At 40.8% G+C, this 72,089-nt stretch overlaps 1 protein-coding gene across 2 annotated transcripts; it reads left to right on the forward strand.

Moving 5' to 3' along the window:
* The first annotated feature begins 548 nt into the window (after nt 1-548).
* On the forward strand, nt 549-36,163 carry SLC25A36 (solute carrier family 25 member 36). Of its 2 annotated transcripts, XM_056358084.1 has the most exons (7): nt 550-717; nt 11,286-11,456; nt 16,215-16,292; nt 20,492-20,592; nt 28,048-28,114; nt 30,693-30,982; nt 31,737-36,163. In XM_056358084.1, exons 1-7 carry the CDS (start codon nt 677-679, stop codon nt 31,928-31,930), a joined length of 942 nt encoding a protein of 313 aa, XP_056214059.1. In that variant the 5' UTR covers nt 550-676; the 3' UTR covers nt 31,931-36,163. The 2 variants fall into 2 exon arrangements, with proteins under 2 accessions (XP_056214061.1, XP_056214059.1); XM_056358086.1 differs by lacking the exon at nt 16,215-16,292 and having other exon boundaries at nt 549-717.
* The last annotated feature ends 35,926 nt before the right edge of the window (nt 36,164-72,089 follow it).

Genomic DNA, 72,089 nt, shown 5'->3' on the forward strand with positions numbered 1-72,089 from the left:
GAAATGCTCCCAAGGAGCCAGCATTTGGGTGCCTCTTTGGGGAGACCCATCGCCTCAGTACATGAGGATGCGACCTACGACACAAAACCAAGAGGAAACAGAAGCTAAAGCCCCTATATGTCTTTCTGTGGCCTGCAGGTGGGCTCCCCTCAGGGCTAGTACGAACCTCAGGAAGGTGGACTGCGGCCCTCAGAGAGGCGCACACAAAGACTAAAAAAAAAAAAAAAAAACAAAACCAAACCAAAAAAAACCCCCCACACCTGAAAAAGACCCCAAAAAGCAGCACTAACCACCAGAACCCCAGAAACACCGGACAAGCCCTAGGCTCCAATCCAGCCCACAGCATAAGCTTCCCCCAAGCACAGCTTCCCCCAAAGTGACGGGGGACCACCCCCCTCGCCCAGCTTTTAGGCGGAGCGCGGCGGTGACGTCGCCCGGCCCCAAGCAATAGCAGCTTCTGTTTACCTCGGGGGCTCATTGCATATGTATGAGGAAGGCCTCCACGGCCGGCGCCTGCCGCAGCGGCCGCGAGCGGGGGGCGGGGCGAGGCCGCCGCCGCAGGAAGCCGCGCGGCCGCGGTGCGTATTTATGCTGAGGCCCGCCAGCAGCGGCCCGGCTGAGCGCGGGGCGGAAGGGCCCGGCTCCGCTCCCCTCCGCCCGGGCGCAGGCGGCGAGGATGAGCCAGAGAGACACCCTGGTGCATCTTTTCGCTGGCGGGTAGGTGACACGGGCGGAGGAGCGGGCGCGGTGCCAGCCCCTCCGTACAGGCTGTCAGGTGGGGCAGCCCGCCTAGCTGCCATCCCCGTGGGTACTGGCGCAGGTGGGCGTGCGGTCGGTGCTGCCCGCCAGAGCTCCCCTCCTCCCCGCTGTAACTCCGGAAATGGCCCCGGTGGGCTCTGCCTGCCCGCCCGCCGCGCGGTCCTGTCCCGCTGCCGAGCTTGCCCGCCGCGGCCTGGCCTGGCCTGGGGGGTGGCGGCCGCGGCCTGGAGTGGCTGCCTGGTGGCGGGGCGGCAGGGCTGCATGGGTGGCCCCGGAGCGCGGCGAGGGGCTACCGCCCGTCTTCTGGCGCTGAGGGGGTGCAGGGCAGGAGAGAGGGGGTTTTCGCTGCGGCCGCTAAGGCGGGGGGCGGCAGGCAGGCCGCGCTGAGGCGCTCCCGGCGCGCCGCTTCCCGCCGGTGCCCCGCGGCCCTTCCGGGCCCGTTGTGGGCCTGTGTGCCCGGCCCGGCGGGGCGCTGCGGCGGCCCGGGCCGGGCTGGGAGCCGGGCGTGCGGCGCCTGCCAGGCGCGGCCCCGGCTGCTGCCGTCTGTTACCGGTAGTGTGCGCGTGGGCCGTAACGTGGGCCCGTGGGGCAGACGGGGGCCAAGGATTCCCTTAAAAATAGCCCGCTTCCGCTAATCGCTGTTCCAGGGGTTCACCCCTTATCTGGGAATAGCCGTGGAGAAACAGGCCGAGGCCTCTCTACAGGGCTGCCCCAGTGCACAGGAGAGACTGCCCGGGCCTGGCCGCCGCTCGGCGGTGTAGAACTGACCGGCTGGTAATGCTGGTGTCAAAGGGCTGCAGTGTGACTTCGGTGCATTTCGACAGCTCTGGTGTGTACCGCTCAGGCGTGGGGCTTGACGTGGTCATATAGCTTTGTGCCCATGAAGACAGAAGAAATCAGAGGGAAGAACATAGCTGGAAGTAAAGTTTCTTTATATATATATCTAAAGATATGTCATCTTGGTTAGTTTTAAGTAACTCTTGTGTCTTCGCAGGTGTTCATCTATCTTCATCTTATTAAGCTTTGTAATGCACGGGATGTATGCTTTTCCACAGCCTGTGGTCTCTCCACAGATAGAGCGGGAGGAGTGCCTGCCTTAGAGAAAGCTGGGGGTCCTGTTTAGCTTAACTTTAAAAATGTGTTTGGGTAGTGAGCACGGCTGTGTAGAAGTGGGAGAAAAGACAGGCTGAGAACATACTTGGTGTCATCCCATGAGAGAGCTTGAAGTTTGGGTTTTCATTTGTGCTCCTCCTTGATAAAATCAACTTGCTGCCTCTGGACTGGGGTGTGTGAGATGGAAGAATACAGTAGTGTTTCCTCTGACCAGGCCTGAGTGAGTTGGGTACACGTGAGCACTTTCTGCTTCTGGCACACGTTGCAGGTTTCCAGTGTTATGTGCCTAATTTAGTGCTTATGTGGGTGCTTTTTTATCCCCTGAATTTCTGGAACTCCATTGAGGAGAGTGATTATGCAGCAGGAAGCCCAAGAGTAATAGTTCATACTTTTTTTTTCTATAGACTTCATATCCTTGTAAGCATTCAGAAAAGCAGTAGAAGGAGTGCTGCCTTGTAGCACTTTAACTTGACAGCTCAGCACAGGGGAGATTACTAGGCAGAATCATGCATAATGATGGAGATGTGTTTATAAAACCAAAACTTAAAATTGGCTGAAGATTGCCCAGCTGAACTTGGGGGGGGGTTTTGTTTTGTTTTTTTTTTCCCCAGGGAAGTTTGGTCTAGTTAGCTGCTGGCCAGTTGGGTCAAGGGTTATACTGTGAGGGAAGGGCTGAATGCTGTTTCCTTATGTGCCAGTCACATGTTTCCTGTAACTTCAGTTCAGCAAAGCTAATAGTGTATATGTGGTCACATTTAGCAGTAGAAAAGTTACTCAGTCACCTCATGACTTCTTCACGAGCATGATGAACTACAGATCACTGGAGTGATCGTTAATCTGTGAATCTTAAAGAAAAAGGAAGGAAGCTCTGTTTTCGTTTAGGTTTCACTGGAACCTGTGGAAAGAGCATGATTATCTCAATTGCCCTTTATTTATTTTTTTTTTATTGCAATGTCTAAGTTCAATCTTCAGTTCCTGCTTTCTGTAATGAAGCTGTAACTGATGACTTTGCTGTTTTAGTAATGTAGGTAGGGCCATCCTTGGATTTTTCTGTAGCTGCTTAGGTTGTTTTATCACCAATTCAGCAGCTGGCAAACTACAATACTTCTGGGCTGTTACAATTTACGCTGGGAGTTTGTTTCCTATTGCTAATAATTCTTCCCCCTCATTCCTTTTTTCCTGTCTCTGCGTCCTTATCCCTTTCCAACAGGTTTGATAGACTACTAGTAATGCTGGCCACTGGGGCAGTGTTGATGAGGGAATTAGCAATTACTATTTGCTTTGTTTTATTAAAATAATGCTTACTTTAATTTCATTCTTAAGAATCCTATCTGTTTCATATCTGCATGTTAATTGTAAATACAACTGATATTTTATGCTAGAAACTCTTAAGTCTAAAAAGAATTTATTTAGTGCTGATTTTGGAATGGCTTTAGTATAGTTTCTAGTACAATCATTGAAGTGGTGCATTTTTTCTGGAAAAGAAAGCTCATCTAAATGATTTTGCTGACCTAGTTCATGCATTAACCAATACATTAACAAAGCAGTACTACTTTTACATGCAAACCTCCCCTGCCCCCCCACTGCTTGGACCTTCTTGACTTTTAAATAGGATATTCTTTGAAGTTCTGTATGTAAAAATAAAAGCAAATCTATTTAGAAGTAGAAAATCCATAGCATGAGAAGAGCATCACACTTAGAAGAAATAAGTTAAGGTAGAAAAGTAAAGAATTCCTTTTTAATAAAAAAAGGGTTACTAACTTTTAAGAACACATTCCTTCAAGAAAAGCGGTTTTGACTGATAGAATTTGTAAGCAATTGGTTCCATGCAGTAACTTTGCTGTCACCTAAAGACACTTAAATGTAGTTAGTTTTGTAGGCTGTATTCAAAACTGCCCTTCTTCACTCTCTACTGAAGAGTATTTGCAGGGTGCATACCTGCGTAGATCGATATTGTACCTGGAGTTCAGTGTCATGCTGTGACACATTTGAAATGGCTTAGCTCAGATTTTGTCATGATGCCCCTATTTATCAGGTTCTGTTTCTGCAAACTGTGTCCTTACCACAACTCCATTTGTTAATAGTATCTTGTCTTTGCAGAAGCAGGAGCTAGCTGGACACCTGTAGTGTTGGATCATGATACAAAATTCTGCTTCAGGTGAAACTCTTGATGGTGTTGCATTTTTTTTATCCCCCACCCTTCTGAGCTACTTTGTTGCATTGCTCAGAACTCTTCTGTTTCAGGGATTTTTTGTGTATCTCTTCTGTAGATTTTTTTGCATCTCTTCTGTATTTCCATCTTTTAGTCAAATAGCAACTGTTGCCACTGTAGACAGAGTGTTGGCAATACAAACCCAGGTTCTTCCGTTCCAAAGAAAGAATCAATTGAACATTTTGTATCCTTAACTTGCAAAGTCTTGTGACTGAAATGTAGGCTTTAAATGAACATCTTAGTTCAGGTATGTAAGTTCCACACTTACATGCTTTTTCTAGTATTAGACTACTTAAACCAGCAAAAAAGTAGTAGAAAGACCTTAATATTTTGCTTTATAGGGAAGATTAATAGTTTTGAATGTGCCTGCTTGCAATTGTAATTGGTACATTGAGTGAATATTCAGGTCTTGGCTAAAAAAGTAATTTCCAAGTTCTCATTATTTGTTCTTAATTTCTGGAAAGCTTATGACAGTTATTCTGTATCATACAAACTTCCATCAGGGCATGGGAACCTGCCTGGGTTTTGTTTCCTCAGCAAAAAGAGGGACTGTTTTGGGTTAGGAGGTGGACAGCTGCTTCTCGGAGTTCAGGGTTGGACAGTCCCAGGTGTACTTCTTTTTTTTTTTTTTTTACTCTTGGTGTTTCTTGCAGAAAGTTGGCTGTTTTCTAATTTAATATGTGAGGGACTACAGGGAGGAGTCTGTGTTTATTTGTCCTGGTTATAGAACTGTCTCAAACTGAACTGTAATGGAAATCCCTCTGGCCAGGGTTCTTGGCAAATCCCTGCAGTGGCTGAAATAGTTAAGACTCAGAAAATATATTTCAAATAAATGTCTGAATTGTTTAGAAAGATCAGACACTGCTGAAATATATGAAGTAAAGGTGAATTACCCTTGCAGTTTTTTGATTTAAGAAGATACAGTTAACATAGCAGGTAGTGTCATGATAGGGGCTTTTCTTACTCCCTTTCAGAAAATACTCACTTGAGCCTGAAGTGAGTTGCCAAGTACTTAGAATCCCCCCTACGCTAAAATATATTTCTAGCGTAACCCTGGCTGTCTTTCAGAACAAGGTCTTCCTGTTGTAAGGCATAGGAGAAGGTGAGTACCATCCTGTCCATACTCGAGGTTATTTTTGTGTTCATATACTCTTCTGTATTGAGTAAGACAGTGTGTGTTTAAAGCACTGAGTAGCTTGGTGTTTGCTCCATGAGGTTACCAGATGGCAAGAAAATTGCTGTCAGTACTTGAGAAACTGTGAAGCTGGTGTTTCTTGTATTTCTTTCTAGATGGCTGATGTTTTTAGCTGATTTTGCTTAATACAAGTGTTGTAAATATTTATTTACTGTGGTTCCTAGTAGAAGCTACACTGTACATGTTGATGTTTGTTTTGGGTAGTGGAACCCAGTGATGCTTGTTCCCGTTGTTTTCCCTGGTTTCACTTGTAGGTTTCTATATGTCAGCATATTGGGGAAATTTTATTTGTATGCTGTCAACTAGAAATAGCGAGTTTCATTAGTATGTTTAGTGTAAGGATGTTAGCCTAACTTACACTTCCTAAGTTTCAGCAGAGAAACAATTGCTGAATAAGCAGGTTAAGGGTTTCTGGCTGTTAGTACCCCTAGTCATCCTATTAGTACTGAAGATTGAAAGGTGTGTAATACACAAGTTTAGCAGTACAATGACAGGAAAACCCTGAAAATTCAGGACTAATGAGATATTCTTGCTGTTTCTGAAAATTGTACTTGCTAAAGCCCTTACATACCCTCAGAAGAGGGATCCTGTAAACTTAATATCCAAACTAAATAAAATACCTGCAACTTTACCTGCTGATGTGAAAGTTGGTCATATTGTAAGAAAGTTCTGTGAAATTGCTGATAGATTTGGGACCTGAATTTGCAGCAAGTGGTGGAGACATTAGGAGAGTTACGTTTGCAAATGGTATGGGGTTTGTTTCTTTTGACTATTTTAGCTCATTTTCTTGCTCTTTCTGTTGGCAGCCAGTATTTGCATGGAACTTTCATTTTCATACAGGAAAGACAAACACCTGGTAAAATATGTGAATGAATGTAGACCCAAGATAACAGGGTCGAGGGTTATCTTTGAGTCTTTGAGGCTGTGGTTACAAATACTGTGAAAGGTGAGTTTGAGGCTAGCAGCCTTCGCTCATAATATGTATCTGAAGGAATAAAAAAATTTTTGCACTGACAGTTTCAGTCCTAGGTCAGCTGGCATTGGTATGGGGAGTATTAATCTGCTTTGGAGCACTTACAGACAGTCCAGTGGCTGCAGTTGAGACCCCCATCTATGCTGGAGCTGTTCCTGCTTTTACTTAGGAGGGCAGGTGTGTAAGGTAACAGAAGATGCTATAACTACTCAGGACAAAGACAGTGATTCTGTAGCAGTTAGCATAAAACTGTAAAAATTAAAGAAGGTTTTGTTGTGCAGCCATCTCTGGAAATAGAACCTGGGATTTGAATGCTGAACAGGATTAGGTTTTGAAGCATGTGCATATTTCTTTCCTTTCGATGCCTCACAAATAATACAGGTTTATCTGAGGAAAATAGTTGTCAATACTGTATCTGTGTTGAATTGCTAGCCGAATTTAAAGCCTAAATAGTTCTAGGTTTCTTTCTGTTAATATGGTGAAGATGATGGACTTCTAAGTGCACATTAGGGATCAAATTAAATATTTTTTTATGTTGGGTGTTTTTGTTTGTTTTTTTTTTTTAATGGGTGTTCTGTGGAATAACCTGCAGTTTAGGAGGGCATTGCCATCTTCCTAAATTCTTCTCTCCAAGAGATGTCAAATAGACAATTGCTCTTAGCTTTGGTGGTTTAAGTTTGTCACAATCCTGCGGGTTAGATAACTACATGTCTCTGCCTCTGTTTCACTGTGTGTCATGTCTGTTGTGCCTTCTTGTACAGATTAAGCTGCAGATTTTGTTCTTTAACCTGACTGTTAGAAGTAGTAGGATTTGAATGTTCCTTGTTTACCAGTATGTTGATTTTTGTATATTTGCCTACTGATATTTGCTCTTCTGCCCTTAAAATTACTTAGGACCTACAGGTGGATTCTCATGCCGCTGTATGATCAGATGTTTCTGATGAAAGTCAGCTTTGCAAGTTTTTCTTATACTCGCTTGGCAAAGCTGAAAAAGGATTGTGGTAAACATTTATTACAGGCAGGTGTCAAATTTAGGATAGGTAAGATGAGAAAGTGGTCTTCTGAACAGTGTTCATTAGAAACTGGTGAAAACACAGGAGTGTCCTGGGTTTTGCCTTTCTTTGCTTCCAGTTTATACTTTCAGCAGGAGTGTATTTGCTTACCTATTCGCTCTGCCAAGGGAAACTCATTTAATCCTGGAGAAAGTTACGTATTAGTAAGTATTTTCGCAAGTCACAGTTGTTGGGGCCTAGTATATGACTGGAGATGTTGAAAACCAGAGTGGTTTTAGGTAGTAGAAATTTCTTAAGTAGTTTACAAAATCCCACTAGTGTTACTGAGGAGAAGAAATCTAATAATTTTCCAACTCTTAAAAAAAAAACACCACAAACATTTTTCCAAACTGTGCTACTTCCTGATTTGTGTTATGCCACAAACTAAAAAAACCCTCCCCCTTAATGTGAGCCTGTGAGGGAGTAGCAGGAATGATGGCAGCACTCTGCTGACAATTTATAGAATGATTTTGCTAAGTTGGAGCTGGTGGCTGGCTGTTAATGGCCTGCCAGGACGTGAAGCACGAAGAAAGTCTTTCACGGTATTTCTAGTAGTGTGTCAAATAAGCAAAGCTGGAAATAGATTTTTAAGTACAATACACTGTCATTGATGCTGGTGGAACAGTAGTCATGCTTTTAGAAGTTGTTTATTTGTACAGGGTACATAGTTATTGAATTCTCTCTCTTTATTTACCTACAAGCTATGTTTACTGACAGTTTCACATAAACAGGTTTTTGTCAGGCCTTGCAGTGTTTATCCTAAAGTTCAAGTGAACTAGATAAATTGGTATAGTTCCTGGATTATGCTTCTGTCTAGTGGCTCAGTTCAGACTCAGTGCATCTTGTGACTACTGAGCAGGGTCTGGTTCCTCAACACTTGGAAACTTTTTTCACTACTTCAGTTCCAGATGCTTTCTCTGTTATATGGGGGTTTTTGAGGGCTGGGAGTATCACATTTTGACAAAAGTAGAAATTGGGGATTTTGCAAAGACCTTTTTGAGCAACAGAGAATCATGTAGCATTAGAAAACTTTCTTCATCTGTAAGTAGCAATTTGAGATCTTGAAGATAAGGGGCAGAGGAAAGTTTTATTCCAAACTCGCTAGTGGAAACAGTCAAAATATTCTCAGGTTCAGTTGAGACATCTTAAACTGTTTAAAGAAACAAACAAAAAAAGCCCACACCCAATGACACAACAGTAAGGAACTGCCAAGAGTACTATAACTTTGAAATTGCTTGAATTGCAAAATGTGGCGCATATAAAGGGTGTGCAGCTCTTAAAGGGAGGCAGTTGATTTGCTTCCTTATGATGGATGTAAAAATAGTGCTGGCTGCTGTTACATTAGCTGGTTATTGCTGAACAACGCTTGCTGCAGGGCAACTTAAAAAGAACGGGCATTGAACAGCTGCGTCTGCCCTTTTCCCTAGTAATCCATTGCTGAATGAATTATTTCAAATCCATCCACAGTGAATGTCTGACAGAAGCGCTGCTGCAGTCAGCCATCCCTTGTGGTGATTTGGTGTGGTGCAGGGCAGCATGCAGCATAGAAGCTCCAGGTCAGCGTTAATCTTCAACTTTGGAAAAATTTTTCAGTGCAGTGTGGCTGTGGAGCCAGTAGCATTAAAGTCTCCAAATTCCAAGTGCTGTTGAAGAATGTAGGCAAAGGTTTTTTTCCCCTCCTCCTTTCTTCCCCCTTCCATAGTATTTATCTCATTAATATAAATCATACCACGTGCTTTCTCTTGCTATTACTATTGCTTGAAAACAAGCCCTCATGTAACCTGTCCAAAATCAGATGCAGAAAGATCTTAAAGAGAGTAGGCTTGAGGGCATCAGAAACAGAGGGGTCACAAGAAAGGAAATAAACTCTAAAGCCAACTTCCTACATTCCCTGTGCAGGCATATTACCATAGAGCAGTGTCTGCTGTTGAACTGCAGGAAACACACTAGCTTGCTGTTTTGCTTGAAGATGCTCAAGCCCTTCTAAAGCTCCATTACAGGTTATTTTGAGAGCTGGCTTACCTGTGGTATTCATGTTGTGAACCTTAACATGTTACAGGCTCCTACTGTTCTCAACACTGGCTAAAACAAATATTAGCACATATAGTCTGTCTCTTCCTGCAACTCCTATTTTAGAAAGTCTCGTTGTAGCTTACCATTGGAAGAGTAAGCAAGTGTATTGCTTATTCGGAGATGTTTTCAACATACTGCTCTAAAAGCTGTGTCAGTCTGTCACTGCATGTGTACAGCATACACTGAAAGACTGTTTTCCATCTTCCTGTGAGACTACTTTTTTCCAGACTGGTGAAGAAACCTTATTTCTTTCCTTAATTAAAACTTTGAAGAGAGTAGACTTCAGTCTAATGTTGGAGTTAGGGGTGGGACAAGATGCCTTTAGGCTTAGTAATAGGCTACCCCTAGGTCACTAGGCTTAAATGGAGCATTAGGTGAGCATCACCAAACATTATCCTACTTGGCAACTGTTTGATATAGTCAGATCAATTTATGCAGAACAGATTAGTTTTTTAGGATGCAGTGCTGTGCTAACTACCACCATTATTTCTGGTCGTCTCTGCAGTGGAAGAGAGTGAACAGACTAAGAGCTATTGAAAGCTACCTTCCTATGAAAGTTTACAGAAGATCTTGAGTCTTGGCTATTACTTCTAATTTGTACTGAACTCTCATGTGCATGTTGGAAGACATTATTTAAAAAATACTATTGAACTATCTTACAGCTATTTAAAGTTTCTTGGGGTGTCTGAGTGTCTCATGATACAAGAAAAAAGATGATAATGATCTTACCAGAATTGAACACCAGCTCTCTGGTTATTGCATCAGAGAAGTGAGTGCTGGGCCCTTTGAAATTACTTACATGCAAATAGAATTTGTACTAATTTCAGACTGAGTTGTTAGTAACATTAATGCTTGAATTTAAATCCTTTTTTGGTTTTATGGTTTGGTTTCTTGTTTTGTTTAAGGGTACATATAGTATCCTGATCATAGTTTTAAGAAGGGTATTTGGCAGAGTTAAGATTACTGATATAAAAAAAATTCAAGGGAAGCACTTTTCTGTAATGGTGATACCAAGGAATTGAGTGTTTTCTTCGGAATCAGAATTCATGGATGTGATATCTTTTCTTCAGAGGCTGTATGTGATTGTAGCTAAACAGATAGGAATGCAGATACTAATAAATTTGTTATGAGCAAGCACCAGAAGAATCCTCTGAGCAGTACTGCTAAAAGGCAGTGTGTTCTTGGCTGTGTTCTGCTCTGGCAGAACGGGAGTAACTCCACTGTCAGCACAGGTTGTGCATGGCTTGCCTTGGCTTGCTCACAGAAATGAGTGGCAGACTGAAACAAAATCTGGAAGTCTTCACCTTATTAACTATTTAAAGCTCTTTTGTCTTTGCAGGTTCTACTCTACAGTATCTAGCCTGTCTTGCTGTAAAGGGCAGAACTTGGGAAACGCTCAGGGAATTGTTGCTTTCATGGTACAATACCCAGAATACAAATGGAGTTCAGAGGGTATCTTACATATTTTAGTTTTATTAAATTGCCACACCACAGTTTTTACCAGTTTTAACGTGTAGCCCTATATGTGTAGTGCTTAAATCTTTTCTGCTGTTAAGGATATTTGGCACTTGGTAGTCAGGCAGACACTAAATATTTTTTAAAAAGTTAAAATTTACTGTAAGAAGTTAAACATTTCAGGTACTGAGCTACTTTCCAGAACAGATTTGAACCACACATATTGAAGACTGTGCACCTTCACTACTTTGGGAAACTTTACTTCTGTTTAAATTTTCACTCCAAGTTGGGTTAACAAACTGACTTCAAGGACAAATAACTGCAGCATTGTCACATGTTCCAACTGTTTCTTCACCTTTTGCAATTTGACTGTGTTGAGTAGAATGTTACTTATGTGAATGTATCATTCAGTTTCTTTTCTAAGAATGTGATGATCCTGTTTTCTTTTTGCAGATGTGGCGGTACTGTTGGTGCAATTCTGACATGTCCACTGGAAGTTGTGAAAACACGATTGCAGTCCTCCTCTGTGACGCTCTACATCTCTGAAGTCCATCTCAACACTGTGAATGGTGCTAGTGTCAACCGAGTAACTAGAGTTTCTCCTGGACCTCTCCATTGTTTGAAGTGAGTGTACAAGTTACTAGGTTTTTGGCTTATTTGAGGGAGGGAAGAGGGAGATGCTGAACAAATCCATGTGAAAGATTCAGACCCTTAGGCCTGTCATGATGCTGCCATGAGATACTTTCTGTATTTTGCCTTTTAACTGTTATTGCCACATTCCACTTTTCCAAATTCCCTTCATGCTTGGGTTTGTATCTTGAAGTACCCAGAGTGTATGTACCCTGTACAATTCACAACTCCAGACTACATCCCCAAAATTCTCTGGGAGCACTGTAATGCTTAAGTGCCAGGCTCTGTTTCATTCTGGAAAAGTGTTAGTTTAAGACTTTAAACTCTTTTGTGTCCAAATCATAGATGTTGCTGAATATAGAGGCAAGAAGCCCTATGAAAATTAACTCAGTTTCTTAGTCTCTCCCAGCTTTCATCATTCTACACCCTTCCAGCCTTTTGATATCTTCTGGTGGAAGTAACTCTTTTTTTAGAGCCAGTAAGAGTTAGGTAAGGCCAGACTTTTCCATAATGTGGAATGTTTTGTTTGCGTAGTACCTCGTTGAATGGGGACTGCCTTTCCTTTCCTTGCCACCAGTGCTTGTGACATTCAGTAGCCAGCTGGAAAGTTGTATGGCCACAGTTAAACTGCTTGTACAGACCACAGGCAGGGCTCACTTCACTCTGAGGGACTCAAGCTTGCCAGTTATGGGGAGGTACCTTCAGTATTTGGGAATGAGGGGAGTTTTCCTCCAAAAAGCACCTACTACTGCTTCTTGCATTAGAAAAAATTTGATAAGACTCAGACCAGCAATCTTCTATCCCCAATTAATCAGTGAGAACTAACTGGTACAGAGCCCCTTCTGGCAGTTGCAGATTTTGGCTTAATCTGATTAGAGGATAGGATTTGCTTAAATGGAGGTTGTACTCAGGTAGCTTCTTGAATGGAAGGTGGTTCTTATTATGGAACTGTTTGAATTTGGAGCCTTTTTACATGTAAGAGTATGATAGGTGAGTGTGTTGGGAACAAGTATGTGGGAAGGAAGTGCTCAGATTGTAAAAAGGAGAGCTCCATCCAAAATAGTTGCCTTATCTGCTTCTCTTGGTGGAAGTTGAGCCCTTCGGTGTTTTCCCTGAATGTTATGAATTTATCTTCTCTTTAGAAATCTATCTGAATAGAAGGATGAACAGATGGTTTTTTTCATATGCCCCTTTGCTAGAAGCCTGCTATGCTTTAAACTCATCCCTAAAACCTACAATAACTTGGTCTTCCCAGGAAGCAAATTCAGACTGAGGCAGAGGTAGTCTATGGTGAACTTAACTGGTAAGGCTTGCTTGTTTTGTGGTGTTTATTGAGTTTGTTAAATCTGCTTCTTAGACATTTGTTTGTTTATGGTACAAGAATATGTATCTTCTGCTTTTACTCTTTGCTTAGATGTGTTTTCTTCAATGTTAGTATCAAACAACTGAGAGGCCAAGTAACTTCTCCATGCTTCAAGTTCTTTAAATACAGTAAATATGAAAAAATGCCAAATGACATGGCAATGGACTGTGACAGTAAAAGTCATGGAACTATAGAATAGTTTGGGTTGGAAAAGGCCTTAAAGATCACCTAGTTCCAACCCCCTCTACTGTAGGCAGGGACAGCTTCCACCAGACCAGGTTGCTCCAAGGCCAGGCTGGACGGGGCTTGGGCACTGCCAGGGATGGGGCACCCACAGCTGCTCTGGGCAACCTGTGCCAGCACCTCGCCACCCTCAGAGTGAAGAATTTCTTCCTTATGTAACTGTTCTTGGTTAAGGGACTAGGGCTGTTTAGTGGGGAAATCAAACTGGATCCCTCTTACTCTCATACCTTTACTGTGACTTGATATTTTCTGGCTCATGGGTTTCAGAGTTTGGTTGTCTCTTCTCGTACCAAATCCAGTGCAGTGCTCCAAGGCTTACCATACTCGGCCTAAAAGCACAGTGAATCAGTTACTTGATGTCAGAATTTCAGTTAACAGAATGCTGTGGAATCATTTCTGCAACTTAAATGTCAGAGTGACTTCAAAGGCATCGCTGTCAGGAAATAGAAGAACTGGTACAGGTGACTGTATCCTCTGGCAACAAAAGCAAATTCCCTTATTAAATATCTGGTGTATATCATGCTGTGAATGCCTCTCATAACTAACCTTGCTGAGTTTACACCTGAGGTCTTGGTGATGGGAAGACAGGCTTCCCTGTGTGATGTAAGCAGGTTAGCTGAAGCTGTATGGAGCATTTGTGCTGCTCTTCTGACCATGGATTTGGCATTTACTGCTTTCAATAAACAATGCAGGCTCTGGGATCTGCTCTTTAATGCAAAGAGTTTGTCTTATTTCCAGTGTAGGCTCTGGAACTCCTCCAGCTGGTGTCTGTGAATGCAGAAGGGTGTCGGTAACTACCAACGTTATAATCGTGTCTGCTGCAACCTTTCTAACTCTGTTGCTCTGTCAGGTCTTGGGACGCTGTAGATCCAGAATAAACAAATAGATCTGATACATGTCACTCCAAAGCTTCTCTTAAGACACTGAGGTTCCTGCTGCTTTGTGTACATGTATATGTGCATATATACATGTGTAATACATAATGTGATGGTAGTAGTGATTTTTTTAAGCGTATGCAGGTCATGTTAATTCAGTTCAGCTTTGCTGTAATCTGATGCTGTGCCCATGCTGAGTTCTGGAATATGGTAAGATTCTTCCGAATAATTCCTTCTGTAAGTACTAGAAATGCTTTCAGGATGACAGACACATCTAGGTAATTTGTATTTCCAAAGTGCTTTTGAGTATGTGTTCAATTCTCCAGTTATTGCCATGGAGCAATACTACCCACATAGTGAAATCATAACTAATTTTTATGGGCATGAAGCAGGACACATTATGTACCAGCATTCCTAAATAGTGATGGTAACTGTGCAGAACCACCATTTTATTTTTGCATACTGAAAACAAATGTAAATTTCAGTTTGATTTAGTGGAACTGTAGTGAATCAGCTGCTGGAAATCAGAGTAGGTTTGGAATCTCCTTCAGTACTATATGTGGCTTTCACCTGTTTGTCCTGATAGTAAATTCCAAACAAAACAGCCATTTATACAAGTGTAGTTTTCTTTATTGAGTAATTGACTTCTTGTTAACCTGCATGTCTCTTTGAAGAAGAAATATACAGGAGAACTATTTGTGTGTATTGGCCAGTGTTTCTAAATCAGTAAGCACAAAGTTCTGTTATGCAACAGTGAGGTAGTTAATTCTTAACTTTAAATCTGGTTCTAAAGCAATTGCTAGAGCAATTTGCTGTAATGGGATGCAGGTAGTCCTTGTGTCTCCTTCCATGTCCTACCACACTTTTTAAAAATAACATCTCTGATGAGCATCTAGACTGCTGGACAGTTGATTTCACTAAAACTGAACACTAATGATTATCCTCTTACTGTGCCGGTGTACCTTGCTGCATAATGGTTTTCAACTCTTTTTTTTTTTTTAAGTTAGATGGGATAGGTATTCCAAACACTTAAGTACTAGTAATACCTCACTTGAGACCTCAAGTTCACTGCTGCTATCCCTGTGTTTCTCTGTAAATCCCTCATGGATGGATGGTGACACCCCTGCCACCGAAGAAGTCTTTTCAGAGCTCTGTTTATAGTGGAGCTGGTACTACAAGGTGTTAGGGCTGTACTGTGGCTCTTTGCATGGGTTACATTGCTTTTTCAGTTCATTTCAAACTGAAGTGAGTTACCTTGCATGAAGAGGTAAGGCTTGTCTTTCCTGTAATGAGTCGAAAAAGAAAAGCTACTGGCTCTGCAGCACAGCAGCAGTGCTTGGGTACAAACACACAGTTCAGAACTGATAGGGGGGTATCTCTTGCCAGCCGTAGGGAAGGGTCACTTCTTGCATTGGAGGCTTCCATTTCAATTTACTGTTGTCAAAATAATCACTGCATCCTATAGAAAGAAGAAAGCAAAGAGTGGGTTCCTAGATAAATGCTCAGTGGATTTAAATAATTCATGGGAATGTGGAAGGCAGGACTGTCTGAAAGGCTGCTTTCCTCTAACTTCAGACATGTTACTGAGTGTACTGTTGGTCATGTAGAATCAAACCAGGATAGCACACACAGAGCCATGCTGAGGTTTCTTTTTGGAAGAGTAGGTAATAGAATGCAAAAGATGTCCCTGGGTGGGCATGATAAGCAGTGGAGCAAACATCTTACTGAGCTGCTCTCAGAAGGTGTCTGACTTGCTGTAACTGTACCTTCATAAGTCTCTCTTCTCTTGCCCTCACTCCCTGTCCTTCCCACCCAAGAAAGTTCCCAAACATTGGGAACTAAAGGGAGATGAAAGGAATGTGGAATAGAATCAAATAATTTTGTCTACTGAATGATGTACAAACCTACAAGAATGCAAACATTTCCATGCATAGTAAGGTCTCCCTGGTAAAAGGACACTCTCTTTGACTTCCCAATGACAGATAACTAACTACCTGTATGTATGTCTACCTATCTTTGAGGTAAACTTGTGTTGACATCATAAGGCGTTACTTCTACATTTAGTTCCTGGGTTTGTGTGGTATGTCAAGAAATAATGGAATTTTATTTTATGCTGATTCTAGGAAATAACTTTTTTTTTATGGTCAGTACTACATTGTCAGTTATGAAGTTTTACACAGAGTAAAGCTGAAATTAATGTGGCTATGGTGGTCAGTGCATTTCTTAATTTTGATATGAATGTTACAGTATTGTCACTTTTTTGTTTTCTAGGATGATCTTGCAAAAGGAAGGTCCTCGCTCTCTGTTTAGAGGCCTGGGTCCTAATTTAGTAGGCGTTGCTCCTTCCAGGTAACTACAAATGCATACAGTAAACAATTTTGATGAAATCTAGGTTGATATACATTGTTTAAGGGATTTAAGGTTCATTGAAGCGGATTTTGTATCTGCAGTTGTAAATACTTCATAGCAAATAACCCTTGGTACCTGGGGTAATTAGTAGTATGAGAAGCTGAGCCATACATATACTCTGCAGCTCCTGTTCCACAGCCCTGCACCAGCTGTCTCAGCATTTACTGTCCTGTATGCTAACATAATAGTATTTACTGTTGTGTGCTATGCAGAGTTTTGCCTAGTTAAGAAGGAAAACACTTAAGGAGTTGCACATGTAAACAAGAAGTTTGTACCTTTGGAAATGCAAAGGTAGATTTAGCTTCCAGTTAATCAACAGTGTGTCATATTCAGGAAGCAGTTGTGGGACTGTAGCCTCAAAACACCGGGTTTGTCTTCCTGAATTCTGGTGTAGCACAGACTACTGTACCCCTTCAGAAGGAGACCTTGCAAAACTTCAAACAGGCCAAGACTGGATTGGGTGACACACTTAACAGCTGTATAAAATAGAAAACAGATCAGCCGTGGGTTGGACTCCAAAGGGTACTGGGCCAGTGTCAGAGGGTGCAGCAGATGAGGATGTAAATCTGATCTAATTGACAGTGGTATTGCTGCTGTCAGTTGCTCTGCATCAGCACAAATACTCTAGGCCATTCAGCCGACACAGGCAATCAGAACACAGCGCAGATTATGGCAGTTTCAACTGACCCTTACATAGAAGTGTTAGCCTAAACAGTCCAAAAATAGAACAATACCTAAGGAAGAGGATGGAGACAAAGCTGTGCAAAACGAGTATAACTACTTAGTCCTGGATGATGCTGTGGTTTTCTGGCCTGGTTTTGTTCTTTTATTTTGTTTAAGAGAAGAGACTTTATGCAGAGGGAATATATTCCACAAAGTTTTTCTTCTTCCCTTGATTTAGTGCCCTGCGTTTGTTTGTTTTGGTCTGAAGAGAAGACATTCCTGTCTTCTGTACACCCAGCTGGGGAATATCTTAACTTTTCTGGTTTAAGGTCTTGGATGCTTCTTAAACTGGACTTTCCATTCAGCATTGGTCTATCTTCTACTTAGATCTGACAGAGGAGGTGTTGCGTAGACCTGCATGAGTGTCACATTAAGAAGGGGGTTTCCTCAAACCCTTTATATTTGATCGGCCTGTCAGTCAGTCTCCCAAGACAGATGAGACCCTTGTGTCAGACCAGCCTGTCTGCTACCTGCGTTTTGGCAGCCCGCTGGATCGGAGGGTGACTTGACTGACCTGTTCGGGGACCTCCGCTGACAGTGTCACCGAGTCACGTCCCTTCTGTCAGCTACTGGGATCTCTGGCAACTTACACAAAATGAGCTTCAGCTGAAGATCTTTGTGATGCAAAATGCAAGTTTGTGACAGAATAAGGTTCAGAGATTGCCGGTGCTAATACAGACTGCAAAGCAAGCTTGAAGCAATACACCTGGTAACAGCTGGCATGGTTGGCCATAGAACAAAGTTCTTGCCCGGCGGGAGTCCCTGTAGGGGAGAAGACGGGTTCAGCCCGTCGACTGATCCCAGAAGTGAGGATGGAGTCTCCCCTGCCTTCTCCCCTCCTTTCCTTACTTTTTACACTTCATGGTACGTTACGTATTCATCACCGCGCACAGGATTGGTGACAAGTTTCTCGCTTCTAGCGCAAACCAGTGCACATCCTCAGACTGCTCTGCTGATGTGTTTTGCTCGCTGCACAGGCTCTCCGAGCGGGGTTTTCCCTCCCTGGGGGGCCGCCGTGTGCGTGTGCCGTTTGAGTCGGAGGTTGCAGTCTCCCACCACCACTTTTGCCTTTGTCCTACTTCCACCTTAGCAGCTTGGCCAGAACTTTCTCACGTGGAGGCTTCTTTCTGCATAATTTAGATGGGGAAAAGAACACCATTTATCTGCTTTCCCAAGGTTGACTCCCTTGGGATCAGAAGCCCTTTCAGTCATCAGTTTCGATGACTTTAGAGGCTGGATCAGCTTGACCTAAACTATGTGCACAGAAATGTTCAGTACATAGTTAAACACTAAATCGGAGTTTGGTAATTTGGGAGCGTAGACAGCAATTCCCCCCTTTTGGAGTTATTTTGGCCCAAGAGCAGTTACATTTAGGTGGAGCTTTAGTGATTAGTCGTACATATCTTTGTTGCGGATTGGTATTGCGTGCCCAGTGAGGTGTGGTGGTACCTTGGAGGCAGGTAACTTTGGGATGGAGGCGTGTGTTAGCGTTACAATGAGATCATCTCATCCACGGAAAGCAGTTTCACCACGCTTGGTAGCGCAGTAGCAGGCACCTTCTCGTCTTACCAGCTGTGGTACCAGCAAGTTGCCGTTCCTGCAGGGAGTACAGCAGAGCCCGGCCGCGGTGTCTCCGCCCCACCCTCCGTTATTCCTATCGGCCTGTGCCAAGCTGGCAGAGTGTCACATAATGAGCTGTGGTAAAGGAGATTTGGTGCATGCCAGCCATCCTGAAAACAATAACTGGATTTTACCCTAAAAAAGCTTTCTGTTATATTATGCTTCTGTTAGGTCTCAGTTTTGTCTAATTACCCACCAAAGTAATTTTACCAAGAGTAAGAGAAAAACTTAATTCAGGAATCGGAGTACTTTCATTTTAGCAGATTTTTTTTAAGGATTTAGGAATACCTGAGGTATTTCCTGATCACTAATCTAGCATTGTTGTTTAGAGAAGCTGTAGTATTTCCAGTAGCGTTCTTTGTTCTTGGCATCAGTGGGGTATCAGCCCTTCCTAATCTGAAGAGCCTGTACTTTTGTTAGTCCAGTCTACTCTGAATGTTCAATAAATGTATTACTTGTTTAATGGCAATTTTTATACAAAAATGTATAAAATTTTATAAGTGACTATCCTCTATTAAAAATACCCTCAGTAGCAAAAACCCTGCTTGATGGTAAATATTATGTTAAACCTTCTGATTTCCTTCCCTTCTCCCCCCAGCTAAAATACTTGGATTGTTCAACCCCCATTACTGCCCCATACTAAAAATGTCAACTCGACACAGTGTGTGAAGTCTTATTTCATAAGCACATCCTCATTTCCCTCCAGCTGACTCGGTTTTCATCCAGTACTTCATTTCAATTAAATATTGGCTAAGTGGATTTAACAGCAGCTCTTTGTTTAAATAAGCTGTAGGGAAGCATGTTTCATAACACATCCAGTATACTTAACTTAGTTCAGATTCCATTTTCAAAATTGTGCCCATGAAGCAAGCACTTTATCTTTTTTGTAATAAAGAAAAACATGTTTGCACAGCTAATGAGGCTAATGTTCTGTTCATGAAAACTTGCATGTTCATTTTCTCTCTTGTAGAGGGGTGCCTGTAAGTTGAGGGGAAAAAAAACCAAACCAAAACAACAAAACAGTTAGAACCTTAAATGTGTTTTTTAGGTGTGCTGAAAATAAGTTTTTAGCTTTTAGGAAGGAAACATTTTTCATATTTTATTGTATTGGCATGTTAAATTATGTCTAGCTTTGTTTTGATGCTGTCACAGACTTGAATGTAGTAAGAGTTTACAAATTAGTGTATTCAGAGAGAAAAAATCTGTTTATTCTCGATACAGAATTAAAGGAACAAAATGGGGATCGCAGCCTAACAGCTGTTCTAGCATTTAAAATATGTGTTTATAACTGCAAGTTAGAAAGTATAACCACAGGTTACCAATGTTTACATCTTAAATGCTGGAATAATATTATAAATATTAAGTGTGCTGTTTGGCTTTAGAAAAAAGCTACATGCCTGTGCTATTGAAATGAGTTTAAGCCCATTAGAACAAATTTGATCTGCTATTAAAGAAATATAGAATACTTATTTCTCAGTTTGGTAGTGTTTTGTTTCCCTGGCTAAACTTCCTAGTGTCACAAAAGTCACTGCCGTATTTCTAATTATCTGTCCTTCCCCTCAGTAATTAGTTGAAGCTGTTCTGGAAGAAAAAGTTGTAAAGGATGACCTTTTTAGTCTTTTCCATTCCTAAAGTAGTCCTACTACTTCTGCAAGACTTACTCCTTGAGTAATTTTTTTTACTGAGGAAGTAAGACTTGAACCAAGATCATCTTGAGTTGATCAAGTTAATGGCACTGCTCCTAAAGGATATCAACACCTGAAATGTAACATAACGTAGATTTTTTCTAATTTTAGAGCGATATATTTTGCTGCTTACTCAAACTGCAAGGAAAAACTGAACAATATTTTCAGTCCAGATTCTACCCAGGTACACATGATTTCAGCTGGTGTGGCAGGTAAGGATCTGTAACTTTTTAGCTTCATTCTAGAGTCATATCTACAAATGAGAGGTGGCAATAAATGTGCAAAAAGCAGAACAGAAAACGTTCTAGTGATTGAATGATCTGTTTTTGTAGTGGTTACCTCCTTTGGCCTCTCATTAAACAAGCTATCTGGAGAATATGTGCATGAAGCTTTGCATTTAGTGTTAATGAAGATTGTGTGTGTGTGAGTAGTCTTTTCCCAGAAAACTTGCATGCCTGCTTTTTCAATTCTGAGTTTATGAAATGTAAAATGCAAACTTTCTAAACAGTAACATTTTGCTCTGCAAGCTATAAACACCATTGTTTGCACTGAACTGTAGTTTAATGCTTCTTAATCTGTTTTTTTACCATCACTTTCTGTTACAGCTTTGTATATCTGACTTATTTTTGTCTTTCGGAAATACGCCTGCAGATACTTGTATAAATTATAAGTAACACCTCCTCATCCTTTCTTTAAATACCAGTCTGTGAGGCTTGCTGTATCACTAAAGTGACATAGAAAAGCAGATTCATGTAGTTTTCATATGTTATCATTTCTGGAAATTGTTGTTCTGTATCTGCAGTGTAACTTTGGTATAATTTAGCATCTACCAGTATTTTTATTGCTTGACTTGTATGTTCTGTTGTTTAGGATCATTAACAAGGGGAGTTAAAGGCAACTGAGCTGAGTTAGAGTTGTGCTGGGGAAATCAAACTTGGGCCAGCAACACTTTACCTATTATTGCCTGTGTCTTTCCTACACAAAAACAGATTTTTCAAAAGTGTTTCCTGTGTAGGTCATAGACACTTCACAGATTACTTCTGACAGTTTTATGGTAGCCTGTTGAAGTTTCTAATTCCTCTCAAATTTTACATATAGTATGTGTAATGTGAGTACTAGCAATCTGGAATGGACTTCCAAAGGTGATGTCAGAACAATCAATAGGATTAATTTTCTATTTAATAGTTGCTAATAATCTCTTAGAAAGAAATTGTTATGTAGTGTAGAAAATAAGTGACGTTAGCTATATACTTAAAATAACATACTAATGCTCATATCTAACATGTGAGAGATGCCATAGCAGTTTTTCATAATCTTAGAGATGTTAGGAGAGCTGTTTTGTCTTAAATGGGCAAAATAAGGTGCTCAGATGATGCAGTATTTTTTTATCACCTGGAAATGTGTATTTTGTTTGTAGGTGAACAGCATGGGGAATGGGATGGAAGGGAATTTCATGAAAAGTTCATCCTAATCAGTTAATTGCTCCAAGGAAAAGGAATGGTCTTCCGTGCTTTGTCAAGGGGATAAAACATGGCTTTAAATTTAGGGGTGGTGGTAGGGAGAAGGGAGGAAGTATGGGTAATAAACAAGTCTATCTTCAATTGAAGACAACTTATGTAACTCACGCAGTGCTGCAGACAAATGAAAGTTCAGAATGTTCCTTATCTTTGAAGTTACTGCCCTCATTCTGTAATGAAAAGAACACTTACAGAGATGTGCTGTAGTGATTTTTTTTTTTCCCAATTGCTTGCAGACACACTGTAGTTTGTCAAGGGGTTCTGTATCTGCTTGTTAACTTGCTTCTCTTCCAGAAGGCTGGTATTATGCATTTGTACTTAATGACTGCAGGAGACTGGGGTAAATGTATTTGAGCCTTAATTGCTGTTGGCCTCTTCTATGTTTGTACATAAGTCTTACTATTGAACAACTTCTGTGGCTGTTACCTTTCTCACACTTACCTAGTTCTGCAGTTGTATTTCTAAACTGTATAGCCAATGAAACTGAATGTCCAGTGCAGGCTCACACTGCAGGTCACAGCTTTCTCTCTTTAAATGCCTTGGCGCTGTACACTGCAGATAGTCTCTGGAAGACCTTTAAAAGAAGGTTCTTTAATTCCCAGTACTCAGTACTCATGGTATTCTGATTTATATGAAAAGGACTGTAGTTAAAATTAACAGTGCTTTCTTGGGAACGTGCTAACCTTGTTTTTGTAATTCTAATATATTTCAGAAAATGCACTTAAACCAGCTATTAACAGTTTTACCTGCAAGGTTTGTATTGCTATATGCTGCAAATCAACTTAAGGAAATGGCAAAGTTAACAGGGACAAGATCAAATGTGAGCTCTTAATTGATTGACTTAAACAGGTTAACACAGAAGATCATCGTGATAATTGCTTTGGAACTTCAGATTTCTGAACTGGCAAACTGGATAAACACTTGTAGTAATTAGCAAAAAATAATCGGTATTGGTTTTTTCTTTTGCAGCTGCCATTGGTTTCAGTAAGGAATTGAGTAACTCAGTCTTAAATGGGAGGGGTGTTGTTTGGATATGACCTTTCTGTTACATAAAGACTTCTAATACCTAATGAGCATGAGGTGATGTTTGCACTTATAAAGCTTTTCCTGTAGGTTGCAAAACACAACTATGCAAAAACACAATTAAAAAAATCTGCTGTAGTATTTTATGAAAGTACTGTAAGTAGTGAACTTTAGTCGACTTTAAAGACTGTTGACTTGTACCTTAATACGTAAGTATCTCAGACTAGATGATCTCATTGTTAACTAACTTTATGCACATGGCATTTTTGGGTGTGAGAAGCTGAGGTACGGTATTTTAAGCATTTTTGTTTGGTTTTAGGCCTGATTCTTCCTTCTCAAGATAAAACATGTATTTTTGGTTTCATTAAGATTCTTCTAGTAAGTGTTTTATCCCAAGGAGGATGAATTAAGCTACATATTAGTAACTGATGCCTTATGCAATTAGAAATTAATGTTTTTATCTTGCTGTGTGTTAGCTTCCAGCATATAATTCATATCACCTTCATACCTAAAATATCTGTGTATTTACATGGAGAAATACTCTGCAATCTTTTTTGCTTACTTCTCGGCATATCATGTGGTTCTTTTTTGCAAACCTGGACAGTGAATATATCTGAAGCATAATATGAGAGCATTTGCTTGTGTGAAGGTAGTCTATCTCTGTACGTTTCTAAGTTAGGCGAAATTCTCAGATTCGCTATAAACTCTGCCTTCTTGTTGCACTTACTCAGCCTTTTTTGCCACAGAGAATAAAAACAGAACTGAATGAGATACTTGATTCTTGTATAGCTTTCTGATTTGCCTTTTTAATGATTTGTAGCCTCATTCAGACAATGTGGTTGCAAATCTGCTGCAGAACTACTTTGTCTTGTAATGCTATTGCTGTTCTCTGTAGAACTCTACTGGCAAACCAACTCAAATGTAGATACTTCTATTAAAAAAAAATTGGGACCACTTTATTACTTACAGAGTTACCATGCTTTTGTAACTTTAGTAGTATGTACAGTTACTTAATACCAAATGAAATGCACATTTAGTTCATTGATTACTGATATTAGAAAGTTTGATTTCATAAGGCATCTATCTTTTCATTCCTAAGATAAGGCTAGCTTTTTTTGAATGATATTTTGGAGGGAGTGGGGAAGGAGGAGGGTTCACTCGTAAATTTGATCTATAGGTAAGTATTCGGAGATATAAAATTGAACTGCTGCAAATGAGCAGAAATTTCAGTACTCAGTGCATTTTACACAACTATTTTGATATCTGTGGCCTGTTCTGATTATTTTTCTTTCTTTTTTTCCTAAACTTTTACCTGAAAACAGTTAGATCTCACAATAACTAATTCACAAATCCTTCCAATGGGATTCGATTTGTACACGTGTGTCTGATGAGGTCACTGCTTGTTGTTATGATACAGAAAAGCCTGTGTCTATTTTAGGCAATTACTGTACATTTCTCCCGTGAAAAGAGTGAGATCGTGTCATCTCATGCTCCCCATCCGCAGGTCACTTCCTGCAGAAATATGGACTAACTTAAACCTCGTGAGTACTGAACTGAGCGTCTCTTGCAGCCTCTAGTGTAAGAACCACACATTGGGTTTGTAATATCTATTAAATAAACAGAATAAGGGGAATTCACTTTTCATTATCTTAAACTCAGATGATGTGCATTGTGCAAAGACATCACTTCTCCTTAACTCTTAAGAGTTATTTTTTTCTGTGCAGTTCAGGGGAAGGTGAAAAATGCCTTTCACTGATAGCTGCTACCTTACTTAGCTCTGGCTAATTGAAAGTCCCTACTGGATTAAACAAGGCCTTTTGGTTTTTTCAGTGTCCCAGAGCTGCCTCTAAAATGCTGCAGCTGATATTCTTTGTTGCCACGTTATTTCAAAGACCTCTTTTCTTTTTCTTTTTAATATGTATATAATCTATCTGTCTTTCTGTTTTCTCCTTTGGTTTGTTTTTGTTCTACTACTTTGGATTTTTAATTCAGCATTCCATATTCATATGTGTCTTTATCAATTACATTGGCTTGTAGATTAAAAAAACCACCCTCTAACCTTTGAAATATGATGCATAATAGGAATACCTGGGATCTTACCTGTCAGTAGCTGGTATAGCTGAAAAAGTAGATTGAGACAATTCTGTCTGAAAGTGGGATACAATTTCGTAGACAAAAATAAAAGTGAGGTGCAGGGGTTTATGGTATTGTCAAATTAGCCTACACTTCTAATGAATCTGGAATCTTTGTTGAGGCTACAACACATTGAAAAGCATTGTAAAGTTCACTGAGACTTCTGAAAAAAAAAGGAAAAGGAAACACTTAAGCTTCATAGCAGTTGTTGAAAGCCCCCCCCCTTATTTTTTAACAAGTACTTTTGCTACAAATTTTCTGTATTTAAAAATAAAAGCTTATCAAAGATCTCAAATGATATATTTCATGTTTTGGAGTGCTTTCCTTGGTGTCAGCATCACTCAGCTTGTAGTTCATTTTTCTTCTTCCACTATTTACTACGTTACCTATAAGAATTGAGCCATAGTCATTTTATTGTGAAACCTTAATTATCAAAGGCTCTTTAAATTGAAAGCTTTGGTATGAACTGTCATGCAGCTTGGGCTTATGACAGCCCTAAAAAAAAGTTGGTTATGTCACTAAGTGTCTGACTCTACTATTAAGGGTGTTATGCTTAAAGAATGTTTAGAGCAACCCAGGGAGTGCAAGTTTGGGCAGGCTAGGCTGCATCCTGTGCCAACTACCCTTCACTGGCACTTTCCAATATACTCTTTTCCAGCCTGCCTAGAAGTATCAGGCTGCAGCAGTGGATGAGTATAGTCACCACCGCCTCTGATATCACTTATGTGTTTCCTGTTCCAGATTTGGGATCTACAGAGACTGTTTTTTGGGAGGTTGAATAGGAAGGAGAAAGGCTTGAGCAGATAATGCTGTAACATACAGTCTAGCTGTACCAAAATTCCAAAGCATGCCACTTAAATAGGAATGCAAAAGATTTTTTTGGTCTTCACTTCTAACTAAGAACTAGGAGAGATATAAGAGCTGATTTTGTATCTTAGAGAGAAATATTTTCTGGAAAATGGGGTGTTTGTAGAGGAAGTCAGTAATTCTTTCCCACCTTCTTTAAAAGCATTTGCAGTCGATGTGCCCTTCACTGCACAATAGATATAGAAAGATTCTGATTTGAAGTAAAAATTTAAAGATTTCTTGGTTCTAATATAAAGACAAAAAATGCAAGAACAATGTTTCCTTACAAGTTTAGTTCAACCAAGCATCAAGTGCTGTTGGAAGCAGTGGAGTTCTATGGCATTAAGTGACAGATCAGAAGGGCACTGAACTACAGAACCTTTTTTTGCAGATGTAGTATGTTTTAAAAAGTTTCTGTGCCTTGTTTTGGCAGAGTAGCTCCCTGATGCTTTGAGTTTCAGCATAATTACTTGCCTACATGAAATGCAGGTATAAAACAGTTCTGTCTTGTTAGGATTTCACTCACATCATATATAGGGCTATATGTGTACCTAGACATAGGGCAGAGGAGGGGGGGGAAGCCAACCCTGAACCTTTTATATACCAGAGGAAATTATTTAGTTAAGAGGTTTGAGTCAATTGAAAAATCTATTTAATCAAAAGATTAAACAAATCTCTAATGTGGTTTTGCTATTTTGGCACAGAAATACAGCTAAATCTTAGTAGCTGCTAAACCTTGTAGTTTGTCTTTAGAACTGTAGTTGAAAATCATAATGACCTAATTAAGATTTGGGGGTGAGGGTAGAACAAACTTTAAAGCAGTTAAGATCCCCTGGCATTTCTCTTAAGTATTGCAGTCATTTGTGTGCAATGTAAACCTAGATTGTGATTGAATAGAAGTAACATGTATGCGAGCAGTTCTGCTAAATATATATATATGTAAGCTGTTAATGACCTTCATAAACAAGCTTATCAATAGCCTGTTTGTTGTATAAGTATTGTGCACCAGATATGCACTGAACAAGGTAACTGTTGCTTTCCCACAACCCCAGTCCATTCCCTTGCAGGAGGGCAGCATGTCCTTGTAGTGATATACAAGTGATGTATGTCACTTAGAAAGCAAGTGTCTAAATTTATCATCTCTTGCCTGGCCATGTTCCAGCTCTTCCCTTTTTCCTCTTCTCTCCTGCAGACGTGACACCTCATTAATGGTGCATGTGTGGTATTACAACTCTAGATGTTTTTATTTTACTTTTATTTTTTTCCCCGCCCCCCCCAGAGCTGCCTCTCACTTAGCTCTTTTTCTTTCCGCGGTTGTGCAGAAGTAAGACTGATTCTTACTTCTTTTCTTTTTCAGTTTTTAATTTCTTTCCTCTTCTCTTTTTCTTCCTTTTCTTTTTCTTTAGCAGACTGAAAATCAAAGCTTTAACTTCTAGCCCTTACGCAAGCCTGAATAGTTGCTGTCTGTCTGGATAGTTAGAAGTCATACTATTTACTTTAACAATTTAAACACTGACTGCTTGTAAAAGTATTCCTAGGCCAACCAACAATCTCTGCTTTGATTTCTAAATAAAACTTTAGTGCTCAAATTTAACTGCTCTTTTATAGTTAAGTGTTAAAAGGTCTCTTAACTTACAGTAATACATGGCTTTTAACTGCACCAAAAGTAGTATTTATTCAGTCTGCATGCTTTTAAACTCGGATTGTATTTCAGGTAGCTAATTAAATTGACACAATGTTTTATACCATCTCAAATTGCTATAGCTGTATCTGCAATGCATTCTTGTTGATACATTTGACAAATTGGCTAGTATTAGTCTAGCTAGCTTTGCTGTTCTGTGGTGTCAAAACAGGGTTGGTATGATTAGATAGGCAGAGAAATGTACACAATTGGGCTTATTTTATATGGGACGTCTCTTACTAAGAATCAAACTTACTCAGTATTAATATAAAACTTTAAAAATAAGCTAAATGTTTATTGGCTGTATGGATTCATAAAATGTCAGTGTAGGACTACAACGCGTACTGTCTAAAAATCAGTATAGTCCGAGTTTTTGCATCCACTGTACCTTACTGTGTGCGATTCGAACTTAGATGCAGTTGCTGTTGTGATTCTATCACATCTAACTCTTTTTTTAAATATTTTAGGTTTTACTGCGATCACAACAACTAATCCCATTTGGCTAGTAAAGACACGATTACAGCTCGATGCAAGGTATAGTAACAATGGGAAATATCACTGCTGTGATAAGATTTCGCTTACGTGTTCTGAATCTGTTCTGCACCCTAAAATGGAATGATTCTTTAAATATCCAGCAGCTTAAATTTGAAAATTTTGTCCTCCTCTGTCTACAAGATACACTGTCATTTTTCTTTATTTCAATCTCTGTGTTCTAAGGCTGCTTGAGGCACTATGGTATACTGGCCAGCAAACTGGAATGGATTAAAAGGTTAAGTCTCATTAAAATAACATTCTACCAACCATATGCTTACATTTTCAATCAGTGATACATTCTTTGTTTATAGCTGTTGAGCTAAACATTCCTGAAGTAATATTTTAGCAAAAGTTTAGAAAAATGCCTGAAACATCCTGGTTTACATTTTTTTACATATAGTAAGCTTTAACCTATAAAAAGAGAAAGACTGTTTTCATAGATCAAAAAAGAGGAATTGTTCTAATGCAGGAGAGTCAATAGAAGTTGTTTGGACTTATTACAGAATCAATTACAGAAATTTATTATAATAAAACTTGAAATAGAATTTTATATAAATATGGAGGAAGAAAGACCATTATGTAAAACTCTAGGGAGCGACTGATGTGGTGCGAGTGTCTCAGTGCAACTATCTTGTTCGTTTTATAGACTTCCTTACTGAAAGCTTAGCATGCAAGATAAAATTCTTTCTGTGGCTATCCTTAATAAATGTATTTAGGATGAGCCACATAATCCTATTTGGAGATCTGTTGGGCTTTCTATATTAAGTGCATATTAGCATTTTTTCTCTTTAGCAGGGATATTGGCAGCTTCAAGATGACCCTAGTTAAAATCTCACAGTAAAACTAGTTCTGGGATGTGTGGGGGTTTTTTTTGTGATGCCATCATATGGTTGGGTGATAATTTCACAGCTAATTCCAAGGGGGTTTTGATGTTATGTGCAACCTGATGGTGTTTGTGTCTCTGCTTGTTTTTTACTGACTAATCGGTTAAATTGCTTAAACTATAGGGCTTTAAGGAAATTAGGGAAAATTCCAGATTTCTTGTAAACATTGTCTGTACATTTTATCAAGCATGTTCATGTGGGAGAGCTAATTAAGGATCTTCCAACTGTGCAGGACACTAATTACATGGGCTAGTCTAGCACGTACTGCATTCTCAGCTCTTCTAATTCAGTAGTTGTTAGAGGCATAGAAACACTTGGCCTGTGGGATTATCATGGCTTGATCTTGTTTCTGTTGAAGTTCCTAAAAGTTCCTCTGATCCCAGTAAGAGCTGGAGAAGGCATGTGTTCTGTTTCTAAAATGAAATTCCTTTGGCCTTCTTGCATCAGAAGAGCTAACTCTTACAGAAATTTGTCATTGCACTTGTCTAGGTGTAACAGGGACGCATGGGGACTGGGTGCCGCTAGAGCTGCAGCTGTAGGTCCAGCTGGTCTTCCTACCAGCTGTTCTTTGACTTTTTTTTTCCCCCTTGCCTGTCAGCAAATTGGTGCCAGCACCCCAGATCTCCATAGTGTCTGCCGCCTAGCTTACTCAAGATCTGACATGCAGCAATATGTGCCTGGTCTTTCTCTTAGTTGTACTTGGTACCTTTTTTCCATTGCTGCCTGACATTGCAGTTTCAAACCATCAGGACTTAAATTCTGCCATCAAGCAATGCCTCACACTACTGATATAGTAGCTGCTACCACTATCTGTCTTGCTTTGACAGTATCTGTATGAGTTACTGTAACTTCTTACAAGGTTATTTGCTGGTTTACTCTGACTTGCTTACTCAGGAGACCTCTGCTGGCAGAATCCATGTGCTTCAAGTGCCTGCACTTGCTGCTGCAGCAAAGCATAGTCTAGTCAGTGTTGTAACGGCTTTGCATAGCTGTGTACAGTATGCTATGTATTTCAATATGCACGACTCAATTCAGTAATCAAGCTAAAAATGGCAGTAAGTAAGATTTTATGTACCAAATATAGCTTGATACAGTCATGTCTAATGAGCATTTTCCTTGACATCAGCAGTGGCTTAGTTGAATCAAGGAATGGTTGCCTGTGTCGTATTGGTTGGTATGCTCCCTTTGGATATGCTATTGTCTGCTGATAGCCGTGGTGCCGTGAGGCTTGCTGTTGGAACTCTTCGCCGCTGTAATTAGCATGCTGTGGAGCTGTTTTTGAAGCAAAATTTAGGATAAATTCGCTGTCATTATGCAGAATAAAATGGTTGGGTTTTTTCCACAAGTCACTGACATTGACAGTTCATTTAGGAGGCTGTTTGAAAGCATTTAGGCCTTTATTGTGTAAGACTGAAGCCTGGAGCTGTTAAACTTGTCTATGTGATACTTCTTATTCTTTAGTCACCGTATCAAGTTTGGCTTGGATTCAGTGTAACGCTTTCCTTGTGTTTAGTGCTGAAGGCCTTCAATACTTCCACTTTGTTTTGTGTGTTCTTAAACGTGTCTGAATTGGAGCCCCTCAGCATCAATGAGAGATGTTTCCGAAGTCCTCTTGTCACTCAAACAAAACTGTTTAATTATTTTCGAGTCTCAAGTGCACCAGCTTGATGTCTGTCTTGTTCTCTCCTTTTTAGGAATCGTGGAGAAAAGCGAATGAGTGCTTTTGAATGTGTCCGAAAAGTTTATCGATCAGATGGTATTAAAGGCTTTTACAGAGGAATGTCAGCATCCTACGCAGGCATATCTGAGACTGTTATTCATTTTGTTATTTATGAGAGTATTAAGAGAAAAATTCTAGAGTATAAGACTGGTTCTGCCATGGACAATGAGGATGAATCAGCAAAAGAAGCTTCAGACTTTGTTGGGATGATGATGGCTGCTGCCACTTCCAAAACTTGTGCAACATCAATAGCATATCCCCATGGTAAGTGGGGCGCATACAGCTGAGAGCCTGAATCAAATTGATAAAGGGAGTCTTTCCAGTGACACTGGAAGTATCAGGTTTTGGCTTACTTGCTAAAGAACTATTTCTTTGGCTAAAGCTTTTCATGTCAGATTCAGCGAGCCAACTTCAGTATAGTATTCAGAAATGGAGGTGGGTTTAAGTGGATTTCTAGGATGGCCTCTTCGTAGGCTCTTTTATATTACTATTTTTTCTCCAAAGGATTTGCCAGGGTATGGCCCACAGTACTTCAGGAGAAGGTCCTTTTTGACTTGGAATAGTTCTGTATACTCAGCGATTTCACATAGTTTGTCAGCACGTTCTTGTCCCCCCCTCTAGGAAAACCCGCTGTCTAGTTTAGTTTTCAGTTGCACTTAATTTTCCTGCAAAGTAGTTGTGTATATTTTGTTTGTTAATGGGTTGAGTGCTTCATTAGTGGCAACTTCCAAGATAAAATGTAAGCCCAAACAGTCCTGTTCGGGATTTTAACTAAGCAAATGAACTTTCCTTGCTTAGTTAGATATTTAATACTACCTAAAATTTAACTTATTTTCCTCTTACACATACTTGGTTTGTTTCTATGTTTGTTTCCCTTTTCCGTTTTTTGAAGAGTTTATCTGAGATTGAGAATTTGGGGAGGGGGAAAGGTTGCTTTTTAATGTAAAATCACTAACTGTTTTTTGGGAAAGATAGTGAAAAGCGGTGAATGTAACCACATGTGGTTTTCTTTGCACAGAGGTTGTACGAACAAGACTAAGAGAAGAGGGAACAAAATACAGATCTTTCTTCCAGACGCTGTCTTTGCTTGTGCGTGAAGAAGGGTATGGATCCCTCTACCGAGGTTTAACTACACATCTGATCAGACAGATTCCAAACACGGCTATCATGATGTCAACCTATGAAGTGGTAGTCTACTTGCTCGATGGATAGCAGCATGACAGGGCTTCCTAGAAGAAGGTGGAAGAGTGAACGACTGGAGTGGACCACTGAATGTCAATGCCAATGTGGTGGGCAAAAGAAAAGTTATATCGGGAACATGCAGCTATGGACAAAACGGAAGGTTGATTGTGGGCAACTATGAATAATTTTGCTGCCTTATTGTATGGTCTCTTAGCAATGTGACAAGTGGGAACTGCCCCTTAGGGAATGCCTTTATATATCTCTTAATGCAAAATCGTGACATTCTTTTCATCTGTTAATCTAGACAAGGCCATTCAGTCATCAGAGACCTGATGGGTGCGGGAGGGGGCAGGGACATAAAATATATTCTTGGGCAGCCTTATTCACATCTCTTGGTGATTGCTCTCAACTGCGTCTGTTTTGTTCTGGTTTACTGCACAGTAACCTGTTGGAAGAATGGGCAAGACAGTATGTTCATACCTTTCCATACCTGAAACTTCCATTCAGTTACTCTGAAGATACATAAAGAGACTGAGGTAGTAGTCAGCGTGTAAAGTTTTCTGTGTTGCTACCTCAAGAGAAAATATGGCGCAGGGACCCAGAACCAGAGTTATTTCTTCACTGCAAAAGGTGATACTTGGGGTGTGTTTTGGATTTTTTGTGTGCGTGTTTTTGTTTTTTTTTAAAGTTCAAGCAGTGTTGTAGGTTAGTGAGAGAGGATCTGATTGTTGAACTCTTCAGGTTATCAATCTTTTAATACTGGTATATGTGGATTTTGAGTTCTGCTGCGTCATCCTTTTTCTTTTCTGGAACTTCCCCTCCATAAGAGAGACCTAATGAAATATTCTCCTATATCATCAGTTCTCCTTGCCAGTCTGTGTCACTCACACAGCTAAGGAAGAATTTGCTGAGTGCTACTTCATAGCCTCTTAAGGATTCTGAATGTGATAAGAAATCTCACCTAGTTCAGCCTACCATTTGTGAAAACAGGATTCACTCAAATAGTTTCATGCCACCTAAGAACAAGCTGTGTTACCGTAGGTCTGGCAAATCCTGACTTGGATTACCAGTACCTATATAGAAGTACAGGGGAAGAACACATACCACCATGGCTAAGGTGACCAGAAAGCAGGAAACAGTTGAGGTTGTGATAGGTCTTTTCAGTACAGACAGCCTCTCTGCAGAATGGTGGGGAAAATTGTAACTGAGATTTTCTTGTAAGCATTCCCCTTGGTAATTGCTTTATCACTTTTTCCAACTTTTGAGCCTGTGTACTGAACTGCAAATGACAGCATAACTTTGTCCTCCAGATTGTCTGAATATTCAGGCATTGGTTTTGTTCTATAGGCCAACTGCCAAACAATGCATTGAATTCAGCAGTGAGGCTTAGCTAGTTTCTTCTGTCATAACTTACAGGGTTTTCTAAAACCATACAGCTGGGATGTCAAAATCAGAAGCTTAATGTTACAAGAACTTTTACAGCTTTCCAAACAGGTATCTTTTATGCGCACCTTGAGTACTTCTCAGTCTGTACCCAGGATCCTTAGGAGGAAAATTATCATTATAACTTGGAGACAATTGCTTTCTTCCTATAAATGCTGCTACACTGGTGTGGACAGAACTGTCCTATCAATTCTTCCAGTGTGGTACTTCAGTACACTTAAACTGTGCATTGTGTGCAATGGCTTTATTTTATGAACGACTCCTTATGCACTTTGTGGCCTTCTTATGGCTTATGACTTTTTTTTTTCCTCTTACTGGTTATCTGTAGTCAAACTGCCTTCGAAACATGCAGTTTGATTTTAAACAAAGCATGTGGTTTGATTTCTGTGTAAGCTGTGCAGGATAAAACATTTTATGCAGTATGATCTATAGCATCTCTGTTGCAGTAGTTCTGTAAGCTGTATGTAAAAGCTGGAAGCTTACAGAACAAATCAGTCTGGGTTTTTCTCATTTGTTTTCCTTTATTTTGACCCTCATCATGTTCTCCATGCAGTGTCAAAGTATCTGAGTATTTTTTTGTACTTCTCTGTACTGACTGTTCATCCTTCTAAAAGCCACCTACAGTCTGCACAGCGACCTTGCAGTGGAGGCTTAGCTGTATTAACTTCCTTCTCCTTGCAAAATGTTATCTTACCTCTTTTGGAAGACAGAGTGTGGTCTGTGATGTGACCAAAGTTGAATTTGGTTTTTTTTTTTAAAGAAGCAAGGGGAGTGACTAAATCTGTGTTCTAAAGTGGATTTTTTTCTAGTGATCTGTCTAGGAAAAGTCTGGAGTATTCATGACTCTGACCTAAGTCTCGCTGTGATGCCATTGTTCAGATAACTCGGCCAAGTGCAGGAATAGCTACTTACTGTAACTTCTGTTCTGTAGAAAGTGGATTACTCTTCAGGCCATCCAGATTATTCAGTTGTAGATAAAATATAAGTTGGCAAAGATGATATTTGGCTTTGGAGCTCATGAATACAATTAACACTTGGATTAGCCTAGGCTTCATGAGAGTTACTCTCCTCTGTTTATTGCATATGTTGTCCCTTGGTTACATGTTCATCTCCCATTAATTCACTGGGTACCATGTGCGTGCTTTGGGTGAGAGCAGACCCCCTGGAGTTGATAAACAGAAAATGTTAACAAGGATAAATTGCATATGGGAGACAACAATTAAAAGTAGACAATCAGCTTATTCCATTTTTTTTAATGGGTGTTTAAGCAATGTTTTAAACTTCAGGGGTGATCTTCTTTTTGGTTTGTTTTACATAAAATGTAAACCCAAAGTTTCTTGGGATTTTTTTATTTTTAAACTACCAGTACAAAGTTACCTCTGAAATATTCCCAAAGATCTTTAAATTATTTATATAGTTTTCTTGATATTTATTATAAAAAGTCAAAGGGAATAAGAAGATGCTACATTCAGTAATATCTTTAATGACAGAACTGAAAGGAGTGCATTTTAAACTTTCTCGTAACTTAGATGGTCATCTTGATTTATATTTGAATGTAGTGTATGCATCGCACTTTTGTGCTAGAGGCAAAGATCTTGGATCTCTGAAAAGCTCACAGTAATTAATTAGCTTGTTCATATTTCCCTTGCCAAGATGAAACTTAAATGTTATTGCAAGCTGTTCATTTTGACTCGGCAACCAGTTAGACGTGGGAAACGCTGTGAGACTACAGTTTCCTGAGCCAGTCAAGAGATGGCAGTGGAGCATGCATCCTTCAGGGAAAAGGAGCCCCTCTGCCAGGGTGGCTGCCTCCCTGTGTTACAGGGCACTGGTGGGCCCTGGGTGTCTGTGGCAGTGTACTGGGGGGACATGGCAAGCTGGCCCAAGTTTGGAAGTCCTTAAAAAAAAAAAATAAAATAACTTAGTCAATGCAGTCACACTGCTCAGCCCCTCTTTTATGCATCTGGTCCCTGTAGAGCTGTGTGAAAACAGGTGAGTTGCGGTGTGTTGGCAGAGAGCTGAGCCTAGCCTTTAAAGTGACTGATAGACCTGCTGTTTCTGTCTGAACTTCTGATCTACTAGCCTATGTTGTTTTAAAGTAGGTTTACACTAGGGATTTATGGAGGTTTTTTAGTTGTTTTAATTGTAACTGAAACATCAACCTGTGCATTTGTTTGTTGACATTGCACCTGTCTAGTTCCCTGTTTACATAATGCACTCCATATAATTCCTTTCCAATTGAGATGTTTGTTAATGACAGTTTCTGCTATTCTGTTTTTGTAACATTCCTCAGACCTGTAGCATTTTAAAAGAATGCTTCCAGAGACAAAAGATTGGAGAGCCTTTATAAATGTTGCTTCCTGTTTAAATTTGGAAAACAAGCTGAACACTGAAGTGTGCCTAGGTAAATGTATTACTCTTTTTTTCTTTTCCAACTTTCTGTCTGTTAAGACTCAATTATGTAAGTTCAGTTCTACAGGAGAGTCTGCCTACCCTGCATATGTGAATGTAATTATGCCCTCGGAGTCATAGCTAAACACTCACAAATGACAGTTTGAGAATACTTCAATGCTCGCGTGAGGTTTGCTATTATTCTTACATGTAGTTGGCTGTAAACAATGTGCATTTACTCTGTATTTATATAGGTAACTTTTTTGTTTGGATTGCTTTAAACTTCAAAGCAAATTAAAATGATATGCTTCTATTCAAATGTTGCCTTCTGTGCTAAACTCTACACTATTTTTAACCTTTTAATTTTTCTATTACTGATATATACCAGTGCCTGGACAGTTGTGATTAAAAGTGAGCAATTCATTAGGAGATCCCAGTGAATCATTTTATCTTGTTCCATTTTCAAGTAACTGAAAATAAGTTATCTGTATTGTGGCTATAATGTGTGTTTTGAAGGGGTTCATGGATGGTTTAAACCAGTTGGACGTGTTCGTGCAGTTGGATTTGAATATTGTTATCTCTGTAGAACCAAGTGTTACTGCCTGCCACCTTAGATTCAGTAACTAGTGATCAGAAAATTTGTGTCCATTTAAAATGCTAGCTAGCACAAACCACTGCTGACAAAAAACAAAGGGCAGTAATTCCTTAAAATATTCAGTTAATTGCATGTACAGTTAAAACCAAGTCCTTGAATCTGAAACATTAGATATCATTTTTCTTAAAAGTAGGTATTTGATCTGAAGTCTGTCCTCAGAATGCCTCAGAAATAATTCTGCAAATGTGTATGTAGGTGGTGTTTGGTGACTGTGTGCTGTGTTTTTTCCCCTCAATGTGTGTTCTAGAACTGAATCCTTTGCAGCCTTTAATACAGAGCCAGGCTGGATGTCTCTCACTCTTTCAGCTATTAAGAACTACTTCAAAACTTGCATTAAAACAGCACATCTGTGATAACTTTTCTCTTTCAGTAGGTATAATGTGAATTGACCTACCTTGCTGTGCTTCTGAGACTGTCTGGCTTCCAGGTCACCCAGGCTTAGAGGTGATCAGTCTTTTGGAATCAGTACAGGCAACCAGCATGCTTATCCCTGACATATCTGAAGTTATGCCTCTAATTGGCATAACTGTAATTGTCTGTAATTGATCTTTCACTTTAACCCTCCAAAAGAGGCACATTGGCAGGGCAGACCTCAGGTTAAGTGTTTGAGTGTGTTTTGACAAGTTGTGCAGCTTTACAACCTCTTCTGCTTTAGGAGTTGTATTAAGCTTGCCCTGCAAAAAAAGCATGTACATGAAATGAAGGTATATGTAAGGTCCTAATTGAGTTACGGCTTGGCATTAATACAGTAGTGTAGTCTGACAGATGCAACCTAAAAGCATGTGAGGTTTAACAATGATCTCTTTCACACAAAGAAAAAAGCCCTTGAATTTGACAATGCACTTAACACTAAAATAAAAAGGTACTTCCAAAGACAAATACTCTTCTTATCTTCTATGCACTGTTGCCAGCCAGTGTGCTTTGTGCTGACTCAGAACATCATTAACTTCTTGCACGGCTTCTATCAAAGGCAGGAAATGCCAGGATAGGAATCTAGTTCTCATGAGCGAATGGATACAAACAAAATGGTGTATTGAACTGTGGAAGGTAGATTGGAGAGGAGGAGCTTCTGCTTTTGTAGATGGAATATTTCAAGGGATGCTCTTAAGACTGACTTTACTAATGGAGACATGCTTGTTAATGGTGGAACTTCATGAAGCTAACTGAAAGATTTCAAAGAGCACCTCCAGATGGTGAAACGTACTAATTCTGGGTAGGTGTCTGTGCAAGGGGGAGTTTCCTTCCTGAACTGTGGCTGTTCAGAAGTCAGTAGCTTTTCCTGACGCGGCTCCTGCAGCAGACACTTGGGGTGGGACTGAGGATGTAAATGTTGAAATTGTCTGGTAAACTCCAGTGAGACTTGATCATCCATCCAGAATTATGAAGACAGGTGTGCAAGTGTGGCAGAAAATATTTTAAGGGTTCTGTTAATACAGGACTGTCACTATATAATTGGAGAGTAGGTCTTGTAGAACCAGTATTTAAAAGGGAAGACAAATGAGGAAACTACAGGCTCGTGTGTCTGTAGCAAGCAGAGCTCTAACTACATCAGTCCTCTGCAAAGTATGTTCCAGACAACAGAAGTAACGGTTAGCAAGTATTGATGATGTTAAAATAAGCTGATTATTTGTGGTCATCTCTATTTTGGTGAAGTTAGTGCGGGAGATCCAGTCCATGTTTTTTGTTGAACTATATGATGTGGAGCCACAAAGGAAATAACTAGATTATTCCAATGTGAGTAAGATCTTAGCTAAAGAAAATGTGTTTTGTAATGGGGGCTGTCGGATTGGTGGTGAATATGAGTATCTGATGGCCTCTGAAGAAGACTTTTGCAAGAACTCATCTTGATATTGTATTTAGTATTCTGTCAATGGTTTTGGCCAAAGGACTTGGGCTGCATTACTGTGATTTTTGGATGACTAATTTGAAATTTGTAGTGCACTAAGTTTTGAATATGATTTAAAAAAACAACTGCAAAATGCATATTCAATCAGTTACAAAATACTAATGAGAGTTGTTATAGGCCAGGAGTGTCACTTCCTCAGTTTGAAAGAAGAAAAAGACTCCAGGTGTAGTCTGTTCAAGAATTATCACTGTTACCTATTTAAAAGAAAAAGCAACCACCCCAAACAACAAAAAACCCAGCAGTTCCAGGGTGCGAAAGGGAAGCATAAACACCACTGTATGTACAAATCTTGGGCTGACCTAACTTGGGGTACATGCACAGCTCTGGTTCATCACAGCTATAAAAAGAATGTTACAAAAAATGATCAGGGAAAGAAGTGTGTGTATCCTGTCAGAGCATAAAACTAGCTTAGCCTGATAGACTCTGAAAAGGGATATATATGGTGATTTTACATGAGGAAAAAAAACTCGGAAGGGTAAGTACTATGGGTGAAAGTTCCAAGACCTGCTGCTACAAAATGAACTATTTGCTGGCTATTATTAATATCTAGCTTAAATGTAAGTTTTTAATGATCCATGTGAAACAGTTTTTAATAGTAGTGGGAGCAGGAAGGAAGAAGGCACTTCAGAGTGCCTGAACAGCATGTGAAAGGGATGTCACGATCTGGTGACCTGCGATAGCATAGACCTAAATGAGCTCTTCTACATGTTTTAGTAGGGATTAGGCTCACCTGTTTGATGGAGTTAATCACCCTGTGCTTGTGGGGTGCATGTGGCTTGTTTCAGGAGAATTTATAGAAAAAATGAACTAGGGCTCATCTTTTTTTTTTTTTTTTTTTCCCTCTCTCCTTCTCTCTTAGAATCAACCAATACCAAGAACTTGTCTTTCCAACATCCCCCTTCATACATTTATCTTGAAGCAGTTTATCACTTTAACTGAACGATATCCTAGATTTTGTTGCTGATCTGGATTTTTCCCAGTTTTATGCCACACATGGCTTTTCTGCAAGTGTTGTATTTCTGTCAGTGTCTGTCTGAGGAATGATGCTGTTGTATGCTAAGATGTTACGAAAGAAAATACTATATCCTCACAGTGCATGCAAGGAGTTGAGGAGGTTCTTGGTGTAAAACTATTTCAGTTGACCTAAACCAGGAGTGAAATTTGGCAATTCTTATACTAATATGAATAATTTTATCCTTGTTTGTTACTTTGCTCCTGCTGCATGTAGTTGTGTTGCTTCTTGGTCCCTGCTGCAATCTCCTGAGCTCATACAGTGTGCTTGGAACCTGGGCCTGGCAGTGCAGGTCCCCTGGCAGGGACCTGGGCCTGGAGTGCAGTGGAGCTGGCAGTCTGAGTGACCTCTGACCCCTGCCTCTGTGGCCTTTCACCCCAAGGTGACCCCTGACCCCAGATTGTCCTTTGACCCCACCCCCATACTGCTCTATCCTGCTGGTGATGGGTGACAGCTCCCCCCATGAGGATGCTGTGGTGAGTCCTGTGACCCTGGGTGACCCTACATGACCCCTCCCCCCACAGGTGGAGCTCAATGCCATGCTGACCTCCTTCCTCAAGGTGACCTTTTACCCCTTACCCTACCCATGACCTCTGACCCCCAGCCTGACCTTCACCCCACTCTACTTTTGCAGATGGCTGACAGAGGGGGGCAGCCCTAGCTTGCCCAGGGGAAGGACCTGGGGGGCAGAGGTCACAGGCAGGCCAGAGGTCAAGGTTTACTAGGGGGTGATGGGTCACCAGGGGTCAGAGGTCAGTGGGTTCCTGAGGGTCATTGGGGCAGTAGAGGTGACAGGGTTGGGGTCATGGAGGGGTCACTGTGGTGAAGGGGGTCACAGAGGTGATGGGAAGGCAACAGGGTCAGGAATTCCTGGGGTCACTGGGGGTCAGAGTGGGTCAGGGCTCACCAGGGTCGGATGTCAGGGGACAGAGGTCACTGGGGTTATGGGGGGGAGGGCGGTGTTCCAGGAGGGTGAACAGGTGCCAGATGTCATTTGGGTCACAAGGAGTCAAGGCACAGTCGTGGGGGGGTCAGAGGTCACTGGGATCAACAGCCAGAAGTCATAGGGTCAGAGGCCTGTGGGGTCATAGGTCATGGAGAGTTGGGGGGGTCAGAGGTCACTGGATCTCAGGGGCAGGGCCAAGGGGGCCGGAGGCAGTCACCCTCTGCCCTGTGCAGGGAGGGCTGCGGGGGGTCCCCGGCTGTGAAGGTGAGGGCCAGCAGCACAATTTCTTCCTGGCACCTCCTCCAGCTGGATCCGAGCCTGTGTTTAACGGCTCGGCAATGTGGTTTGAATTACTCGAAACAAGAGCGATCCATTATCATCCACATGTTTCCTAAGGGACTAGTTGAGGTAAAATACCGAAACACGACAACCATCCAGCTATGCTCGTAGGGTGGTCCCATATTATCCCCTAATTCATTCAGGCACTAGACAAAGATTTAAAATGCTTTCTTTGCAATACTAAAAAAAAAATATATAATAATCACAAAACTGTTATAAAAAATACTGACCTTCCCCCTCAGAGAGAAGAATATCTGCCCCGGTCCCTAACTGTTAGAGAGGACCGTTGCCAAAACTTTATAGCTTGGATGTAAACGGAATATTGCCTCTCGAGCAACAGCAACTCAGAGCTGTTAAAACCACACACACTGAAATGCCTCAGCCACACAGGGGTGAACCAGACGGAGCTTACGTTTCCCATAGCTCGCCTCAGCCAGCACTGCGCTTCCCTCCCATCACCTTCTTTCCCAGGGTAACAAATTGTTTCCTTATGGCAGGGCAGGGACGCTGGAGCGGTCCTCAGGCATGATGGTGCATTTCTGTGGGACAGCGTCCTGACACTTCTCAGGATGTGAGCTTCTTATCTGGGCTGTCGCTTCTGCCCCGCTCCCTAAAAAGGTGTGCGGAGTTAATTTGGGATGGATGGGGTTTTTAGAGATGGCAGAAATGAAAAGATAAGCACGTACGCACAAAGATAGGCAAGCCTGTGAGGGTTTTGGAGTACTGGAAAAGATCAAAAGACCTGACAACCCTGCCCATCTCAAATATCTCAAGACAAATCTTCAAGAAACTTAGAGCTCTAGTCCTCCCTAGCTGTGAAAAGGCACCTCATTATTCACAGGGAGGGCTGGCAATGTTTGGTGGCAGTATCTGCCGACCTTCCTATTCCTTCCTAAAGATGAAGTCACACTGGGATTCAGCACTGTAAATCCCTTCCTAAAGAAGGATACAGGCAAGAGGCAGGATCTGGGGGAAACGGGGCTGCGGTGATTTGGAACTGCCTATCTGAGCCCCTGGGACAGCTGAGGCTCTGAACAGACATCTGCATTCGGTGTCGGCATTACTATATGCACCTTAATTATACCTACTCTGTCTAGTTTGCATGTTCCGAGGAATGAGTAGAAGTTGTTCCCCAGCACCTTGTTTCTCCTCAGTCTTGTGTCCAAATGCAGCTTTGGAGGGAGGTGGAGTAAAGCTGCAGCAGTTCCTGTGCCCTCAGCACTGCTTCTCTGTGCTCAAGCCAGATATAAAAGTGAGTTGGACGAGGAGGTGGGTTTAAACTGTTAACAAGGAACAAAGACACTCTAGCTCTCATCCTGATTTGACTTTTCTATTGTTTTTTAAATATCTAATTTTTAGATGTTTATTTCCTGGTGTGTGGTTATGAAGTTTTTCTTTGAGTTACAGACTTCTGGTGTTAAAAGGAGTAGTGGATGGAGAAAGATTAAGTATATTGGTTTTTCCACAAGAAAACTAAAGTCATCATTTCAAAAAGAAGTGTCTAACAGTAACATCTCCAAACATCCGGAGCTAACAGACTAAACAGCATTCTTGTCACTGAGTGAGAAGCCTCATAGCCTCTGCTAAAGGCAGAGCAAGAGCAGAATGTCAGCAGAGTCACCCTGAAAAAAAAAATAGAGGTGGGCTATATGTGTGTGAAGGCTGAATGATTTTCATGCGGAGCCTGGCTAATTCACTCTCATTGAATTTAGGCCAAGACAAAAGAGAAAAAAATGTAAGATATTTGTCAGTGAGGCTTTGCGTAAGGAAAAATGAACTCTCAGCTCGCTCCGGAGCAGGAAGTAGTCTAACAGCAGTGTTCTCTGAATGCCTTACTATGCCTAAGTAGGTTTAGCGATGGAGCTGTGTCTTGTTTGTTTGGAAGTCAAAGAGCAAGTTGCACAGAAGTGACAGTATTGCTGTGTGCAGTGGACCCTGGCGTGTAGACCCAGAGCTTTTTCACATGACATGTCAATATTGGCTGTCTGCTGGGTGGTTGAATGAAGGCACCACTGAACAAACTGATTCATGTTGTGGTTTTTCTTGAGCTGTGATGGATGACTGTGCTCAGGCTTCTGCGTGGACCATTCTTGTAGCATTTTGTTACTGGCTTGGTGATGCTGTGGTGTAACGTGATGATACAGCACCACATTCTCTTGATACAGTGACTGTACCCTGGAAGACTGCAAATGAGAAACTTTACTTGAATTCGTCTCCCCCTACCTGAAGCTGTCTATACCGCATCGGAACCCTTAATGTGCAGCTTCTTTTGTTGATTTAAGAAGAATCCCTTGTTCTTTCATTTTATATCAGAATGAAGAGTTTGGTTAATTTAGCTTTATGTAATTTGTATGCCCAGATTTCCTTGTACTAAAATAGAACAAGGTGCAGAGGGTGGAGGATGTGTGCAGTGCTGGGCTGCCCAGGTCAAGACAGACTGGAGAGGCTCCAGCAGAGGGTTTTGAGGATGATGAGGGGATGGGAGCGTCTCCCTTGCAAGGAAAGGCTGAGGGAGCCGGGCCTGCTTAGCCTGGAGAAGAGAAGACTGAGAATGGATCTTACCAATGTCTATAAATACCTTAAGGGCAAGTGTCACAAGGACGGGGCCAGGCTCTTTCCAGTGGCACCCAGTGACAGGACAAGGGGCAACGGGCACAAACTTCAACACAGGAAGATCCATCTGAATATGAGGAAAAACTTCTTTGCTCCAAGGGTGACAGAGCTGGCACAGACTGCCCAGAGAGGTTGCGGAGTCTCCTCTGGAGACATTCAAAACCCGCCTGGACTGTGCAACCTGCTGCAGGTGAACCTGCTTTGGCAGGGGGTTGGACTAGATGATCTCCAGAGGTCTCTTCCAACCCTGATGGTTATGTGTTTCTGAGGAGCCTTGCCTTGCGATTCTGATACCCTTGGAAAGAGCTTGCTTTTTAAAGGAGCATGTCAGCCCTAAGTAACTTGGAAGCTGGAGACCTTCCTTTGTAGCATAAGCATTGAAGCGGAGACATTTCCAGGCATTACAGACCAGAGGGAAGATAGTTACGCAAAAGCATAAGCCTTTGTAGTTGATGGATTTCAGATGGCTAAATGTCTCGTGCTCTAACCAAAGCTGAGACTTTACTGACACCTTTGTGAAGTCTTATGTACTCTACAAGTATCTGCTGTCAGCACGTCATTCAACATGTGTAGAAAGCACCACAACAGTGTAGTTGTGCAAAACCAGAGATACCTCCTTATGACGCAGCACAGATAAAATCTGCAGTTAATCACTCTTAATCTTAAAATTTAGGGATTGAAGAGGACCTATGTAGACCTGATTCTATAGACTAGAAAGGACCTGGGTGTATAAAGTGAGATGCAGGCACTTAGTTTTGCCAAAGGCCCTTTGCTGCTTCATCTTGAAGGTAGACAAACTGCAGAAAACCCCAAGCATTTTATTTCACCAAACATCTGGAAATTATTCTCTGCTCATATCCACAAATGCTTCTGGGACAGGAACATGCAGCTCAGCCCTAAGCTCCACTGAGATCCTGAAACTTAGCATTCTTTTTTTCAGGCTCCTTACGGAGCTTGGCCTGGAAATAGGTATGAAATAAAATGCAAGGAATGACTGTTGCTTTCATTACTGATACAGCTGGTGCCATTCTACCTGAGTGGGGGTTTTTTTGCTTTACAAAAATAAAGTAAGAGTGCTTAGGAAAGACAGAGGAGACCCAGATTCCAATTCCCTCTCTGTCTAGAAGATTGTTGCCTTTCAAAAGCACGTGGCAGGCTCTTCCTGGTTCAGAGGAAGCTTTCCTGCTTCTCTTTCCAGCATGCATCACAGCTGTAAAGAATTTGGGAAACTTGAAGAAAAGAAAGGAGGGAGACACAGGTAGTGTGCTGGATGGTTCTGGCCTCTTTATTCTCCTTATTTGCTAGTGACTTCAGAAAAGAACAAAATTGTGCCTTTGCTCCCAAAGAGTGATTTGTCTTTTCCTATGACGCTTATTTTCCTTCTTAGGCATTTTCCGTCTTTTTGACTTCTTTTCTCCAAAGGTCTTTTGTTTCCTGCACAGCAACACCTCTTTAGCACTGGAAGTTGAGACTGTCTCTCCAAAGAAAGACCAGATGAGTTTACATGCATTTAAATTCCTTGTAATGAAGGAGAGACTTTGATTTGCTGCGCAGAAAGCAATCTGCCTTGCTTGGGGTTCTTTGCAAGAAAGTGCATCCAGTCTCCCAGGTGAACTCTTAGCTGTTGTCTTGGCTGGATGGATAGTGTTCTCCGTGGTCTCCTAAGGTTTGGAAGGCCTTGCCTCAGTATTTGCTCTTCTTTTGCTCTCTACAGGTATTTGTGAATATTCAGAATTTTGTTGGTTTCAGCCTGCGCTTGGATTGTGAGCTCTTGTACTGTGCATACCTGTGCGCTGACTACCTGGGCCCTCAGGAGCTTCACTTTGAACTCAGTGCCCTATCTCAGGATGGGAAAGCAGCAAAATAACTTATAGGCACTTCGGTTCTTTACTGTGCCTGGTACCACTCGTTGGCCCTTGGGTTAGCTTTGGTCAATAGTAATGCTCTGTCAAGCAGAGTTTAAGGTTGTGATACTACTACATTTAGTCTGGTTTCCTATACTGTGGTCTTAACTACTTTTGCAGATATAGGCTGTGATGAACTTCAACTAGTATGTGTGCAACGACCAACAAAAGGGGACTCCACACTGAGAAAATACAATATTGCAGTGGGAAAGCACCAGCACCTGGTTCAGCTCTGTTCTGCCAGCGTCAAGGTTGTGCTGAAGTGCTTGAAGCTACTACTACAATGAGAAGGAAACAAGTAGGAGCAGGGATGATGTGGTAAGAGTGCCACATGTCTTTTTACCTTGTGCAAACTTTAATTTACTCTCTTCTTGGCATTATTGATTGATTTTTTGTAGACAGAAACTGGTGCAACACACAGGGCTGCAGGTGCATGTCTATCAGCCTCTATAAAGAAATCATCACTCGGTATCCTGAAATTGAGAAGCCCCAAACTGCCACGGGTCAAAAAAACATTAAGAAATTGCTGTAGTTCAAGAACACGACTGTCACTGTAATAGTTAATGCTTTCAGATGAGTGCAAATCAAATCTAATTTAAAAAAATCCAACCCACTAAGGTGTTTTGCAGCCCATGAGAGCCTTACTGAGGAGGGCTGCTGGAGCGAGTGCTGATGGTTCAGCTCCATTTTTTTTTATTTTTCCCTGTTCAGTTTCTACAGGAAGGACTGATGAGGTGACCATAATACTAGATGATTTTAAAACTCACTAAATCAGAGTGTCTTGTATTGAGTTCTGTTGAGGGAACTTGGATTATGATGACTATTATTATCCCGATGTTGAGGAGTGTTAGTCATGGACTGGGACCTCTTTGCGTAAGCCACAGATGCACACCTTTTGAGAGGAAAGACAGTTGCCTTATAAACAGGTCCTGATTAATGCAGAATATTTTAGGTTACTACTAATAGATGCAAATTAACTTCCTGCAAACTAAGTCAGGAAAATGGTGTAGTCAGACTAATTCTTGGGTTAGTTTTCAAAGATATAGGAGTCTTAGCAGGAAGAAAATAATTTCCATCTGTAATATCTGATTTTATTTAATGGAGCTGTTATTTAGCCTGTTAGTTTGAAGTGTTACGAAGTGGTTCATTGTGAAAGAGCAGTGTAACTCCCGGAGACCTAGAGAGACAACTGAAAAGATGCCTATTTTTAAAAAAGGTCATTCTGAACTTTTGACTCTGAAAGTCGGGTCTTGTTCTTGACCTTGGGATTTCTGGTCCCTGGACTGATGGTGATTGAGAATATTGAAAACAGAGCTATAGAAAACTACCAATTTTCACTTAACGTGAAAACTGATAGTTTTGCAAGTATGTGAAAATTTGATCCAGTGTACAGTTTGCTCTTTCTGCCAGTCAACACTCCTATTGGTGGTGTAAATGACTGAAGTTCTCCCTCTGGGCAAAATGGTGAATTTGTTCAGGCGCAAATATGTCTTTTCATGATGAAATTTTATCCCCTTTCTATCAAAAACAGCTTTTTATACAGAAACATGGTTTTCCCACTGTTTTTTCTAGTCGTAAGAATTTGTGCAGGAACAGTGGTATGATCTTATGGGAATTGCATACCAGCTAAAGCAATTCCAGTCATTGTTCTCTAACCAGTATTTCCACCCCTCCAAGCACCCCTGCTTAAACTTTTCCAGGTTAGTAGGAAGTCAGTAAGATGGAATTAAAGGAAGCAAAATTACATGAATGCCTAAAAGATTAATTTACTTTGATTATTTCCTTGTTTACAGGCAATCAAGTATCTCCTGACTTGAATATAAGGTCTATAACAGGATGAAAAGAAGTTCTTAGAAAGTGAAAGACGCTGGTAGGATCTTACAGTCAGAATTATGTGCAGTACAGGTAGGGTCCCCAAAAAGTAAATTGTGAATGTGTCATAATACATACAGAACAAAGTACCACATGAATTCACATTCATAAATAGCATCTTTCCTGTCCCACAGAACTGAAAGAAGTATATTTGTGCTTTCTCATCTTTTCTTTCAGTATGTGAAACATTATGGGAATTATTCCCTATTTAGGGTGACTGAGTATAAAGAGAAGTACGTATAAATCAGTAAGTTCAAGTTGTTTGTGTTGGATTTAAACCTTTTATTGAGTTTTTTGATGGAGTGTTCATTCTGTATTTGTAGTTTCTGATTGCCAATTAGGTTGACATAATCAAAAAATCTCGACCCACACTACTTAAGGAAAAAAAAAAAAGCATTGTAGGTGTATGGCACTAAACAGCAAATTTTAGAGTTAACAAATCAAGTGAATTATTTACTCCCTGCTGAATCAATTTGCTGAGCTATCTGTCTGAAATGTCCCTGCTTTCCAGAGATGAGGGCATAAGACTTTAGAAAGAGATTAAGTTGTTTATAATATAACTATTCAATACACAAGCATGATTTAGACTGGGAATTCTAACAAAAGGCAACAAAGCCAAGAACCCAGCTCTCAGTGGAGCTGAGATATCAACTTAGAATGTCATATACGTTGGCTTGAATAGCCTGGATAGAACTTGAGTGTGTCAGTGTGTAAAGATGTTAGGGTTTTTTTTGTTTGTTTGTTTTTTACATGACTGATAAACAGCTGGAAGTAGATGTATGAGTTGAAAGAAAATCCCTAGTAGGAACTTTGATATAGGTGCAGAAAAGAAGATTTTGCTTTTTTTTTTTGTATCAACTTCAGTAAAGTTTCATTGTTGATATTTTGCTGCAGGTGGATATTAAGGAGAATTTTTGTAGTTGGTAAACCTAGTAGGCTGTAGTGAGTAAGTTGCTTATGAGATGAAACCATCTAATACCTTGTCATACTGTCCTACAGCACTGCTGTTTATGTAGTTCATAATACATCTCCTAAGGTTCTATAAAACTTCCAGAAATGTGTCCTTAATATGTAGCTGTAGTATTAGTACCAAGAAATGGTGTGATTTGCAGGCCTGTTGTGGTTTGAAAGTGGCCTGGGAATGGTGACAGCAGACTGCCTAGTAAAAACTTAGAAAAGAAGATTGAAAAGGTAAATAATTTGTGCAGTCCAGAGATATCCTTGTCAAGGTGTCCAGCAGGGGCTTGCCACTCTGTTAGCTTGGTGTAAACCTGCATTATTACTGTTTTCTGTGACTTTTGTGGAAGGCCTGAGTAGCAGCCATGGTACTCTACGGGCACCTAGCAAGAAATTAGTCCCCACTCCCTTAGCGATGCCGGACCAGCAGGGGATTCTTGTGTGGTTAAATCCAGGCCTTGTTATGGGAACTAGTGGCCTATAATACCATTCATAAATCAGTTAGGTTGCTTGTTCTTCCGGGAGGTTGCCTCAAAACCTGGCCTTCTGGTGTTGAAACTGTGCTCCAGTATACTGTCCTAGTAACAGTCCATAGAAATTGGTGTAACTGGTAACAGTAAGTGCAGACGGCCCTCTACAGAGCTGCTTTTGCCGTATGCTGTTTACATTTGAGACTAGCAGTTGCCTTGATTTCCCTCTTTAACTGGGTTTCTTTTGCTTTTTGAATAACACGGGGAAGTTATCTTAAGTGACTTCGGTTGCCTTGTTCTTTGATTTGCATAGTAATAAATCTTTTTTAATATTATTTTTAAATAGTTCATCATATTCTTACAATCAATCTGAATAATTAGTCAGTTACTACATCTTGTAGCTAATCAATATTAGAGCTGGCTTAGCTCTTCTGCACCCACAGCACTTAGAGCAAACCCAATCCAAGTCTGAACTATCTTCTAAATTGCTGGTTTGCAGTAGTGGCATGTACGTATTGTACAAGTTTTGCTATTACTGTATAGACAGGTTTCCTTTTGGTTATACATGAAATTATGATACAACTGAAACACAACCTTGTAATAATTTTACTTGCATCCTTCTGTAGCCCTGATTCTGCTATTGATTCTTGCCTAAGTAAATGTCATTAACGTGATGCTATTTGAGGAATGCCACTGGGTGAGGTGCTCATGGTAGCTAGCATTGCACAGAAGCATCTTCAGCTTTTTCAGTAATACAGTATAAGGCTATCCTGAAGCGAGTGACAGACACCGCGGTGGTTTTTAGCTCTCCTTCCTCATTGCTGTGCACTTACAACTGCTCCTGTAATGCTGGGGAAAACTGTTGTCCTAACGTTACTACGTAGTGTCTGTGTGACCTTCAAGACTCCAAAGTACTTCAGTGGTTTAAAAGTCATGAGAGAGTCAGCACTTCCAATCCTGGCTCTGCAGCTGTGCCACATACATCAATGTGCCCAGTAAATCATATCGCTGCTCTGTCGAAATTAGCCATATACTGACAGGCAGCAGATATAAATAACAATATATGTGTAATGTGAGGCGGATGCAACTGCTCTGATAATAAAAGAATTTGGTGGCAGCCAGTCTATTACAAATTCAATCACTGTTACTGAAAAAGCTAGCTTTTATCCTCTCATTTTTTTCTAAGAAAGTTTTCCCTTTCCCACTATTTGCTGCTGGGAACTGTATAATTCATAAAATGGGTGATTGCCCTGTATTGATTGAGGTTAAAGCCAATAGAAAAAGGCTCTCTTTGAGGGGCGAGGAAAGCATTTCTTGTAGAGAGTTAAATTACCAATGCTTATTTTTATTAAAATAAAGACAGATTGTGCTTCTATTTATTTGCACTGCTCTTGATGCTGAAGAGAAATAATTTGCAGATGTTTTCATGAACTATGTAAAAAGCTGTCTCTTACTTTGCCCTTTGACAGGAATAGCTTTCTACTAATTTCAGACGGCCTTCTGTAGACACTATACTTTTCTTTCTAAACTTAGACTGGTTTTCTGGATTTACATAGATGAGTATCTGTTAAAATTCAAAAGGGATTACACATCTTGGGCTCAAAAAGCCTTTGTATTAGAGCTGCCTAAGTATAACTTTATGCTGCCTTCCTCTGTCCTGCAGGCTGTTATCTCATAAAGTGACAGAGGCTGCTTTTGCCCAACCATAAGTCCTGACACTGGTAAGAGAAAGCGAGCAAATGTGAAGAAGGCACCGTGGTTAACTGTTTTCGAGCTCTTCACTGAGGATGCATCCTCCCCACCGATGCTCCTAAGGGCTGCGTGTTTTGCTAAGGATTCTCCTCGCTGCAGCACAGAAAAAGGCTGGGGCAGCTCTGTCTCACACCCGCTGTATGTGCTGTGGGTGAGGTGGGGCGCTGAGCGCTGGGTGTCCTTCAGCGTGGCCCAGCAGAAAGCTCACGTGCCCCAGTTTTTGGGGAAATGGAAAATGCAGTGGCTGCTCCTGCCACTCTCCATGTTGCGTGGGGACTGTGCAGAAGAAGTGTTGAAGGGGTTTGCTGTGGTGCTTGGTGGGAGCAGCTTGGGGCTACTGCCATGAATGCTTGGAGCAGGTGGCTTGAGTTGGGAGGTTTGAGCTTGGCCAGAACCTCTCTTCCTCTTCTCTTGTCGCACAGTTGACTTTCTAGAACTGTTTTAGACACTTTTCACCCTTATTAATAAGCTGTTTCTTCCCTTCTTTTTCATGCTAGTTTTTAACATTTTTTAGGGAGGACATGCTGCCTTTGACAAAGTAGTAGTAGAATTTATATAAAGGATGCAGAAATCCAGTTACGATATCTGAAATCTCCAAGTGGTGCGCTCAAAAAATAACTTGCATCTCTTTCATCTTACATAAGCAAAACCATTAAACTGACATGACCCAACGAGAAACATATTTCAGATGCGTAGCAGTCAAATTATAGACTTAAATGAGCCAAATCATAGTTAACTTTCCTTTTTATTATTAGAATTCTGTTTGGATTATCTTTGGGATTTGGGGAATCCTATGAAACTGAGGTGAATCATTTGATGCTTAACTGTTACGAACATTTTCGTTGTGAAATCTAATTGCTATACTCGTGCTTTGAGTTTATCTTCATGTTCATGATACGAAGTTAGTTTATCATTGAAAGAGTACAAAAACCAAATAAATGACAGGTTCTGTGTTTCCCGTGCTGGGATGCTTTCAGTAAGGTTTTTTCTTGCTAGTAACTCAGTTGAGATTTTGCAGATGAAAACCTTTTTGCAGTTTTGCCCCTATTATGAGACAAAGACAGAAGGATGTTTGGATACAACCAGGAATTGCTTCAGGGTCTGTGATGAGTACGGTGGAAATGTATCATAATTGTTTTCTCAGTGTGGAACACTTCAGAATAGCGCTGGCTTTTCTCTCAAGCAATACATGTCATCAGCTCTCAGCACACTTCCCCAGTATGTTTCTCTAGGTCTGTTCGAAGGACATGTGCTATGCAGGAAGGTGAACTGGTATGTGGCTGAAGTATTTGAGTGAGATGCAATCAGAAATATTTGAAGGATATCATGACTCGTTTTGAGATAGGACAACTTGGCAGCTTCATGGGATGGACTTCCAGGGGTAGGGGTAACAGTGGAATGTATTAGTATTGAGATTATTTATAGGCTTGCTTCCAAATCTTAGTTGGAAGGCTGGCTTTCTTCCTAAATTTTAGTGAAGCTATCTGATGAGCTGTATGACTTCTAAGGATTTTTCTTAAAATAACTTTTGGAAAGACTTTTGGTTTCTTCTGTCAATGTAAACTGTCACCACAATGTAAAATGAGAAGAAGGCTTTTGTAAAATCACCACACAAAAATCAAATGGCTCTGAAACAAAAATATAAGTAAATGCAGATAACATGTACAAAAAAGCATAAATTTTGTTGCATCAGGCGTGCTGTTCTGAAGGGGAGCTGTGAATCTAACCTTGAATATTGCCTTGCTACAGAGATTGCTGTGTCCTTGACATTAATGGAGGGATGTGAACTGTAGATTGAAGGGAGCAGGAGCAGGGATCTCTTTTTTTTTTTTTTTTTTTTTTTTTTTTTTTTTTCCTCCTTGCATGAGTGTCTCAGGTTCTCCAGCTCTCTAATTTTTAGATTTGAAGGCTGTGTTTGACCATTCAGCACACAGCTCTGACTGCTCTGAAAGAGATGCTCCTGGAGCTGACAGTTTCCCTGGCCTGGAAGCAGCTGTGCAGAAATAAAGCTGTATTTGGGTATGCTTCTTCCTGGGCCAGCTTGAAGAGATTTATTTTCCGGCATAGTCCATCTGCTTGTTACCATTCCCTGTTGGAAGCAATTTTCTTAGGTGTGCTAGCATGTGCATCTAGATGAAGCTGCTTTCTAACACAAATCGTTTGGAATAATCCGAATTATAACTTTGGTATAGCGGGGGGGGGGGGGGGTTAGCTGATCATTTTGTCAGGAGAACATCAGAGTGTGATTATATGTGGTGTCATGCTGCAGCAAAAGCAAGGGATGGGGCAAGGAGCTGAGAAGGGATTTGGAGTAGTGTATTTCAGTGGTCCAGATGGAATGATCTGTCTGACCACCTCCTGAGGTGCACAAGAGCTACCATGCCTGCAGGTGGGTGTCTTTTAGCTGTGCTTTACTGTATGTGTTACACTTTTTCTCTTATCTAAATAGCAGCTAAATATTTGGTTCACATTGAAAGTCACCCTGAAAGTCAGGAGCTGGATGTCTTAACTTCCATTTGTGTTTTTGAAAACCTGCCCTGTTGTTTACCAGTGTGCAACAGTGTTACAGTCCAGCAGGCCCAGCTGACTTTGAGATAACTCTTGTAAGAAAAAACCTTATGGTGCGACAAATTTTATAAACCTGCTTTGCAATGCAAAACTCATTCATAGCAAAGAAGTTGAATCAAAGGCTCACCGCTGCCAACTCATTATTTTATTTAATGTTCTCTACCTAATGTTGTTATCCTGCCAGAAATGTGTGCTCCCATCTCTTTCTATTCTCATTAGGAGGATAAGCTGATAAATTACTTCTCTGCTTGAGTTGTTGTTTGATTTGCAGTAAATTTTCTTTTGTGAAACGAAATCTCAGTTCCCTTTCTTCATCAGCAAATTTGGAAAAAGGCATATAGTTTCTTTGCGACTGAATCTAGAACTAAATACTGTTTTAATCAGGTTCTATCACATTCTTCAAATGACATATTAGGGTTTTTTTATTAATATACGAGAATGCAGAAATCAAAATTAATGTGTGAATCCTTGTCTCTGCAAGGCTTTCAATATAACGATACAAAATAAGATGGCTGTCACGTTGCTTGCCGAAGATTTCAGAGTTTTGCCTTCAGTTCATTGGTGTCGTAAACCATTGCAGGTCCTGTAGGATTGCTGGGAAGTAGTTTCATCTTAGACCATCATCTGTAAAAAGGCTTTTCTTAACTGTCAAGAGGACACACACTGGAATTCAGGTGCAGTTCAAAGGTGTTCAGATACAAGGGTATAGCAGGTAATATAAAAACCTAACAGCGAGCACCACCCAAGGCCCCCCCACCAACGCAGTGCCATTTTCTGTATACCATTACCAAAAGATTGGCGTTCTGTCCATTTGAGTCAGTGGGAAACTTGCTGTTGAGATGAGTGGAGGTAGGATCCCCTGGGTAATTCTTCAGTATAATCATAATGTACATTCACACAGAGTATTTGCATCTTTGTTGCAATAGCTGAACACAAGCATTTTTTGGTACAAGTTTATTTTTCAGGTACAGCAGCTCACAGCTATCCCACCTGCAGCCGTGATTTCATCAGCTCTTGCAAACAAAGCATGTTGCAGTCTGGCTCAGAGGCTGAGAAAGGAAAACCCAGGATGGTAGTGTTCTGATTTAGTAAATAGTGCTATCCCTCTGTTTCTATGCTAAATTGTAGACGGAATATTTGATAAGAACGGACAAAACTATGGACAGAATATTTCTTTGGTTGAATACCAGTGGAGGCTTGGGTTCCTGACAGCCTGCGTTCCCACACAATCACTTGTTGCATTGAGATCTTGGTGAGATCCATGACCGACAGGTTCCCCACGAGGCACTGTGGCGAAGCTTGCCAGCCAAGCTGTCCTGCGCAAGGATTCAAGGAACCCTTGCTGAGCAGATTCCCACCTTCAATTGTCACTGCATGCTGGATTTCTACTTGGAGTCTTGCGTCCAGGTACTGAGCAGCTCCTGTGTTAAGCTGATAGGCTCTCTGGCGATTATGGGTGAACAGAATACATATGGAAGGCATGTGTATTTACACCCTTCTCCTGCAGTATTTAAGTGGCAACAGGGCACAACAGTACAATGGTTGTAAACAAGGGCAGATTGATCACCTGGGGGAAGACAGGAGATATTTCAGTTTTCATCAAAACAGGTAGTGATCTCTTCTGTAGGCTTAGTGCAGAGAGCTTGCAATTACCATTTTAAAGTAATACAACAGTTCAGCTAAAGAAAACCTGAACTCACTGAAATTGAGCTGTTGCCACAAATATGAAGCATTTGGGTTTTTGTGGAAAAGTAAAGCCAGCAGGAGGTCCCTTTGGGCATAGAGTCAAGGTCTGAGATCTTCAAACTGAGGCCTCATGACAACGCATTTCTAAAAAATGTCTAAATAATCAATCTGTCAGACTTTTTGCAGGGCTTTTGCTTGTGTCTACATAGTGATCCTGACAGTCTTAGTGCATGGAACTGGTCAGGCAGAGAAGTAATTGAGGCGTTAAACTATTGTACCCCAAGATATTTCAAATCTCTCATAGCTGTGTTCTTATTGGCCAAATTTAGCAGAAAATGGGCTGTGGAAATAAATGTGTTTGAAGCCACCCTGGCAAAAGGAACTAAAAGAGGGAAAGCTGGGGGGTTTGGTGGTGGTTAAAGAATCTGAAATCAGAAGCTGGCACAGCTTGGATTTAGCAGATATATTTCAGCAAATGGATGTATGAGACTAGTCTTCTGAATACTAGAATTTCACTAGGGATAGGAGAGAAAATGGATTGCTATAATTCTGAATTTCCGTAGAGAGGGAGTTTCCTTCAGGTCTCAGCTGACTTCACACACTGTAGAGATCCAGTGGCAGGGAATATCAGATTATGAGCTAAATAATTTACCCGTTTTATGGCTTCATTTACACAACATGTTTGACCTCACACTATGTAGAATTTATAAATCATGTTCCAAAGAGTCCTTGGCTTCTGGTGTGGATGTTCTATTGGGGTTCATTGTAGTACAAAAGGAAAAAAGTTACTGCCATTTAGATAGTAAATTAACTTATATATGAAACTTGCACTGTATATCATGGGCAACCTTAAATGCCATATACACACCACCTGCTTTTTGTGCCTTACTCAGACCTCAAAACTACGGTGCTATGATGCTGATTCAGATGGCCTTTGCCCCATCCTGTTGAATTCTGGTTCTTCAGGGGCATTACAAAAGCAATCGCAACACCCAGGAGAGGCACTTGCGTTGAGTAGCCCAAGTACAATCCTAAATCATGATAAAAGCTTCCTGACAGCGTGGCACAGACTTGGGGTCTTGATTTCTTGTTCTAATGTCTCTGTATCCAACATCCTGAATCAGCTTCTCACCTGGAACCACACAGGTTTTTTAATAGAGAAAAACAATAGAAAATACTCAAAGCAGTAAAAATGTTTAACTGCTTTCAGAGATAGCTGAGCTTCCATGTGCACAGTTGCCATCTTAAACCGTGCTCCTGCAGGCATCTAGGTATGGTGGTCTGGCCAGGGGGGACTGATTGGTGTCTGCATATGGCTTGCTTCCACTTGGGTTCCTGGTATTGTGAGGTCCTGTGCAAGTTCTGATCTTACTGAAGCTTGTGGAAGTTGAGGTGTCTTGTAGGGCTAAGCAATTGGGAAATTTGGCTCAGTAAGATAACTGCATCCTCACCTACGCTTGTATCAGCATGGATGTGTAGATGTACTCACTAAAACCACTAAAAGTGTAACCTGAAAAGAGAGGACAGCAACCTAGGATGTGCAAAACGGTCAAATTCCCACTGGGTCCTTTCAGGTCACTTGTCAGAGTTTAACCACCATCTTACGCCTCTGCATCTCCATGGCAACCTTTCCATCGCAGTGGTCATGTCAACATCTAACAAGCCGGTGAACGAATCAAAGGGTAGATATATTATACAGTCTATGTATCAGGCAGTAAATGCCCATTTAACCACTCTTCAGAAGGCTTAAGTCTAAAAATAACTTTCAAAGGAGCTATGATAAAATCATTCTTAAGTCAGAGCTGTCATATGTGCTGTCCCAAGGTTCTCCTGCTGCAGCTTAGGTACTTGACTTGCTCTAGGAAGAAATAAGAGTGAGGACAGTCAAAAAGCCAAGATAAAGATGCGGAAATGTGGTTAGGAGATGATTACATTTCTGGTGACCTACACAGTGCCTGGCATTGCTTTCTCACCTCTATTCCAGCTTGCAGCATGTGTTTTCCTGAGCTGATGCTCCTTCCTGGATGGTGACTAATGAAATAATACTCTGAACAGTACAACCATCTGGCTCAGCGATGCTGTTTTTGTGCTAGAACCCCCATCATCTGGATCAGTAAATGTTCAGAAGCAGCTACAAATATAACAAGGCATTTCCTATCAGTGTGAGCAGTACTCACGTAACTATATTCCTGATAAGCTGCTATGAGCGTACTCCCCATTCTAAGTTGTGATTTAAACCGACAGAAGCATCTAAATTTGTAATGAAGAATGGCTATTTTCTATTCATTTTACTACATAACTGCATCCCATCTGTCCGCCTGCCTCCTGACTGCAAGGCCAGCACAATCCCTAGATTATTTCCATGCATGCTAATTCCTAAGGGCAAAAATTCACACCGTTAAAGACAGCTAATATAAAATCTGGACACACACAGCGCAAAGGTCAGGCTCAGGCACTTGTGGCACTTGGAAATCTTTTGTTTCCTCCTGACTGAGAACCAAGTAAGCGAATGAAAATACTGAGTTACTCTATCAATTCACTTCTTGCTTTTGTTTTCTGTAGCTCAGAAATAGGCATGTTGAGTTTATTGCCAGTCTTACTTTTCATTTGCAAATGCCATCTGTATAGAAGAAGCTAGTTGGAAAATGCAGAAAATAAAACATCCTTTAAAAAGAAATTTAGAAATCATTGCAGAGGTAACACAACAGTTTTGTAAACTGTTTTATTGTAAAATGCAGCCAAGTATTGATTATGGTCTTAAAAAAATGCAAAGGACAGGGAACCTAAGCCAGGGACAGGATATTAATAGGCATGTTAGCAGGTAAATATAACAACTAATGTTGGGAGAGGGAGAGCATTTTTCTGTTAGTTCACAAAATGCTCTGTAAGCAATACATTCTGTTTTGCTAGATGTCTCCCTGGTGCAGCCTGGGAAGACGATGTAAGGCAGAAATAGCTGTAGGGTTTGCATCAAACCCCTTTGTACTGTTGATACTTTTTGTTTAAAATTTGTGGCATAGTATTTGCTAGAGATGACAGTCTGCCTCCAGGTAATGTAACAACGCATACTGTACTTAAAGGTAAATTTATCTGCTGTCTGTGTGTCATAACAAGTCAGCACGAGAGGCCCAGGTTGTGCTAATGCAGGCAGTTTCAAATGGTGTAACAGTGCTGATTGCGTTGTAAAAAAGAAATTGTCCTGCTGGGACCTCCCAGTGAATCTGCTCCACTGCAGCTGCTTACATGGGGAGGGGTCTCACCTGGATTTCACCTCTCCCTTGCTGTATACTAACGGGTAGGTACTGCAGAGAGATCCAGCGTCATGGACTGTCCGTTCTCGGTAGGCACCGGCTGGCTTCTGATTCACGAAATGGGACCTCTGCCACATTTATGGCAATGTAACAAGCTAGGGCAGGTACAGATCTTTCCACTGTAGCCTTTCTAAGCTGTGTAGAGGTGTTCAGCCTTGGGAAGGTCATGGTACGGTTTAGTTCTCCTGTGCAAAGATTTGTAAGGAAGCAGTGCTGCTGTGGGGGAGAGCTGCGTGGGCGGGTTGTTCTCTGGTCTTTTCCTTAGTCCTTTCTTCAGGCAGCCTTGCTTTCTGGGAGGTGTTTGCTTGTGCCAAGCAGAGATTTTTATGGAAGATCTGATACATCTTGATGTCCTGAAGTGCAATCACTTGAAACTGAAAGATATCACATGAGGTTTTATTTAACAGAATGCAATTTGAAGCATAATCCAAAACTGACGTGAGCCAAGTTTAGGATGGTGGCATAGACTAAAGTGTCAAGGTCAAGAGCAGAGTGGGTCCATTAAGGGGCTGTGAAAACTTACAAATGGCTTTTTCCCTGCTGATAACACAGATGGTGCTACTTTACAACTATTCTGTTTGACAATACTGCAGTGGATGGCAATGAAAGAGGATTATGCTAAAACTAAGGGCATATGTTATCTAGTTAACATAACACATATATATTTTATTTTACTGACTTCCAGTGATTGAGAACTTTGGCACCTTTTTCAGGTTCCTTTTGTGTTAAATTAACTGTAGCTGTCTTACTCTTTAGAATTATCTGCATTCATTTTCACTTTCAAAGTTAGTGCGTTGTCTTAACCAAGGAAAATACATTTGTAGAGATTGAAAATGCCTGAACTGAATGGGATTTTTATCTTTAGTAGGACAGTGCATCACGCGGAGAGCATTTTTGCAAGGAAGATGTCAGAATGTTTAATTTCTGTGTGCATTCTTTCATGAAAATATATCCTGAATAATGTCTTTGCCTAAGTTTAAAGCTGGAGCTTAGAATGGGATTTCATAAAAGGGCTGAAAATCTGCAGCCTGTGTTGCATTCTCCGTATCTCAAAGACTCTTAACTTGTCTGTACCAGCATGCACACATAACTTACACTTTACCGCTGGTATTAGTTGGCTGTTTTCTGTTGTGCTTGCAGTTTCACAGCATAGAGATACATGACACAGGATTATGGCTAGATTGCGTACAGAGTCCTGCGCGAGGATGAGTAGATGGCATCATGATAGGTCCTACCTGATATTTAGGTTTAGGTCTGGAGTTTGGTCAGGGCTGGGTGGTTGGTTTTTTTTCTGCAAAAGCACTTTTAAGAACTTGAGGTTTACTGTGTTATATTCTTCCCTAAATTTAGGGGATGGTGCCAGGTCTACATAGAATTTTGGGGAGGTACTTCTTGTCTTGGTAGTTAAATCTACTGTAAGGGTTAAGATTTAGGGAAAAAAAGGGTAGAATCTCCTAGGCTGCAGTTGAATATTTTATCTTCCTCTAGAGTCAAATAAGCCAGTTTGTTAAAGCCTGTGCCTTGTGTCATTGTTTCACTGTAGATATTGGTCAGCTGGGGGTGGAGTTTGGATTAGGTTTGGCTTTTAAAAATGAAGGACTAATAGCCCAGTCTTAGATGGGCTTGGAGACCCCTGGGTGGAGGCTGCTGTTGGCACAGTTCAGTTTCAGTGAGAAGAGTGGCTACGTGCTTTTATTTCCAACTAAGGCTTATTAAAAATTAGTTTCAGAAAAGAACTGGAAACTTTCACTACTTTCTGCCCAGTTCTATTGGGTTCAGAGATTAAAAGCAACAACCGGAGTCAGCCAGGTCCCCATTCTTATTTTCGTTCAGTACTGGTGACACGGTATGATGGACGCATTTGACCCCTTAACCAAACTGGCAGCGGTTTGGCACAGGCTCCGAAGAAGGTAAAGGCCTGAGCTGTAGGTGGGCCAAGAACTCTAGTTTCAATCTGTTCTCTGAAAACGCACAAAGGAGCGGAGTGACACAGTGAGCACTGACGCATATGAGCTTGGAACACCGGTCAGGTGATTAACACATCAATAGTGAGTGGCTTTTCCAATAGACATGTATCAAGGAACAAAAGATACCAGGTACAGAGTCTCATCCATACCTTTCCCATCACATGGCATTGGACTACAAGCCAGCCCATCAGATGTAGCAGCCTAAGCGAGCCGTCTTTAAGCTCTGCCCACTGGGGTGCCTCCAGGTCACTTCTAGAGGCAGAGAGACCTCTTACCAATGGCAGACCTTTGGTGAGCGACTGATAGCATGCTGAATTAAACCTGATGAAACTCATCCATGTAGCTACTCAATATTAATTATTATAAACTTTGTGTAAATAATTCCATTAGACACAAACCATTGTCCAAGTCTAAGATTGGACCTAGCCACAGCTAGGCCTCATAAGGGGTTTAGACAGCAAGGGGCTCCATTCTGAACTTCATGACTCAATGAGAGGGTCTTCCTTACCCTTTGAATCTCTGGTCTCTGTGTGAATCATTCTAACTCAATTCTAACTCAATTTTTCTTTGTATGTTCCTTCCATACAGTAATTAATAATAAGGTGAGCCTTGCTATCGAACTTTGTTAAGGCGTGCTTCTACGAGGTCATGTTAAAACCATGTTCGCTAATAGCTTCGGTGATTCTTTAAGCAGTCTAAATCACCCATTCGACAAATTGGCGTAGTCTGCAGGATCCTAAATCAAGATTTGTGCCATGTAGCTTTATCAGTGGCTGGCATTAATTTTGAGCAAGGGTAGGAATTTAAGGCAGAAGTGTCTGTAAGAATTAAGATTTTGCTTTTTTCACGTGCACTTTGCAGACTAGGATGGGAGCTCTGGTCTCCATTGGTTGCTGACTAATACTGAGTTTAAGCATTAAACTGCATATTAAAGAACTCTGAAAACTGGCCACTTAATTACTAGGCCCAGCTTACAAGGTAAGTGGGGAGCGATATAGCAATACTTTGTAGCGCATTAACTGTATGCTCTGTCCACAGGATGGTTTTACTTTTTTTTTTTTTTTTTCATTGCAGCTGACAAATGGCAAGCAGGTTGTGACCTCAGGAAGGGGAAAAATAAAACCCTTAAAGGGTTTCATTTTCTTGCCTTCAGAACTTGCCAGCTGATATGTTAGCTAGCCAAAGACATCCCCCCTGGGACACTTGTTCCAGGTGTCCCTCCACAAGCTTTCCTCATTCCCTGGTAGAGGGGGAAGTGTCTGTGCAATCAAAGTATAAGGCTCACTTGAGCAGCTGGATTAAAAAAAGAGCATTTATCTTCAAGCAGAGTCCTTATATTTAGGTACATACAGAGGCACAGGTTTCAACAACACAGATAGTAACCTGCATAAATGTACATTTCATGGGCTTGAATAACAGTTATGTCAGGGACGTGATAATAAAGCCACCGATATTTTTGTCTAAACAGAGGCAGACAATCTTCTAATCCAAGAAATAATCTGAAAAGAGTGTGTGTTAATGGCAATTAACATTACAAATGGCATTTTACAGTGTTGTATAGAGACACTGATTCATGTCTGGATGTTGGTGCTCATTTTGCTGTAGAATGGACTGATGCAGTCAAGCTGAGAGCATCTTATTGCAAGCAAATCAAGAGAAAATGAAACAGTCCGTGTTGGATATTGTTGTCCATTATGCTAGAGGAATTGTCCTGCTTTCTGCTGGTTTTAGCCTGGCTTCTGAAGGAAAAAAGAATAATGAATTCCCATTATCCTTGACATTGTCTGTCCTGTGTCTCTCAAATTACCTCTGCCAATCTGTTTCTCTCCCAGTCGGCTAATTTCAGTCAGATTTGTCTGAGGCAACAGTAAAAATTATGGTGAAACAAGTTTCTTCAAAATAGATGATGTTTGGGCAAAGAATCTCAATGAAGTGCCCTTATAGAGCGGAACACCACAGCTGGAGTTTGCACATTAGTAGGCATCAGAGAAGCCACCAGGGAGTGAGGTCTCCGCCAAAGCTTCAGTGAAAGCTCTGGATCGGTCGTGGGGAATGCATGTATAGGAAAGCAAACTTTGCTAGCTCTGCTGCTCACTAAGAAAACTTGCATCACTGTGAATTGCGACTGGATAACCCTGGATGTTTAGATTTCTCCATAGGTTACTTAGAGCCATAAGACTTACTACTCCAGTAGCTATCCCATGAAGCTGAATATTACAGTAATTAAATGCATAAGTAAGATGATGCTGTTGGCATGGTAACAACAAATATCTTTCACCAGAAGAAACCTTGCTTTCAGGGTATGGAATTGATTGGTTTTAATTGATTCCTTAAGTTCTATTTGAGCACTTAGTCAGAAAAGCAGCATCTTGATAGTATCAAGGAGGGGGGGGGGGTGTCCCCATGTCCCACCCCTCCCTGCCCCAATTTCTGCCCCTCTTCATTGCACTAGACTAGGGGAAATTTCCCTAAGTGTTCATCAGGTTTAACGATGATTCATCTTGAGTACGGGCTGAAATAATGCAGAAAGCACTTGTTATGCAAAAATCTGCAAACAAATGACAAATACAGCTCCTTGCTTCGGTTCCCACAGTTGAAAAAGAAAGTTTTTGCAAAGTCATGGGGGAAAAAAAAAAAAAGATGTGCTAATCTGAAAACAGCAGCCCTGCGTATGTTTTCAAGGACAAAAGAGCAGAAAAGAAGAAACCTGATGCCTGTGAATGGCTGAGTCTGGTGGGTATCAGTCGTGGACTGGAAACAGCACTTTTGCACTGCTTTCCAAAGACTCACAGATGAGCTGATGTTTCATCAAAACCAGCCTGCCTTGCTGTCTGAAAGGTAGCTGTGCTATCATTTGAGAAGGAGAGTACAAACACGTTTGTTTACATGCTTTTATATATTTGAAGAATATTCCAGAACCAGGCTTGCTATTGAGAAAATCATACTGTATAGAAACAGTACCACAGCAATCCTCACAGAAATACATACTTGTAGTTCTTTTGGATCTGGTTTACTAATTTATCTCCAAGAATCTTCCTCTCAGTTGCATGAGGGAGAGACAAATTTGCTCTCTGATTTCCTCGGTGATAGCACATTAGGGATGGCTTAATAGCTATCAAGGTTTCCAGCTGCATTCATTGAAGCATTAGGTTTAACAGTGTATGTCTCCTGTTAGTCCTTTCACACCACAGAGGTCCGTATGACTAGAGATCAGCAGCACATAATGAACGTGCAAATAGTGTCACGAGAACATCGTGGCTACTGTGGTAAGAGGGATCCCGATTCCTCTTTTCTTATTCCCTGTGCAACTTATATGTAAATTCTTATAACTTCACTGGATTTATGTTAAATGAAAGGTGAGGAATGTACTCCATCCACCTACAAATCATGGTTTATATATGCCAGTCGTACCAGACTGAGGGCTCAGCTGTCTGATTTTATATAGAGATAACAGGGGGGGAAAAGTAGACATTAACACTTCCTTGGTAAAAGAGGCATTTATAACAATATATATTAAGATAGGGCTCAAACTAGGGAATAAGTACTATTTTATCTTTCTGCAGCTGGTATTATAATTTGTACTGTGGCAACGACTGAGGTCCTGTGTAGTCGGTCACTGAAGGAATAACCAGAAGGCCTGTCTCCTCAAGAGCTCCGTGCTGCAATTTTTGTAACTGTCTTCCCATTTTTTCCTTAAATGGTTTTTTAAATTTGTCATGTGATAATGAGAGAATTTCTCATAGATTAAATGTGTTTTTAATGGGGGGAAATATTAATGCTGACTAACATTATTCCTTTTTTTATGACACAAAGGGAAATTTAAAATGGTATAACGTAGTAGTTTTCAATTTGAAGACATCTTTATGCTTTTACAGCCCTGTAAAGTATCCCTATTGCATGCGAGAGTCCTAAGTTGAGAAAAACTGAAAGTGTTCAAGAGAAGTGCTTGCTCCTTTGAAAGTTCCAGTGTCAGTGATGGAATAAATTAAGAGGTGAAACCTGGGTGCGATTGCAGATATGAGAGATGCTTTGTCACCCAGTGGAACATCCACAGACTGGCTGGCCTGATGCACCTCAGAATTCTTGCATTTCATTTTCTGGAGTTCTGCTCCGCTCAGATGCTGTTAACTAGTGCTGTCAGGTAACACCAGAGAAAAGCAGAACGAACACAGAAAATAATGTTGTTACATAACATCTCTGTGGCTTTTTCCCTTGTCTTAGAAAGTGACTGCCTCTGCATCAAACTGAAGCCTTTGCGTCTCCGACTCCCCTTTGAGAAATAAATAGGTCAGTTGCCTGCAACAGGCTGGGAAGAGCCTGCTACGGCATTCCTGGTATTGCCACTGGCCTGTGATTACTTAGAAAACGTGGTTATTTACCAGGTAATGGTGTGGGTTTCTACCATAATCTTCCTGTGGTGGCCTTGTTCAGTGTTCTTTTGAAAATTTCTTTACTCTGCACCAATAACGAGGTCCCCTGCCTAGCCATTCAGTCCTTTCCAGTTTCCCTTAAGGTCACCTTCAGCTGCCTCCCCTGTTCATGCTTTGGTTTCTCCCTGTTCCATTTCAGTACTCTGAGCAACGACAGGTTGCAGAATTCAGCTTCTTAAACTGGCATCTTTAGAAAGCCCCACTTTGAAAAAAAACCTAAACACTTTAATGATCATGTGTATCTGCTCTGCAGGCTTTTGTATAACAATTTTGGTTTTTCTCTTGTTGATGTTCAAGAACTAAAGCAGTGTACTGTGCACTGAGAATCCAAAACACAGCAGCAGCAAACTCTTGTTCCGAAAGCTGCTCAGCAACAGCTACTCCACTCTAGGGTCTTTCTTTTATGATACCCACAAAGCACTGCCCAATTTTTTGAAATGGTACTTAAAACTTGATGATCAAATGCACTCGATGTGTCCTCCATCGCTAGAGAAGTGACATTTGTGAACAAAACCAAACTACGTGGTATAAGTAGCTGAGTGACCCTTGCAAGGTGCCTCAGAGGAAGCGTGTGTAAGTCTAGCTGAAGTCAGCTGTTTTCACGATTACACTTTTATTTTAAATTATGCTTATTTAGTAAATATATAACCTATAATACTTAATACTTTTAACTTCTTTCCTAAATGTTTTGGGGGTAAATAGTGAAGGGAGGCAAGGTATAAGGAAGTAAGTGTGTCAAGACTTTTTGTATTCATGAAAACTGCGGGGTTTATGTACGCTCCAGTTTGGACAGCTGGGCAGCTGCTTGATCTACTGCTCACAACTGAACAACCTCTTGATGACAAGCCCCAGAGAGCACGCCTGTAACCCCAGCTCGCCTCACATGCATATGTTTTAGACAGATGCTGATGCACAGATATATATTATGGCTTCAGTCTGGCACTTGTGAACTAGTTATTAAAAGTGTGTGTTACCCTTTCCATTTATCCCCTGAGTAGACTGGGTAAATCACAGCTGTGCCAGCCCATGAAAATCCATCAGATAGTTGCGATGTCTTCTAATGGCATTGTGTGGCTGCTGAGGTCTGCTGAGATGGCACTGAGGCTCTCCTGGGACACGCTTGTGTTTAGATATCGCCAGGGTCCGTAGTTAGCCAAAATACAGGTTTCTAGTGAAGTCATTGCTCAAAACTTGACGTCAGAAAATGCTTCAGACCATCACTTCAGCTCTGGTCTGGCTGTCAGGTGGATACTGTAGATACAGCTTTGGCTTCTTTTACTGACTTCTTCAGAAAAAAAACATTTCTCTTTGGCTTCTGTGAAGAATTTTGTTTATTGACAGCAAAGACACAATAAAGCTATTATTCATTAAAGGATCACCAATGATGGTGCTTTCACAATACTTAGATAGTGACCTCACATGCCTTTGTGTGCTTTACATGTAGAAACCTATGTAGAAACCATGTTTAGAGAGCCAGATTTGAACGTGCCAGTGTGCCATGTACCCATTAAAATGTGCCTGAGGTCAGCTGTAAGCTCTGTGATTTATTTTATTTGCAAATATAATAGTAAATTTGGGGTTACCCTGAAACAGTAGTTACTCTGAGGTATTTATAGTAAGCCTACCTAAATGGTTGTCTGCTTGCTTACATGGGTACTATGTCTCTGCAGCTTCTGCTGTCTTGTCTTGGAACTATGTATTTATCCCCTCTGAACAAGGCTTTCATGTCATTGCTGTGTTTACCTCAATGCTGGGTTTTTTGGTCAAAGTTCTACAGTATTTCAGATGACTTATGCCACATTACAGAAACTGTAGTAGGGGGAAGAAAAAAAACCCAACAACTGTGTTTGGGTAACCATGCTGCTATTTGTTTAGCCTGTCTTTGCCAGCATAAACTGGGTAGTCAATGAGGTCATAGCTGCAGCAGTCACGCTGCTAACACCAGAAAAGGGGAGTGATGGAGTTATAGAAGGAGGCACCTTGGAGTGCCTGTATAGAGAGCATAACTTCAGTGATACCTGTTCCAGAAAATGGGAAAAAACATGTTTTCTGGGTCACATATTACATCATTAAAAATATTTCCCTGGAGTGGAAATCAGAGCCAAGTGCTGGCATGGTAGTACGTGCCAATTTCACAGAGTCAGGTAATACAGAAATGGTCCAAGCCAGCGGCAGACTGACTGGCAGGCTGGTCACTGCTCCAGGGCTCCCAGAAGTGATGACGATTGGTACCCTGTGGCAAGCGGTGCAATACTGCAACAGCGCTTCAGGATTCATGGTGAAACCATGTCTCCAACAAGCCATAGAGAGACTGGAACACTGTAGAAAGTTTCTCTGCTCACCTTTTTTTTTTCTTTTTTCTTTTTTTTTTTTTTTTTTTTTTAACAAATGAGAGGAATTTCTCATCTGGCTCAGGTATTGTCTGAGTCTGCAAAGTAGGGATTTTGAGAGGAGCCATAGTGAAGAGAGATCTGGTTCAGCTGCAGCATCCCTTGGACTCACTACAAGACCTGATGATTTGGGGAACGAGAACACCAGGCCTTTTGGAGAGCTAGGCTGTATAGACCGTCTCAACTGGATGTTGAGAATGGGCACCAGGGATTTGTCCACTGTAGACCTATCTCTTCTGCTGACTGCAACCTTCTGTTCAAAGTCTGCAGGACAAACCCCTGGCTCTCTGACCTTCATCTTGTAGTGGAAAAGAGTAAAACAAACACTGTGTTTGATCTGGCTGCTTGCAGGTATCAACGGGAATCATTACGGACGCATGGAGCACGTACACAAGCTCAGCTGAGCTGCCACTCTCAGAGCAGTGAAACTTCTGTCACTCTAAAAGCACCGATGCTGTTCAGCCAAAGCCATACTGGGGCACATGCAGGTTTTCCTCATGCTTTTTAAGCAATTAAATTTGGAAGGAGAGCTAATTAAAGAGGTACAAAGCTTCATGTCTATCTTTATAATACATGCAATTGTGACACAACTTTTCAAGTGAAACCTACAATGGAAGGGAAGGAAACATGCATTTCAAACTGCGTAGCACCGCACACGAGTTGAAAACCAGGTGAGACCTTGACTAGGCAAATTAACCTACCTACCCACCTATTGTGTGCTGAGAAATTATTTTTAGCATGCCTATGACACTTCTGATAATTACTTTTCTCTGTAATCAAAGGCTGTACTTAACAAAACAGAGATGAAATGGGGAATTCAGCATGAAAGGAGAGATGTCTTTGTAATCATCTTTATCTTGCTCCTATTAATAACCTGGGAAAGCACTGCTACAGAACCTATAGTTACCTTATGATAGCAGAGCAGAAATAATTACCTGGACTGAGTGCTTGTTATATCCAGTGTAATACTTTTTTTTTAAATCGCTCATGAAGGATCTGGTCCCAACAGGCGCTTAGTAGGCTGCAGAATCATAAAAATGGCATGTAAACATGGCTATCTGCTATCTCTTTTTTCATACAGACATCCTCTAATATTAAGATCCTGTGGGTTTTCATGGGTTGACTCAGTTGTTTTGTGGCCTGTGCCTGTTGGGCAGCTCAGCCTGGATTGCCCCCCAGAACCTGAAGGTTAATATTTGCAAGAGGAGAATTGTTAGAATATCTATCTAGCAAGGTGGGAGCTGGTTTCTGCATTAGGCTAGCATTGTGCTGAAAGCTCTTCCAGCAACCAGGCACCGTTAGGGGCATCTTCTCACATTCGGTGGCTTGAAAAAGTAAAGATCAGCTTGGCCGGGGAAAACAGACAAAACCCAGACCAGGATAAAACCTAGTAATTCATAGAAAACTATCAAATTAATGGAACCTCATTTAAAAACCAGCATGAATTTTACATACCTTGCCCATTTACCTTTTTTTTTTTTAAAAAAATAAAATAAAAAATTAACAGCTTCCAAAGAAAGTACTGAAGAATACTTTGACTGGAGGGTTTTGGAATGAAATTACAAACTTAATGTGTAGCTCGTCAGCAAGTGGCAATAGTGTTTCTCTAGCCCCATTTTGCTGAGGGCATTTTCTCTGTTGTTGATCTCTTTCTGATCATCTGTATTGCCTGACAAAGGGAAAAATCTCTGTTTATTAACTTCCCTGAAGAAACTGAATGACATTTTTTTTTCTATGACTGACTGCTGAGTTAAAAGAAGTTATGGCTGGGTTATGATTATTTTCTCCTACTGTGATAAGATTACAAAAAGTTTAATTCAGCACCTGCTTGTGGATAGCCGTCAATAAAGATGATATACAATAAAAATGAAATCTAGTATTTCATTCACAATTGCAGCAGCAGCGCAGTTTCTGCACTCACTTCCTCATTAAGAAACTCCTCTTCACAGAACCATCATTAAATTATGTTTCTTTGTTTCTCAGGATGACACGTACTTCCTAACTTAGCACTTACACAGTAGGAAAGACGTAATTAATTTTGAGCTTTTCAGTTCTCTTTGTTGACTTGCAAGAGTAAAAAAACTATGGAACAATTCCTTTCAGATCTGAAGAGAGGGTGGAGATCTGTACTTATTTATCAATATACTTGGACTGCTTGTCCCTCCACCATGCATGTCTACTGCATTTTTTCAAAAGTTTGGTAACTGGAGTTATAAGTTTAGGTAAGAGCTAAAATATTCCTCACATTTTTTTTTGTGGACTTATCTGGCTGTATTGGGAATGATCCAGAATTGGATTTCACTTGAAAAGTAAATGTAGATATTTAAACCGTGTTTTGAAATACCTGAAGTGAAAAGTTTTGGAAGGCGCTGGAGTCCAGTAAATTCCTTTCATTGTGTTTAAAATTTGGCACTTTTCACAGGGGGTATTTTTTAGAACTATTAAAAAGTTGCACATATGTTACAAGGCTTTTCATCTGAAGCTGAATCTTGGCTTGTCATTTTAGAATGGGAATCTAATTTTCTAAAAGTAAACATGATTTGAGCATGACACCTCACCATGAAGCACTGAACAGGGATGCCCTCTGTTGCACATAGCTACCTGTACTGGTCCAAGCTATTGAAACCATATGGCTAAAATGTTGTAGGATGGTAAAAGAAACATAATTAGTAGTTAAGCATTCTATTTTTTATATTGAGTCATTCACAAGTTATTCAAAATATGTCCTGTTATCTTACTTGTTTTAGCTTAAAGTTAATGTTTATTAACTGCATGATTCTCCTTACCAGAGGAAAATGGAAGTTAGCTGATTCTGTTACTCTGTGAAGAACTTACGGGGGAGCTTTCACTAGAGGCATCAGGTATTTTATTAACTATGAATCTGAGCAAATTACTGCTCTTACTCTCATTTCTTGAGAATAAGCAATTGTGCTGCAGAGATCCTGTTGGTGTTACTGCTCCAGAATCCAAACGTTTCTCTGGTGTGTACTTCCCAGTCTACAGATTTGTCAGTAGACTATTCTGTTCTGCTCCACTGTTTTTTCCAATTATACTATATATTGGTCTTCCCATAACTTCCATTCCACACAAATAATACATTTTCATCATTTGAAGGAACATTATTGATAAATTCTAACTGCTGGTGTGGTACAACAAAAACTTGGTTTAAAGTTACATGTTTCAACTTTGATTAGTAGTTCTGCTTTGCTTAGTTGTATAGAAGACAGAGAATGTATTTCAGCTGGGCTTGCTTTTGCTTTCAAAGCTGATCTTACTACTATGGTATATAGAAATCGAGAGTATGACATGTATCAACTTTGTTTTATTAATATTGTTTATATTATACATATATAAATATTTATTAATAATGTGTTAACATTATTAACTGATAAGCTAAATTTCTGCTTATTACATTAATGCTGGGATGCTGTGTCGCATTTGGTTGCTGTTTATTCCTGGCAGTAATCAATCTTTTCCTTACCAGTTGAAGCATATTTAATGCCACTTACAGTTATTGCCGATTCAAACTGCTCTAAAATTCATGTTGTTATATTTACTCTTGACTATTTATACAGCAAGCACTGGGGTTTGGGGGTGGGAGGGGGGTGGAGAAGTATGGGTCAAGAAAGGGAAGAAAGAAGAAAATACACCTGTTGAATTAGAGGGCTCAGTTGTTTCTGATGTGAATTGAAAAACTGCAGTGTTACATAGTCACCTAATCGCTATCCATGAATATTGATGCCCAGTTTACTCCAACTAGACATGAACCACCTTGTGGGAAAAGCAATTACCAAGTGAAATCATATACCCTAAATTTTCAGGGTTTCGGCCAATTTATTACAATCCAGTGATGACTACCCCACAGCCTTTATTTTCCATTCAGATAATCTAGTTTACAATAGATAGTAATCTGTTTGGAAATTTATCTTCAGTTTCTACCTGAATTTTCCACATCTGAACAATATTCTTTTGCTATTTCAGATTTGTTTCCATTTATGATTGTGTTACATAATGATATCAAGATAATTAAATCACTCTCCATGACAGGATCTGTTTCAAATTTCCTAGTGAAACATCTCAAGATGAGCCTCCTGCCTGTTATGTTACTCCATGCAGGTTGAGTCTAGCTCTGTCTTCAGTGTTTCTCACACTTTCTCACACTAAAAATGTAGTTTTGGCTGAATGAAGACCACATAATATCAGAAGAGGCAAATTACATATCTTGCATTCTCTTAATTTCTCAGAGCATTGGAGTGGATGAACTCATTGGTCCTGTCCCCATCAATATTCCCGACGTAGTCTCAGATCTCAGACAGATAAAGGGAAAATCCACACATTAAAAAAGCCAATGAGGAGTTTAATTAAGTTGGCCAACAGCTGTCCAGGCCTCAGTGTACTGGCACCTGTAGGTGCATACATGGGTGTGCATAGGCTTGTGGTTTGTGCTGGACTCGTGTGATTAAATCCAGTATGGGTTTACTGGTGTTTACAGTTATGTCCCCCTTATCTGTGGGGTGGCTGAAGGACATACAAACTCTCCTTGGAAACCTCTTTCATTACAAACGCAGCCAAGCCTGACCTTGTCCTACAGGATCAGTGTAAGGTACACCTCTGCCAAGCCCTCAGCCTCTCCACTCCCTAGCCTACATGTCTTGCAGCTTCACTCCGGGGAGATCTCTGAACCTGCAAAATGTTCTCTGTGGAAGAACACAGAAAGAGCCGAACCATTCTCCATACACAATCAGGACAAAGGCGTTGTCTTATCTCATCAAAGAACAGATTTGGCTGCAGGTAAGGTGCCCTGGGCATTATGTCCTATAATGAGGTAGCAATCCGAATATTTTCATCTCCCACTCTCTCTACAGGTGGCTGACTCCTGCCTCTATTTTTGGTAATTTATTCTTTTACTTAAACCAGCAAATGAAAGTATGAGTTCTCTTCCTGGCTGACATTTGCATAGTCATTAAACATTTCATTAAATTATTTCACGTTTTTAATGATTGCTCACTGACAACTCAGGATGTACCTGTCCCGTGGCAATCTACGCTGGCAGAGCTGTCCTGGGGCTGAGTTGAAAGGGCACAGTCACTCTTACCTAGGGGTAAAATGCAGCAGTGTCAGAGGGAGCCTGAACTTTTAACAGGCAATTTACCATTGCAAGCTGTCTCCCCTTCATTTCCAAATTCCTTTAAAATATTTTCAAGTTCAGCACCACCAAAATTATATGCACTAGCTTACAGGCACAATAGGAATGCTTATAGGTCCTGACATTTCATACTCTGATTTGTAGTCATGGTTTTGACATTAAGGTTTATTTTGTATTTGTATTCAAAGACGGCATGAATAGGAAATAAGCACAAAATAAAGTCAAATAATAAGAAGAATATAAACTGGTGGATTGACTGTCCTTTTTAAAATATGACTTGAACCCCTCCGCTGAAGTCAACATCTTTTAGACAATTTCCCTATTGAATACGTTGGATTATGTTAAACAATTCTGGATTTTTAAGGACATCTGCGATAGCTGGAAGATTAATCCATTCAAATGACAAAGCATGAATTCTCCCCGCTACGGAA

Source organism: Falco biarmicus, chromosome 13 (assembly GCF_023638135.1).
Source record: "Falco biarmicus isolate bFalBia1 chromosome 13, bFalBia1.pri, whole genome shotgun sequence".
NCBI lineage: Eukaryota > Metazoa > Chordata > Aves > Falconiformes > Falconidae > Falco > Falco biarmicus.

What these genes read in the sequence shown, in the direction of transcription:
- SLC25A36 (XM_056358084.1), top strand. Translation starts at nt 677, where the DNA reads ATGAGCCAGAGAGACACCCTGGTGCATCTTTTCGCTGGCGG. An exon ending in CGATTACAGCTCGATGCAAG is followed by an intron (nt 28,115 to 30,692) that starts GTATAGTAACAA and finishes TCTCCTTTTTAG; the next exon opens with GAATCGTGGAGAAAAGCGAA. An exon ending in ATCAATAGCATATCCCCATG is followed by an intron (nt 30,983 to 31,736) that starts GTAAGTGGGGCG and finishes TTCTTTGCACAG; the next exon opens with AGGTTGTACGAACAAGACTA.